The following is a 68,657-nucleotide window of genomic DNA, read 5'->3' on the forward strand; positions in this document are numbered from 1 at the left end:
ACGACATATCTAAACCGAAAACAAAATTAGAAATTCTTGAAGCATGCTTTGGGTTCGTTCGCCTTTTGCACTTGAAGAATTGAAGGATACCATTTCATCTTAAATCAACTCTTTGAAACTTTCAAGGGACTAAAGCTGCAATATATCTCATTAAGATCTCATTAGTGCCTAATTTGGATGTCATCAATACACTAAAACTCACATAGGGGGCAAATGCACTTTTCACTTTGTTGTGACACCCTATTGCTCATCGGCTCGTAATTTTCCTTGTTCATCTATAGGACACACTAGAACGTCGTCGTCTTCCTCTGTTCGCGTCGTCGGAGCCACCGTCACCGTTGGCAGCACCGCCTACTCTGTCTCCGCTTCAACCGTGTAGCAGAGCAAGTCACAGTGAGTGCCCTGATTATGTAGGAATCCTTAGCTAGGCTGATTAGGGTCGGATTTTCTTAGAACGCCGCTGCACCGGTGAGCTCTGCCCCGCCATGCCGCCATGGTCACGGGCAAGCTTGCTGCTAGCCCTAATCCGTCCAACAGACCCCTTAGATGGGTTCGCGTGAGTGAGGCGAGTCTGTTGGTGGCCTTCGCATCACCGAAGTTGTCGTTGTAGATCGCCGCTTTCACGCTGGAGCTCCGCCCAGCCGCCTTAGTCGCCAGCGTGCGTGCTGCGTTGCCCTAGATGCTCGATTAGTGCCACCAGTAGATGCGCGAGCAAGTGGCGAGTCCGTTGGAGTTGAGCTTGTAGCCGACGAGCTCGCCGTCGATGAGTTACCCATCGGTCAACGGCCGCCGCGCCGCGGTCAGCGCGGGCGCGACCCCGGTCCCTCTGTCGGTGAGAGGGGGGTAGAAAGAGAGCGGGTGAGAAAAGGTTTTATCCTTTTCATTTTTCAGAAAAATGTTATTAAGTGCTGAAACTTGATTAATTCATAGCTAAATAATTAAGGCCGGTAAATTTTTGAAAATTTTTGTGTAGCCTTGCTATCATGTACTCTACCTAGGAAAAATATGAGTTGACCATTTTAAGTACTTTTGCTATGATCAGAAATTATATCTTTTAATTAATAAATGGATCTTCTATGATTTTTATAGGCTAAAATAATTATTCTAAAATCATGAAAATTTTTGTGTATGATTTATATGCTTAAATCAACCTTCACAAAAAGTTTGGCTCTGTTTTGATGAATATAAATTATCCACTTAATTCCATGCTTTATTTATTAATTTATAAATACCAAAATACTTAGGATAAATCATAAAATGATTTGAGTGTACTTTGAGATTGACTATGGACCTTGAAACACTAATCCCTTGCTGTTTCTTGGCAACTTAATTTGATGCTTGATGTACTCATAATTACCTTGTTAATAATAAACAACCAAGTGCTTTGTGAGTAGTTAACCTAATTAGAAGTGAAGGAAAGTTGTATTCAAGTAATTAATCTTGTTTAGTCTTCATAATCCATGCTTAGCACTTTATCATTCTAAAACATGCATTTTATTTACGTTTAGTGAATGAGAGTGGTGAACCTTTGCTTGAGCAAGTCCCAGAGGCGGGCTTTCACTATGAGGAGGTTGGGTTTGATATCTGTGGTCCATCTGGGGAATCTGACAACCCCAACATCAAAGGCAAACCCCGGAGCATAAACCCATTCCTTGTGTTTTATAAACGTTAATCACTTAAGTCTTGTGCCTGTTGCATTAAGTAAGATTAAGAGTTGATTGATTACCAATCGCTGCATGTCTACGCATTTCAATACTATTCCTTGTCACCGTGCTAGTTATCATGGGTTAGTTATGCTTAGCAATGCTTAGTTGATAAGAGTCGGATGGTGATTTCATCATTCGCAATGGTTCGATACTTAGGAAATGTCCTGAGGCTTAATAATGAATTTGAATAACTTGAGACCAGACGGGACATGGAAATGGTCTTTGGTGGTTAAGCCGACAGGGTTTGGCTAGTCATGCTTGTCCCGTCTGTGTCGATTGAGGACCGTTCGTTGTAGGCTACCGTGTGGTCGGGACTTTGTAGTATTGGCCACATACTCCGGTAAGTCTAAGACCTCGGCTATTCCATTCTGTGAAAAGCTAACTACGCACTGGGAGTGGGAGATGGCTAGAGTAGCGTGTACCCACCTTACAGAAACATCACGGATGACGTAGGATGGTGGAGTACTATATTCTCGGGTAGCACAGACCGGTTCACGTTTTGGAGGACCCGAGTGAAGGGTGATATATGTAGGTCTAGGACCTACATATGTCGTGTGGTAAGAAAACCCCAGCTAGGCTTAATCGATTCAAATCGCCGTGCTTCTCGGAGAAGGAGACCCGATCCTCTGACCATACACCGTAGATTAATTAATGAAATATTGGTACTTATGATCACCTGATATGATGGTTAATGAAGTGGTTGAATTAGATCAGGTGCAAATTGAAGACTTGTAATGAATTAACTTGAACTAAAACATTAAAAGTAAGGATTAATCATTAGTAAGCTTTTATGTAAAGTTAATCTTAATTCTTGCTTCAGACTTATCTTGATTCCTCATAAGCCTGCATATCTTTGGAGTCTTTTCCTTTCGTTGGTTAAGTCTTATTGAGTACCTTTGTACTCAGAGTTCGCTAAACCCTTGTTGCAGGTGAGCCTCATCAGCAAGTTGGCATGTGTCCCTATTGACGGTTCTGGAGGAAGAGTCCTAGGAGTAGAAGTTTGTTGTGCACTCTGGCAAGGTCAAACTCTTTTGTGTGTTGTAATATACGTAGTACCTGTCATGCTACTCCACTGCCTAGATGGCTAAAACTTATGGTTTGTAATAACTAAATAAATGGTTTATAAATTTATGGTTTGTAAGACTTTCGTTGTTTATCCGATGTAATGGCCATGCTCGGCTTACTCCATATCCGGCTTATTCGGCTTCTTTTTTCAACCGGAACAGTATTTTTCTCTAACAATATTTCAGCCAGAACAATGTTTTTCAGCCAATTTCACCCAAGATTCAGCAAGCCGAACGGGGCCAATATGTTTGTATACTTGTACAAATGTTGTAATACTGTAATGATTCCTATGATGTATCCTGCTTGGAATGATTAGGTGGATGATTCAGATTTCTCAAAGACACCACTTCCGGAGTTGTCTACCTTCCGTATGCAGCAGTTAAAAGTCTGTAAGAATTCTGGTGCAGTTTTGAATTTTGACTCACCAAACCTAAACAACAGAACAAGCTTGGTTTATAACATGTAACCAACATGTATCTCTCATGCCATTTTGACACGAATGAAACAACTGCTTCTGCCTGCCTGCAGATTGTGATGGCTGCGACGGAGTGAACTCGCCGATCGCGAGGTGGATGGGCTTCTCGGAGCCCCGGTACGTCGGGCACATGGCGTTCCGGGGCCTCGCGGAGTACGCCGACGGCCAGCCGTTCGAGCCCAAGGTGAACTACATCTACGGCCGAGGCTTCCGTGCCGGCTTTGTCCCCGTCTCCCCAACCAAAGTCTACTGGTTCATCTGCTTCAACAGGCCAGATCCAGGTACTAGTATATTTATTCAGATAACAAATGCCACGATTGCTTTGCTCAGATGAAGGTTCCAGCTTCTAGCGTTGCACGGCCTATGGCACCTTCACTCGCTGACCATAATGGCGCGGTTGGTTCTGGTGTTGTTGGCTGGCAGGGCCGAAGATCACCGACCCCGCGGCGCTCAAGAGCGAGGCGCTGGAGCTCGTCCGCGGCTGGCCATCGGACCTCCTGGCGGTGATGCGCAGCACACCCGAGGGCGCCGTGGTGAGGACGCCGCTGGTGGACCGGTGGCTCTGGCCCGGGCTGGCCCCGGCCGCGTCGAGGGGCGGCCGGGTGGTGCTGGCCGGCGACGCGTGGCACCCCATGACGCCCAACCTCGGCCAGGGTGCCTGCTGCGCGCTCGAGGACGCCGTCGTCCTGGCGCACCGCCTCGCCGACGCCGGCGGCGCCGGCGCGGACGGAGCCCAGGCTGCCGCTGCCATGCGCGCGTACGAGGCGGAGCGGTGGGCGCGCGTGTTCCCGCTCACGGCGCGCGCGGGGCTGGTGGGCGCGCTGGTGCAGTGGGACAACGCGGCGGCCCGCGACGGCGTGCGCGGCCCGCGACGGCGTGGTCATCCCGAGGCTCGTCAGGCTGGGGCCGTTCCTGGAGCACACCAACTTCGAGTGCGACCTGCTCGAGCCGGCGCTGCAGTCGCCATGAGACGTGCACACCAGCTTTCTCCTGGACAATGTACATCAGTGCCCGAGCCATTTTTACTGCTCGTTCATACTAGTAACTACGTAGTATATTAATGGATTAAGTCCACTTCTTGGCCCTCAACTATTGTGTTAGTCTAATTTTAACCTTCAACTACAAAATCATCTAGTACCGGTACCCCAACTGTCAAAACCGTTCACTTTTAACACCTGGGCAGGGGCAAGGCTGTTTTGACCGACGTTGAACGGTTTTGACCACGCCATGCTTTTCGGCTTTTGGTGGTGTGTATGTGTGTGTGGGCCCAAAGAGATGGATGGATATGTGGCTGCCGTGACTTGCTGGTGAAAAACAAAATAAAATAACAGAGAGAGGGGAGGCAGAGGCATGGTCGTCGTGCTCCCAAGGCTCGTCCGCTATGGACGACTACTGGAGCTTCGTCATCCGGCGATTTCGACCACCATTCATGAATCCAAGAGCATGGGGAGGGAGAGGGGGATGAGGGAGTTCCTGTAGGCTAATCATCTCGGCTGCTGGCTGCTTGAGGGAGGAGATCGACCAAGGCAGTATGCTTGCTAAGCGGGAGAGAGAGAGAGCAGCGTGGAGCTTGGGGTGGATGGGCGAGCTCTGGGTGATGGAGAGCACCATGGCAAGGCACCACAGCGGCTGGCGAGCTTGGCTGGGCCCCGGACGCTCAACGCCTCGGCATGCATGGCTGCTGCAGAGCGCGCACCGCTGCCGCAGCCTGCTTGCGCCGCCATCCTGCTCGTGCACCGCCGCAGCCTACTCGAGCGTCGTCGCCCTGTAGCGGTAGCGGCGCGGGCGCAAAGCAGTGGGGGCGTGCTCGCCCGCCTGGCAGAGCAGCGCGCACGCGCGAGCCCGATGATGGCTCGACTGGAGCTACGCCTCACTGTCTCGTCCCCGTCGGCGCCTATGGCCCCGGTGGCTCGATCACCCCATCCGCCGCCATCCCCTAGCTCCGGCCGCCTCGTCCGTCGCTGGGGCGGACCTCCCGTGCCCGCAATGGGGCCGAGCTTGCCTGTCCGAATGCTGCTGGAGCCGGAGGAAGGAGAGGGAGGGAATGAGTGGGTGACGCGCGGGCCCCACATGTCGCTGAGATGCAGACCAGCGTCATACGTGGTGGTCAACGCCAGCGTGGCGTGGTCAAAACCGCTCAACGTCGGTCAAAAACAGCCTTGCTGCCGTCCAGGTGCTAAAAATGAACGGTTTTGACAGTTAGGGTACCGGTGCTAGACGATTTTGTAGTTAAGGGTTAAAATTAGACCAACACAATAGTTGAGGGACCAAAAGTGGACTTAATCCTATATTAATTAACCTCAGATTGACATGTACTCCTTCGTTCCAAGATGTGTCTACAGATATCTGAATTATCTACGATATACGTTTCAAAAAAAAAAACTTGATTGAGATAATAATGTACGCCTCCACCTATCTGATGTTGCTATCTGAATTTCAGTCGAGATGTGAATGATAATGCATCTGCAAAATCAACCTATATAGTAGAGCATCAGGAGCGATTCAGAGTCTGGCACGCAACATCCTTGAGCTCTCTCTCACTGTGGAGGACAGTTCTTGCAAAATCTGAAAGCACAGCGAGCACGTAGCTCTTCGCTCTGTGCTTAATTCTGTGCAGACAACTCAGCCAATGGCAAATTTTGCAATAGCACATCAAACATACTCCCTACGTGGTATTGACCATTTCACACCACATGCACTGAAATATGCCATGTATCATATGAAGGTGTGGATTTTGCTGCAGCAAAGAGCTTCCGTTCGTCACAAACCGTTCATCAGTCATCACTAAGAAACCACTAGCTGCGAAAACGGACGGCCAAGATCACTTGCATTAGCAGGAGCGACTGCACCTGATCTCCGTGCAGTAGCAGGTGCGCGTGCTACACCTGATCTCCGTGCGTGATTAGAGCGTCTCTAAGAGTCTTTCTAAAGTTCTCTCTAAATCATCATTTATAAAGTCATTTAAGTAAAAATCGTTTTCTATATATTTGTACCCTCCAGTAGTTTTTCTATATCTCGTGCCATCTTTGCTCTCCGTCTTTGGAGAACAAGAAATCCAAAATTGGTATTATTCACTAAAATTTCTATTCCTAAACGTTATTAACTTATTATGAATGGAATATTCTAGCACAATCGCCAAACAGATGGGTAACCTCAAACGACAACTCGGAACATGATGGACGTTGACCTGTAAAGACACCTGTTCAGGTCTGGTATAGGTGTTGCAAAACTGAAGAGTGAATGTGATGCTGATGCAGTAGAGGCGTTACGATATGCGGGCTTCCGTTCATGATGTGTAAACTGGAACCAGATCGAAAACCATATGTCCTTTTGCCACCCGTGTCATGTCTCAGAGCAATACATAAAGCAGGAATAAAAAGAACTACGTTTCGAAAAATTAAGTCAAGTTTTTTTTATCACACCACCGTGGCGTCATTGCAATGACACATCCCTCACATTGTACTTGTACATCACCCCAGCGTAATGGGTAAGATCCGAAGATTCAACTATTTACATCGAATCCTATTCCGGGATCTGGCAGTTTTGCCTTACGGCAATACCTCTGCAACAACACTCCACCTCTCCGTTTGCATCTGTACCAACAGAACAAACACTGAACAACATTTCCGAGTAGTATCGTATACACCTACGAATCCTCATCACGAACTCGTGTCCCTGTCATGTACACGCGCTGCGGTCATGTGCTGCCCCTCAGCCTCTCCAGTCTCTCCAGGTAAGACCTGAGCCAGGCAAACTCGTGCCTCATCCTCTCCATGTGCGCCTCCGCTACCTGCATCTCCTCGCTTAGTAAGCTGAGGCGCTTCTGCACCCACTCCATGCTTTCTTTGCTGTACCCTAAACTGCCCGTCGAGATCCCATGAGGAGCCATTTGGACCTGGGGGGATCTAGTTAGCAGAACTACGATGGTCACCTGCATCAGAAGTATATGTCAGAATGGTTGGTAGTCAGAGGATGATTCACTGATCATTTTCATCATTTCATGCCATTGGTTATGTTCAGATATTTTTCAGTTGAGGTTATTCAGCACAACAAACTGCATAAAATCAAAAAAAAAAAAAACTTGCCTGCATTAGGATAATGATAGCCACCAGTGCCACTGCTAGTACTGGACCAAGTTGGCTCGGTCTCATGTATGAAGTTAGTGAACCCCACAATTCTTGTGAAGTGGATGCGATGGAAGAATCTCTCCCTGTTCTCTGCTGGTGATCTTGAATAGGAGGAATGAGGCTTCTCGCACCAGATTCATCCTGTGAGGAACTCACCACTGGAACTGCTACTTCCACGGTATTTTCCTCGTTTGTTGTAGCCCCTGGTTGAACACCAGAATCAGTTGTGCTGGAGGTGCCTGTAAGAATGGATGGAAAAAATAGCCATTTAATTGCTTCATAACTTAGCGTTTGCAGTGAAAGGGGATGCGGTTCATATAGAGAAAAGTTGGAACTGCAGCAACTATTTGACTGAACCGTGAAGTACAAATTACCTTTTGATCGATCGTATTCCTGCTTCAAAAGATCATGACCCTAAAAACATGAAATGAGAAAAGATTATATACACCTCCAAATGGAAAGTAGCACTGAGAAATATTTTCAAGTATGAGAATAGACGTACAAGCTTAATCCAGAGGCTGAAAATTTCACGGCATTCATCTTTTGTCGACTGCTCTATTTTTCCTGTGATTTAGATATTTAAAGAATATAAGCAATGATGCCATACGTTCTAAATAAATGGTACTATATATGATTCGGGTGTTGGAATCAACTAATTGCACAAACATACAGACACCATGATAGCAAAATTCAAGCATGGAATCTGATCCACGATAAACAACATCTTCAAGAGTCTCTACATCAACTCCATTCTATTCATAGTGATACAATCCTTAGAACTAAGCCCCTCAGTTTCACTGAAAATAGCACGGCAATCCAAAGAACCAACTTGGCCAAATCAAGTATATGACATATTGAACTGCGGGGGGGGAGGGGCTCCACTTACTAACAATAACTGCTTGTGTCATTTGTACCCAGGTAACCATTACTTTGTATGTTTTTCCAACTATGCGACTAAAAAACAGTAAATACATAAATAAAAATGTGCACCATTGTTGTGGAAATATATAGAGCTGATATAAGTTGTAACCCTAGGGGTTTCCTTGGCAAATTATGTTTTGGTTTATCAACACATGAGCTGAAACTTAACATAAAAAGCATAGCTTGTAAGATTCAGGCACCAGGTTAAGTTGGCCTAACTCAAATTAACAAACTTTCTCGCAGAAACTAGAGTTGGTAGGGGGTTAATTCTGAAGGCATGCAAAAAATGGGCCCTAAGAATATTGAGGACATTTTGAAAGTGGAGGATCCAGGACACAAGGATGCAGGATAATTCCAAATATGGTTCTCACTAGAGCATTCAGGATACAATGGATGTAAATTACCTCTAAATATAGTTTTCTTTGAGAAGGCTACATTAATATATATCCTGAGGTCACAACAGTTCTCATCTAGGCTATCCTGTTCGACATCCCAGATGCCCTGAAGGTAAAAATAAGATCAAACAAGAGTTAAGGGCTTAAAGCTAAGAGCAAATCAATGTTAATATGGCATATAAGAACAGATGTTGATACTTGATAGAAGCAAAATGAAAAATCATAAATACATTATTTTCCATTGTACACAAAAAGGAAATTCCAAGCTAGATAAAAACCAACATTATAAACAGCATTTGAATTACTCACCTCTACAGTGAAATGGTCCCCATATGGGGCATCACCTATTGACTGAGAGGTTTGAATCATTAGACGCCTACAAAGAAGTGAAAGAAGTTAATTGCAGGGAACTGTAACATGAATTATTCTTCGGAAGGGAAACATTGCTACAAGAAACAAGCATGCGGCAGATTGAACAGAACTAGCAACAGATTACTGCTAGCATGATCATGTCTGGATGCCAAATTGATAATATCTTAACACAAAAGTTGGCACGGGACATCAGGTTAGAAAGCTAAGACATGCACATAGTGATCAACTACCAAGAAGGCAACCTGATCGAACTAAAATCCAAAAATAAGAAATTAAGGCATGAGTTTTGTTCAGGTACAGAGCTAAGTTTGATAAAACCAAGTAACCAACAAAAGAAGACACTAAATAATTGCTAGTTCTACAATCTCAATTTTTTATTCCATAATGACCAAGGCTCAGTGAAGACACCACTTAACTGGAAGAAAATGGATCTTAGACTAACCTGTTTTTGTAGAGACGAATTTTCTGAACCTCTTGACAAGTCCCAAATTTTGCACCTAAAGACAATTCAGAGTAATCAAAGTGGACCATAAGAAAATATAAAGCAAGTCATAGCCCATGTCATATTCGATGCCAATTAATTTCTTCAGTCAACTGAAAGATCTTGTCTTACCAAGATAAATTTTTATCGGATGCAAAAATGAGACATCCCTTACAAGTCCCCCTTGCTCATCTGTACGCCATTTCGAGCAACTAAATTCTGCAGGTCATCCAGGTCAAAACTCAAAATACTTCTAAAGACCAAAAGATGTTCATGATTAAGGAAAGGATAGATTGGCATCAACCTTTGTCACCACATTTTTTGTGGAAATCATCCACAAAGCCAAAAGCACCATCAGACAATAAGAAATTAAAGAAAACCTCCACAGGCACCTGTTTTTAGGATGTTAGTGTTGTAAACGTAATTGTCAATACTACTACAAAGAAATGGAATCATGCAAACCTGAAACTTTGACTCCGTGATCATAGTGTAAGATTCAGGTACTGTGAGAAAAGGCATGATCGTTTAGTAAAAACAAATCATGTAACGAGTGGCTAGCAAACAATTAATGATATCAAAATAAATAGGAATAACAAAGATGGCAACAAACCACTAGGAGGAGCATCATCAAGTGGTTCCAAATTGAATGGGTTTAGTGCGATGATGTTGTCTTCGAGTCCATTCTCCTCAACTTTTGAAAACCTTTTGGAAATGTTGATGTTCGAATCACCACCATCAGCACTACTTGAGACAGCTGTACTATCGACAGACCTACAGTCCAATATGTTTGAATCATAAATAATTATAGAGAAAAGAAGTCGATTTCAAGATTTAAGACAAGCGTAAATCATTTTTGTCCATAAGCCAAAACCTGTCCGGTGGTGATGAATCTTCATCTTGTTTAGATTCCTTTGCTCCTTCCAATAAAACATAACCATTTTCTTCACTGCTACTAGCTGACTTTGTCTCCTATATAGTGCCGTAAAAGATTCCATGTGAACAATAGTTTAGAAACAAACAGTAACTCCAAAGTGGCAGCTCCAGGTCAACAGATTGAAGTTACCAATGTGGTAATGATTCATAAAGAAACAAATCTGCTAACCTGACGATTAAGGAGCAATCTTGCATCACTAACATGTTGTTCCCAGCCATCTACTATAATTCGATAGGCTTCATCACGTGACAAGAAAGATCCAAAAAAGTGCTGAAAGCAACAGGACATTAGTGCAAGTGGTTTAATAATGTATACATACAAGAAACTTAGACAATGATAGCTCCCTCACCCTTCTAGTACCAGCAACAATTTCAATGGCATTAGGGAAAATGGCAGCTGTCTTTGCTTTACGAACATCAGTTACCTCTTGCAAAGGTATTGTTTTCTGGATAACAGGAACAATGTCAGGGAACTTCTCGAAGTCAACTAAACAAGCTAGAACAGCTATATGGTGATGCTCTCCTTGGATCATTTATTAGTTATTACCTTTGTCTCATATCCAAATATGTTAGAGTAGAAGCATATATGGTGAAGAAATAAATACATATGCCCCTGCAAGATAACACAATTTAGTAACAAAGTCCATTAAGAATGCTCAGTTTAAATATTACATTTATTTCCTTAAAAGATAAAAAGATAAGTGTGCAATTTAATTCAAAAACAATTTCAAAGTTGTCACATGACCCAGTAGATTTTTTAGACACAAGGCACTGGCTTAGCATTGATGAATACTTAATAATTTTACAAGGCCAAAATCTGTTCATTTATTTCACTTTGAGGTTAACAGGAGATATATTTATGGAAAAAAGCACCGCAAATTTAATAGGAGCATGTACTCATATTTTCACCAAATATAATGGATGACAGATAAATGTATACTTTATTGTAGTGTCATGGAGACGATCATGTAAGAACTACCTGAAGAAGAATATTTTCTTGGAGAGCGCAGTTAAAATCTTGCACGAGAACCTGGATGACACGAAAAGTTAAGTAAAATGCAAACAACAAATTGCATTCTCAGTTTCTCACTTGCATAAATGAAAGTGTACCAACCAAACAACATTTGTGGAAATCAGTGTTTTGCTTTATTCAAATGGACATGATAGTCCATAAATAAATGTTACGGAATGGCAAGTGCTCTCAAATCAAATGGTAAACTTGACATGTATGGTAACAGGCTATGTTAGATGGACAGTTGGACACTTTGGCTTAAGCGTTATTGCTCAAAATCCACCTATCAGACTACCTTTCAATCAACTATCAGCAAAATAATTAAGTATTATCGCTCAAAATCCTCCTTTTTGTACAGTCAACCAACTGTCAACCAAATCAAAACGCGGAAGGAAACTCATGAAACTACAAATCGCTTAGGAGTGAAGTCAAACCAATAATTATAACAAGGCTCCTCCGAACTCACTCATATAATTCAAACCAAACTCTTAAAGCAAGATGCTGGCGTACTCCAGAGCAAAGGAGCAAGATGCTGGCATACTCCAGGGCAAAGGGTAAAGCAGCGAATTAATTAATTATGATAAGGTTTCTCCTAGAAAACGACGGGTGATCAAAAATCAAAGCCCCCACGAAATCAAATCCCCTCAGCACCAGTACGAGCACTTGAGCATCCAAATTCCCCCAGAACGGAACGATCACGGCCCAAAGTCAACAGCTAGATCACCGGAGGGAGGAAGGAGCTAGGGATCACTCGGCACCAATCGGCCGCGCGTCCAATTTACCTCGTCGGGCGGCAGCCGGAACAGAAGCCTGTACTCCTCGCTCCTGCTCGCGAGCAGCGGGCCCTGCACGATGAAACACAAACACCGCGCCACATCAGACACGCACCAGGGCAGAGAAGGAAAAAAAGGAAACGAGGTGCGATTCCAGCGGTGATCGAATTCGCACGCAAGCGCCCTGCGCGCGGCACCCACCGAGGCGTCGGCGGCGGAGAGCTGGTCCCCGGAGTGGGCGGAGGCCGGGGAGGAGGACCCGGACGCGTCGACGGCGGGCGGCGCCGACGCGAGGCGCCGCGGCGGGGAGGCAGGCGAGGGCGCGGCGGTGGGGATGTCGGTGGGGCTCGCCCGGCTCGGGGAGGCGACCGTGGGCGAGGCCATGCCAGTGGACGCGGGCGAGACTGGGGTCGGGCGCAGTCGCGCGGAGTCGGAAGCGGAGGGGGGGCCTCGCCGGGACCGGGAGGAGGGCGGGGTGTGATGGTGAGAGAGAAGGGTAGGTGAGTGAGCGCAAAGGAGAGGAGGAGGGTTTGAATAATAAAGGCGAGGTGCGTGACGGTGACGTGTTCCGGCTCCGGCGTTTCTGGCTCCACCTCCACCGCCTTCCGCCCCTGCTATGGTATGGGTTTGGTCGTTCCAGACTTTCCGAAGAAGAAAACGGGCAGAGAAGACTAGTGCGTTCGGCCTTCTGTTGAATTGAATAGAATTATCTCCCGTTTATAATCATCCTAATACATGTTCGGCTGGTATTAAAACCGACTGATATATCGACTGAAGTTGTTTCATTGTGAGAAAAAAATATTGTAGGTTCTAGCTGATAAGCCGGCTGTTTTATTGTAAGAAAAAAATATTTTCTTTCGTCATCAATATAATAACTTTTTTATATGCAGTTGCCTGAAATTAGGCTTCTGTTCAGGCGATAGGTATTTGCCCTGCTCTCTCTGTTCACAGACACTCAAAATAGGTCTGTCAAACAAAATCCATATGGACATCAGTTTGTACCGGCACGCCGCCGGAATAAACGCCTGATTTTAGGCGACTGTTCAATAGAAAAAGTGTTATTATATACACAATTTTAACTTGAAACTTTGAGTAGTAATAACGTATCTATTTATTATTATTATTACATTACCAAAAAAATATCCTTCTGTGACTATATGCGGCCTTTTGGTTTGGCTGTGGCTTGTCGTAAACGATCGTAAATTTCCAGCCGGAACAATATTTTTCTCTCACACAAACCAGCCAGCAGTACTTCTTCACGAACCATCAATGATATAAACCAGCCAATCGAACAGGCTGACGATTTTCTAGATGCCGGTGATCAAATAAACAGGAAAAATTGAGTCGGAACAAAGATAAGCTTATATTTGCGATGGGAGAAGTAAAAAGGCTATCAGAAGAGTAACTCAAGAGATATATGTGGGAGTGTTCGGCTACTGGTTTTAGCATTCCTCAACAACGTGCACAGGAAAATTGTTGGAGAATAGAAATATATAGAGATCAGCCCCGTTCGCTTCACTGAAAAAACAAGCCGAAACACTGTTCCGATTAATTTGTTGTGAGAGAAAAATATTATTTCAGCTGAAAAAAGACTGGATGATAAGAGAAGCGAATATGACCATTGATTTATTCAAATAACTCTTCAAATAATGGTTCAGAGAGTAAGTTTTAAAAGGACTCTTGAAACAAAGTTTTAGCAATACATAGACAAACTTTATATTTGTGAACGGTAAACAACTTACAATCACATACTCCTGGGTCACTGAACAAGGAGCGGCCGAGCAGATAAGGTACAGTTTAGTCCAAATCCAAACAAGAAATCCGACCAACAGTATTTTTTTTCTCACAATAAATCAGCATCGACCGGATTTATCAATTAAAAAAAAGAAAAAAAAACAACAACAAACAGACCGAACATCTTCTAGTTTGGCGGCATGACAGCCAGCACCAATAGACCCGGCCAAATCCGGCAATAAAAAATGCCAAAACCACGAGTGCCGACGACACTCTATACGCTCCTCGCTCAAACGTCGCATCTCCGAGCGTTGCGTCCCGTCCATGCGGCTATATCCAAGATTAAGAAAACACCGCCATCTACGATTAGCAATTAACAAGTTTGGATTGGATGATAAACTAAACACCATGACGCGCCTTGTTCGCTTAGTTTATAAGCCGTATTTTTTTTCAGTCAACGAACATTATTTTTCTCTTACAATAAATCAGTCAACAGTACTTTCAGTAATGGCTTATCAGTCAAGCGTTTCAGCCATGACTTATCAGCCAAACGGACAGGCTATCGCCCTATTCATTTGAGCTTGTTTGACTGATAAGTCCTGACTGAAAGTACTGTTGGCTGATAAGTCATAGCAGAATATATTGTTGGTTGATTTAATATGAGAAAAAAATATTGTTCATTGTGGAAAAAATATGACTTGTAAATCAAATAAACCCAAACGACAGGACGTACGATTGATTGAGAGGGGCCGGTTGATGGGACACCCAGGCCGGCACGCCACGGCGAGACCGATCAGGCTTTTTGGCTTGGGCTCGGCGTCGGGGCAGGGGCAACCCGAAGCGTGCCGGTTTTGGCCAGGGATCGGCGATCCCCGCGGCGGGGCCACGGCGACGGCGACGCGGCACCGGTGGCGTCGGTGGCAACTCGGTTCGTCGGCAGTCGGCCGGCACCCGCCTCCTCCGCCTAGCGCGCGACCGCGGCGTACGGGTGCGGCGTGACGCGGTGCGGAAACGTACAGGGCCGCTCTGGCCCGCTGATCCTGTCATGCGGGGCCGCGCCGGGCCGCCAAAAGCGCGCGTCGGATGGCGTCTCGCTCTGTCCTTGTCCGAGACCGAGAGATTTGATTTGAGACGCGGGCGAGGACGGAATGTCTGGAACCAATGGGCTCGGTCAATTTCGTTGGGCAGACGTGTTACCTCACGCTCAACTTTGAGATGTGTTGAGATAAAAAAAAAAACTTTGAGATGTGTTACCTTGTGTTCATGTTGAAACTCATAAAGATAGGATTGGACTCTGTGTTCGTTAAAAAAGATGAGTCGACGTGCATACTTATGAGCATGTGCATAACATATTTTCCAAAAGGAAAAAAAAAAAGGACCTTCGGAGAGCCCTTACCTTAATTGTCCATCTTAACTAAATAGTTCCAGTAGCATTCGCAAAAAGAAAAGTCCCAGTAGCCTATAGTCAGTGGAATATGATTGACAACTTTGATTCTACAACTATATTTCGTCTGCTCTCCCGCCACACAAGAAAAAGAAAGGAAAAATATAGCACATATGCAGACACTTGCATGTATATGTGCTGATGTGCACACTGTCAACTGACTCTATCGAGCCATCCTCAAGTCATGTTATGCCTTGAACCAACATTAAACATTCATTTGAAATCATAAATCAATATTATCCACAACCAAATCATATTCTAAATATTGTCCATCACACTCACATGACTACGAGCTAAAAAAACACTCACATGACTTGGCTCATCTTTCTGTGATTCTATGGTATTTCATCATATATGAGCTTGCCATCATAAGAGGTCATTCTATTTATACATGGCCTTGTTTCTTTCTACTTTTGCACTTTGGCTTGCTATTTATTCCTAATACCATCACCGTTGATAATTTTCTTCCTCGTGCTTTCAACTTGACCAATATCCATGCATAGTGTTGTTCAAGTTCTTGCGCATATAATAAGCAACCAATATTGAGACCATCCACTGTATATTGTATCATTTGTCATTTGACCCTTGCTTAATATTTCTCCGCTTATGCATTCTTGACCCATTCTTCAACACTTGATCAATACCAAACAACTATCAATGTCTCCCTAATCATGTAAAGCAAGCCGCTGCGACAAAATCATATTCATTTCGCAGTCTCTTTTTGCCTTAGCAAATAGCCTTGCCTCTTGTTCTTTCAACATATGACATTAGCATGATATGATCATTAACACTGAAACAAATTCAAAGAACCGTCCTGTTAAACTCATTAGTCCTTCAATTGTCTTATCATCCACCCACCAAAAATCCACTAAGAGGCCTAGATGCACTTTCAATGATTTATGTATTGATCTTAAATTTGAATATCCAAGCAAAAATCCAATAAACACAAACAAACAAATAAATGAAGTTATTAATATCCAAACAAAAATTCAATAAACACAAACAAACAAATAAATGAAGTTATCATGAACTATTTGTGCATGGAATTTAGGGTCCGTTTGGTGGGGATCTAGATTTTTGTAGACAAGTATAAACAAGGTTTTTCTTAAGAAACGTTTTAGGTGATGAATTAGAATCACTTTTGTGGGACCGTTTGGCTGGTAGGTTGGATTTTGATTCGAAAAAGTTGTTTTACATAAAAAATCAAATCAATACAAAAATGCTTAAAAATTCAGAACTTTTTATGGGCGAAGAATACTTTAAATACAACCTATTTTAACCCGTTGCATTTTAAAAAGTTAGCTAAAAAAATATGACCGTTGGTATACATGGGAATCTAGAAATGGAATTTAGCAAAGCCAGCTCAGCCAAGAACCCTTTCGCTCACCGCAATATCAACGTTCTGAGGGATAATCATTTCCATGTCATACCGTTTGACAACGTTTCTTTGGATTCCAATATGAATGAGAAACAATTCCACAAAACCAAACAGTGCCTTAACTTCCAACTCTGGGATATTCACTTGATTTAATTTATTTTAATGTCCATCTGAAGGGAAACTCTCACAATATAGACATCATTTCATTAAGAAATTCAGTAATTATTTCTAGTATAGTTTTATATTTCATATACATATTGTGGATTTGTTTTATTTTATTAAGTACACTAGTTGAAGTTTCATCAAACAATAATACCTCTATATTTATATCTATACCTAATCTTTAAAAAAAAGAAAAATAACTTTGCCCACTTTTTATATGTTAGCCCATCCACCACAGATCACTACCCCGCTCATATCCCACTCTTATTGTCGATATGTTTCCAATCTCAATCCAACGTGAGACCAAATTTCTAATCTAGGGTTAGCACAATTCAAATCCAACACGAGGGAATAATTAATGACATTTTCCTTATTAATACAATCTATCAAGATCAGCTCCACATGACCATGCAAGGTTTTGCACGTGCGTGCAATGTGTGGGTATATTTGCCAGTACTTAATATTAACCATATCAAATAAGTATTATTATTTTTTGTTTTACGAAAACGAAATGTATTTTTATAATATACCTATTTGACATACAAGCTGGTATTACTGTATATAAATTTAATCAAATCTAGAGTAGTTTGATTTATCCCAAATATAGAAAGACCAAGACACAATATTTTTTAGATTAACAACAAAACCATTTTATCGGAACAGGTGGGCAATATTCGGTCGCAAACGCAACCTAAACGCCCGCACTAGCAGGCGCAGGCGTGTAGAGGCCAAAACCCTCCAAACAAACTCGCGGAAAGCCGCACCGTCGCACCGAGAGAACACCATTAAGGACGGACGCGAGAGCGAAGGCCGAAAGCGAAACGCCCAAACACCGGGAGGCCCCGTCGGATCCTCCAAACCCTAACCCTAGCGCCCCCGACTCGCCGTGGGGCGATGGCGATGGACGCAGAGCGGCGGCAGGCGGAGCTGATCGCGCAGTTCTCCGCTCAGGCGGCGGCGCTTTCGTCCGCGCCGCAGCTCGCCGCGCTGGTGCTCGAGGCCACCTCCCACCCGGCCCTCTTCGCCTTCTCCGAGCTCCTCACCCTCCCGGCCCTCTCCAAGGTACGCACCCCGCCCTTCGGCGGGCGCCCTGCTTTGTTACCCCGGTGCCTGCTGCCGGAGTAGGGTTAGGGTATAATTATCCGTTTGTTTTCGCGTCGATTAGGGGGTGCGCGGCTCGATCTGACGCGGGTTTGTTTGTTTGTTTGTTGGCGCAGCTCGCTGGCACGCAGTACGCGTCGTCACTGGACTTGCTCCGGCTCTTCGCCTACGGTACCTTGAAGGACTACAAGAGTAAGATCGTGGTCTGCGCCTTTGCAATTGTTACATTGTTTTGCCCTTTGCGGCTTTGCGTTCGTTGCTGTGCGTCTCAGTGTATGCCCGTTGGTTCTGTGGGCTTTTCCGTGGTGCGCTGTTCCGTCTGTTTAGTGCTCCCAGCAACTCTACCTGTGGCTTTCAATAAAAGCTGGACCATGGGTTTCTGGTCTAAATATCGAGTATGAACTCGGAAATTTTACTCTGGATGAATGCCATTGGGTGGGTGATGGAGCTCTAATGTTGAGACACATTTTAGAGAATGTTGCTGAGGACTCGAATTTAAAATTTTATTTCTGGTCAACAAACTGAGAACACATCACATGTCACATTGTCATGCTAGCGAACAGAGGTTGAGCGATTGAGATGAATTCACCTTTTTACCAACTACTATGAATCTGCATTTAACTGTTCATAAATAAGGTTATGAACTTACTTGTGCTTGTGGACTTATATCCTACCGTGCACTCCACTTGTAATTTCTGGAATTTTCTGCTTGTTTGATCTACCATTGCTGTCAGCGTGCATATTACTTAGTGGTTAATGTCCAAGTTTGGCTTACTTATTGGTACTGCTGTATAGCAAGATATGCACACTGTTTTGTTCGCTAATGTATCTTCGTGCAAGTGTAGGTAATTCTGGATCACTTCCAGCATTGTTGCCTGACCAGGTCCGGAAGCTAAAGCAACTCAGTGTGCTAACTCTGGCAGAGTCAACTAAGGTGCAAATTCTGATGAAACCTATCTAATATTTGGAGCAATCATCTATAGCATGCCAATGACACAAAGGCGGGGTGGATCTATATTGCCATTAGTGGGTGCAGGTGCGCACCCACACAAAATTGAAAAAACAGTGATTATGGCTAAATTTTCACCATATCTGCACCCTCACAGTAAAATTCTATGCACCCACAAGGCGAGCCCACCCCCCTCAAATTTGCTCTAGCTCTGCCAAGCTATGCTTATTTGTTGCCATCACTTGCAGGCATGTAAATTGTAGCTACCCATCTTGCATGTCTGTTGTATAGGTTTCTTAATCCTCCTCTTTGTTCTTCTAATGGTAAATATTTCTGTGTAGTAGCCTAGTAGGAACTAACTTTGAAGGGGAAAGTATTATTTTCTTTGGTCAGTTAGTTAACCAACGGCTGATAATCTAACCTTATTATGCGTGCCAAATCTATGAAATACATGGACCTATATTATGCTTAGCTTAACATTGGGAGAAACATTCTTGTAGCAATATTTTTTACCTTCTACTCCATGCTATATTTTTTCCTGTAGAATTCTAATGTACTCCCTTGTTCACTATAATTCTTTCTTCAGATACTACCGTATGATCAGCTCATGCAAGAGTTGGACGTTTCCAATGTAAGAGAACTTGAAGATTTCCTAATCAATGAGTGCATGTACTCGGTGAGTTGTTACATCCTCTTTCGATTATGCACTTAATCTTGGTATAATCCCTGTGAGACTTGTAAATGTGTCATTTGAAAATTTATCATTTACCACTACTGGTAGTATTTTTATTATTTCCAGTGGTTTTACTGTGGTCTCTAATACTTCTAGTGTTGCCTAAAGTAATTTTGGCATCATATCCATAATATATAATATTCTGCATGTTTATGTAGGGTATTGTTAGAGGCAAACTGGATCAGATGAGAAGGTGCTTTGAAGTAAGATGCTTGCAGCCTGTATCTGTGGCATCATTTTCTATTTGTCTAATGATAAGTTTTCTTATAAAAAATTTCTCTTCATTCATTTTAGGTACAATTTGCAGCTGGAAGAGATCTTACACCTGATCAGCTAACCAACATGATAGAGACCTTGTCTGACTGGTGTGTATGCTTATTTAAGATATCTTTCTACATCTAGTAAATGCGCATGCTTGTTTAATACAACTTTTCTACTCCCAAAAAAATGTGAATGCTTGTTTTCGTAATTGCCATTTAATTTTATTTCTCATATACAACGTTATGATGTCACATTGTGGTTTGTTTGCCATGGGATGGACAACCTGTTTTTCTGTTATGTTTATTCTTTTATTGATTGTTTGCGCTACTCTTCTTGGTGTCTTACAAGGTTTAGTTTTATGAGATAATTTGTTTTGGTAGGATGATCATGATCATAGTCACAACTCACAAAGTTCCCAGGTCGAGGAATGTGGTACTCTACTTGTGAGAGGTCTTTAAACCGCAGTTTCAAAAATGACCCTGTGTACCCTGGTTGGTGTTGACGTTCCTGGGTCGAGGGTCGATGCCTTCTACCTGTTTTATGTGACTATGATCATGAATTCATGATGCGATGAAATAGTGTGCACATATTGTTCCCTAAAAGCCATGGCCTGTTTGAGTAACACTATAAATTAAGGTATAATTGCTTTGTGTTTCTTAAGGTTTTTCCTTTTAACTGGATAGATTTTCATTGTTTCTTCTGTTGTTACGGTATTATTGTTAAACTGGAAATAGATAATATCAACTTAAGAAGATCATATGGTAGTGATTTCGGCATCCTTTGCTGATGATTTAGTTCTGTAGCAATCTGTCCATATGGTTACTCAATTCTTTTTGTGCGCTATGAGGTGAAACTCAAAGAAAATAAAGTGCATTTTTACAAGTTCTGATGAAAATGTAACTTCGCTCAGGTTGGGAACATCAGATAGCCTGTTGCATCAAATTCAGGAGAAAATCAAGTGGGCTGATACAATGAGTGAGGTGAACAAGAAGCACCAGAAAGAATTTGAGGACAGAGTGGAAGAGGCCAAAAAATCAATCAAGGTGAGCTGGATTAAACTGAAGCATTTGTTATTCATCACTTTTTCTTGTTATTTGTAAGATTGAAGAAAAAAGGAATAATTTGCATCTTCTTGTGATGGGTTATGCTCTGTTATCCTCATTTTCCTACTGATATCTGACTGCCTTCTGTTTTGATTTATTATTATTATTGAGTGTTCATATAATGGCAACTACTGTATTAAATAGTGTTGCCGCACCATGTTTCTTACTTGATGGCAGAAGTTGAACAATTTAAGCAGGCAGACATCGACTTACGGGGGCATGACGACTTTCTCTCTGAATCTGGAGGAATAATGGATTTTGAAGAGGACCGTGTCCGACCAAAAAGGTAATAAAATATAGGGCACTCTAGGTTTGTTGTGTGGTTATGTATTATCCTGCTAATTTTTAGCTTTTGTGCATCTGTTTGGAGATATTGTTCCCTACTTGTACAAAAGTATAATGTTTTTAACTTGCATTATAAACCTATTAAAATATTAGCTACCCCCTCCATTCCAAATTGTAATTTGTTCTGGCTTTTCTAGATACACAACTTATTACTATGTATCTAGACATAATCTATATCTAAGTGCATAGCAAAAGCTATGTACCTAGAAAAGCCAAAACGGCTTACAATTTGGAACAGAGGGAGTAGTTTTTAGCTAGCATTTGTAGCTTCAAGTATAGAAGTTTAATGTTTTGTCTAAATTTGTACATGAGCTACCCTGAGTCACCGTTTTATTAACCCTCCTGTTCGTCCTTTTACAGAATTGTATTCTATTGTGAAAACTGTAGTGCTGTATTAATTTGTTATACTGATATTGCAGGAGGCGACAACCACCGGCGTAGTTTCAATTAAGCCCTTACCTATCTCTCCCAGAATGGGAACTGCTGATACCTTGATTGAGACATTTTGACGCCAGAGTTTGGAAACTTTGTACATCTGTCATGTCATGCCTCCACTGTAGCGAGCCAGTTATTTTGCCTTCTGGTCAAACTGCTCGTTTGTGTTTTTGGTAGGGATGTACAAGGTCAAACCTTAACGTTATGTTGTATTTATTTGGTAGTAAATAGCCCATGGCACTGGGTTATTCTCGAGTTTCATTTCGTCCTGTCGTGCTTGTGATGGATTGTGTGGTGAGGTGCTCACAGGGTCGTGGCCATGGCCCATGGGCACAGCAGGTGCCCTATTGGCGATTGATGTGACGTGAATCTTCACCATTTTTATTTTTCAGGTGAGAGATCCGCGCCATTTTTTGGTGAAGCGTGGCTCTTGGCTGAAATTTTATACCAGCCAACCGGATTCAATTTTCTCAAGATTGTTTTTGTTTCTGACAGATCCGCTCCAATTTTTTTCCTGAAGTTTTGTACCAGCCAACCAGATTCACGTTCTCGATTGCGCTGAAAAATAATGTTTGCTGATTGTTGTGAGAAAAACATTGTACAGTAATAATGTCCCATAAACTTAGGTCTTGTTTAGTTTTAAAAAGTTTTTCCAAAAAGTGCTACAGTAGCCATTACATTGAATCTTGCGATACGTGCATGGATCATTAAATGTAGACGAAAAAAAACTAATTATATAGTTTGGTTGAAAATCGCGAGACGAATGTTTTGAGTCTAATTAGTCTATGATTGAATATTAATTGCCAAATAAAAACGAAAGTGCTACAGTTGTCAAATTCCTAAATTTTATCTAACTAAGGGCCTGTTTGGTTCCAAATAAGTCACCTACTTATAAGTTAAAAAGTGAAATAAGTGACTTATTTTGCCAAACACCACCAACTTATAAGTCACTCCTGCTTATAAGTTTTAAGTTGGTTCACCCCTGCTTAAAACTTATAAGTCACCCTTTTCTGCGTGGAGCCCACAGCTTATAAGTCATCTATAACCAAACCGGCATGACTTATAAGTCAATGGTTTTCAGTCACCTGACTTAATAAGCAAACAGGTCCTAAACACAGCCTTATGCGTCCTGTCCATTACCCAAATAGGAAAAAAACAGGAGCAGGTATGTTCCAAATTGTTCCCCGGTTTGTGCAGCGTGCGTCGCCAGCTCCAGGCATCATGAACTTGGGTTTGAGCTGTGAACAATCCATTCAGGATAACATTACGGCTAGAAAGGGCTAAGTTTTGTTATTACAGGGCGCAAAGATAATGGAAATTCTATCCAAGGTTGAAAACTTTCACACAGATTGTCATCACGCTGAACTGAAAGTTTAGGAAAAAAAACAGTATGCGACCCTCGTCGAGGACATGTACAATAATGTTATGACTAAAGTTCGAACAAACGATGGTAACACAGATTACTTCTCGATTAAAATTGGATTTCATCAAGGGTCAGCTTTAAACCCGTATCTCTTTGTCTTAATAATGTATAAGGTTATCAGTAACATACCAGGGGATATCTCTTACTGTATGTTGTTCGCTAATGATGTAGTGTTAGTGGACAAAAGCCAGACTTAGAAAACTAGAGTTATGATGGCAGACTCTTGAGTCTAAAGGTTTTAGACTGGACAGAACTAAAACCGAATACATGATATGCGACTTTGACGGAGTTACACAGGAGGAGGGAGATATGAGTTTGGAAGGTCAAGTAATGCCGAAGAAGGATACCTTTCGGTATCTGGGATCGATGCTACAGAGGGATGGAGATATTGATGCGAACGTTAGCCATAGAATCAAAGCAGGATGGATCAAGTGGTGATAAGCTTTTGGTATTCTCTGTGACAAGAGGGTACCACAAAAGTTAAAAAGCAAGTTTTATAGAAGGGCGATTAGATCGGCTATGTTGTATGGAGCAGAATGTTGGCCTACAAAGATTCAACATGTTCAACGACTGAGTGTTGCAGAAATACATATGTTGCGATGGATTTATGGTCACTCAAAAATGGACCGAGTTCGAAACGATGATATGCGTGATCGTCTAGGGGTAGCACCAATTGAAGAAAAGTTTGTTCAACCTCGGTTGAGGTGGTTTGGCCATGTCCAAAGGAGATCTCCAGAGGCACCAGTGCATTGTGGAGTCTTAAGCCAAGCTAATAATATGAGGAGAGGTAGAGGAAGACCGAAATTGACATAGGAGAGATAATAAAAAGATATTTGAAAGCTTTGGATATATCTAGAGATTTATGTTTAAATAGGAGTGCTTGTAAAGCAGCTATTGAAGTGTCTGAACCGTGACTTAGGGCTCTTGATGGGTTTAAGTCTAGCCTATCCCAATTTACTTGGACTGAAAGGCTATGTTGTTGTTGTTGTAAATGACAGGAAAGAGAGTGTTTACAGTGTAGTTTACTGAACGATAACAGAAGGACAAGGCTATCTCTATGTTACATGATTGATTCGAGGCTTGCTGACTTGCTGTTTTAGAGGTTAGCGTAGCTGCTCAGGTATACAAACTGCCATCATTTACTCTGCAAGAGAACCAACTTTTACAAGATATGAAGAACACATAAGCAACAAGTTGTTTTGTGTTCGATAGCCCATTTTGAAATGGATTTCAGATTATATGCATTTTCTTTCCAAAGTTTCATCTTATTCGTCATGAGAAGAAAAGGCAAATCTGAATTCTTCGACGAAATGTTGGTATGTACTTGTTGAAAAAAGATATTAGGTTATGTACTTGTTCAAAAAAGAAATTAGGACCAGGTCACATAGTAATACGGAGGGAGGACTACAGCAATACGATTTGCATTAGAAACAGCAGCAGTGGAAAATCTGTATTGTCGTAAACGATCGTAAATTTTCAACCGAAACAGTATTTTTCTCTCACATAAACCAGCCAGCAATACTTCTTCACGAACCAGCAACGATATGAACCAGCCAACCGAACAGACTGGAAGCGGAGATCCACTAGGGTGGATATTCACATGCACAGTGTTGTGCTTAGATAGAGAGAGTGAAAACGTTCAGCTTCCTCTCCAATTATTATAGGCTATCGCAATAACATGATTGAACTTGTACTAATCAAGATTCATGGATTTACTCTCTGCTGCCCCAGAGTGTCTGTAAATAAAGGAATACACGATCTCTATTTCAATTCAAGAAAATACCATCTTGTAACCCTTCTATGCAGAGTGCCAAAAAAAATTGAAAACATCAAATGACTTGCTAATTGTTATTCAGTTGAATACAGTGAGAATGTGGATGAAAAACAACAAGTATGGCTCAGGTTATATACACTATACAGCATGCTAGGAAATAAGTGTTGTCATGCCTAGGAAGCTAGAAATCTGGTCCGAAAAGTAATATCTTATTCTTACGTTAAGGGCACACTAATGTTAAGCGTGATGTGCTGTGTGGCAAGGAACACACCAATGGTTGACATCTCACAGGATTGCACATCTGAACAAAACAAAGGAGTGTTTGATACATAGTTCCAGAGATGTGTTCTCACTTTCTGTTATTTGTTGCCCATGTGATCAGCGATCATTTTCTCCTTGGTATTGATGCGTAACTGAACGCTTCCAACCTGGTTCATTTGACTCTCATAGTACCTTTTCCTCTTTAAGCACTGCATTGCTGCCTGTTTGTTTCCCGACTTTGTAAACTCCTTGGCCCGTTCCATCTCCTGAGAAATCTTCTTTTGCAAGACCACCTCTTTCGCCTTGAAGACATCACGAGCCTGCAGAGACAGCATATACTGTAAGTGATCAATTCAGCAGGAGAAATGAAATACATCAGTCAGATCAGATCAGATCAGATCACACTCCTTTAATTTAATTCAGTAATTTTTGAGTTTTTGTTTAGTTTAGAAGCGCAGCAAAATGAAAGAAATGAAATAGCCTTAAGTTCAGTGAGCACAAGTGCAAGACTACCCAGGTGCAGGATGCAATTTGTCCTAGTTAGAGAATGTAAGGGTGGGAAACAACACTTCAGAAGAAAACAAAACGTTTGCAATGTCTTTCCTCAACACTGAGTCTCCTCAGAATGAGACATCACACGAACTGCCCAATCCTGTCTATCACTCTATCTCACAGTTTCCGCACGCCTTCATTCGCCTTGGTAAGATCGTACAGGAAATTAGCCCCATCCTGTACCGCCAAGACTCAAATGGCAAAAGGGGGGAAAGGCCTCCTTTTCCTGTTGTGTGGTTCTTTGGAAATCGACGGGGAGAAACAGATTTTGCGGGGAGTGAGAGGCCGACCTGCTTGAGCTGGTCGGAGGCGGAGCACTCGTCGCGGCAGCCGCGGAGGATCCAGGCGAACATGGCCGCGGCGGCGGGTCCACACCTGCAGCGTCGGCGGCAGCGGCAGAGCGCCGCAGAGCAACGGCAACGCCCGGAGAGGAGAGAGAAGCGGGGTAAAAATGGAAAGCCGAGATGCCGTGGAGACAAGTCTAGACGGCGGCCTTTGGGCTTCGGTAGCCATTGGAGTGGGCCGTGACTTTCTGGCGTGGGGCTCGATCTGGCCTTTGAAACGTCCATTCGTTAGCGTTCTTAATTCTCAATTTTATTAGCGAACCTACGGTAATCTATCCGGCTAACCCACAGTAAATTACACGTACATCCACAGCATGGTGTGATTGGATTCCAATTTCCAACTTGGCTAGCGCAATAATAAAATTCTAGAAAAGCACCAACTGAACACAACACGTAACAGCAAGACGAGTAGAGATCGGAGTGGTGGCTAGCTGCATACTACCTGCCTCAGCTGAGACGCGGCGGAGGCTGGCCCGGCGGCCGAGGAGGAGGAGGAGGACGACGCAGCCGGCTGCTGGCGATCTGCGCGCGGCACGACGACGGTACTGGTCCCGGCGGCGACGACGGTGTCCGCCGTGAAGCCGCAGAGCCAGTGCGAGAACCAGGGGGACGACGGCCTCGAGCACGCGGCGGAGGTGGCAACCATGGTGCTGCGTACTCCGGACGTTGGCTACTACTCCAGCTAGCTAGGCACGTATGCGTAATGCGTGCACAGATGACAGATCCCACCACCTTATATTAGAGAGCTGGGGTAAGTCGAGCCGGAATCGGGAACGCCCAAGGGCATATGAGTGCACGGGTCGGTGGATCGTGTTCATCCACCGCCTTTAGCGATCTACTTGCATTGCGGTCTTGCCCGCCGGCCGCCCCGTCCGGCGTCCGCAACACAAGGTCTGCAAATTATTCCCCGCACGTCTTACATCGGAGTATCTTAATAATTCCACCAGAGCGAGAAAACTTCCTTCTTTTGCACTGACTTCTCCCAACTCCATCTTCTTATATAAAGTTAATAGTACGTGTGTGGAGTGATATGATCTTGGCCTCGTTATTCCGTCGTCTAAAAAAAGATACTACCTCCGTCCCAAGTGACTAGTCGTCGGTCTAAAAAAAATTCAGACAAATTAACGTGGCCAAGATAATCCTATTTACTTATTATATAGACTTCTCCGGTAAAAACTAAAAAGATTGGTTGTCGCACGGATAATAATTGCCTCAGTTTTTTTTTCATGTAGCTATAATAAAGTAAGAAAGGGTGCACAAACGACTTTAGATATAGACCCCACTGTTTATCTAAAGGCTACAATGGCAAGTTTTATGAAACATACAATGAATGGACGCATATTGAGTCATAGTATGACGACAAGTCTTTTTTGTGACGGCAGAAGTGGGTCACATGGATTAGAGGTTGGGCTGTTTCCCACATTTTCCAAAACGCAATGACTGAAGTATTCGTAAGCTACGCCAGCTCCATAAGTCAACCCTACATACATGAGCCCCTACATATGATTATTACAGGCAAGGCAGCGAATGTCAACCCTACATGCTGTCACTGTTACTATGCAACAGCACAAATCAAGAAGATACACACCTAACTCAAAATGCTTTTCTTATGCTTATCCTGATGACCAGGCTTCTCCCACCGTACTGAAACATACAAACTAAGCTTGTTGATGTTTTTGACCTCAGACAAGTAATGCACACGTAGATCAGATGTGTAGCACACGAGATACACAATTTATACTGGTTTTTGGTACATGACGAAATTTCCCAATCCTATCAATGCCTTTTGGGGAAGGGTGAGTACCCCCCCCCCCCCCCCCTGAATCGAAGCCATTAGAGCTCTCCAAGGAAGAGGGTGTGGAACTCTTATGTTGTGCGCTTGCTTAAATCCACATCAACGACGCGGTGACATGTCATTAGCCGAGCCGGTTGCCTATGCCATCCTGCACTCTTGCTCGCGCCATCTTTGCCCTCATACGTGCTTGTGGTTGCGGGGCGGAGGAATGGTGAGTACGTCGTTGGACAGAGGCATGGTGTGCGGCGTCTGTCGGAGATGCTAAGTTGTGCGGTGTTGGGCAGAGAACTATGTCATCAGGGTAGTGGGGGCACTGGCTAAGGAGAGGGGTTGAGGGCTTGGGAACTAGGCCGCTGGACGAGTGGGAGTGGGTGTCTGGTCAGGCAAAGTTAGGGTGTTGTGACTTAGAAAATGTACGAATGGATTGAGACATGTGGTGGATGTCCTGTTAGATTTGAACGTGGACTACCTAAAAAAAGGATCTCTCGACGGTAGGATGCCTCATCATCCCTGGTCTTATCAAACCAGAAAAGAGCTTTCCCCATTAAGATACCTGTGGGGAGAAATGACACACGTCTGTATCTCCTAATAAGGAAATTTCCCACAGAAACATTAAGTCCCGTTGACATCTCCAACCGGATTGCCATGCACCGACATGTCTCCCTAGACCTAGCCACAAATCATTTTTTTTAAGAATCAAGCATGGGAATTTTTATCCTTGACAAGGGACAAAGCAAATAGGCCCTTCATCGTTCTCTATGTATATATAGACGCGCACGTTGAAGGACCTTGTTCCAATTGCTCCTAATCAATCTGAACCATTGAATTTGAAAAATACACGGGGAATCTATATTTTTTTCACACACGGACGGGACTTCAAATTTTTAAGAGTCTCTTAGGAATGCAGAAATTTTATAGAAATTGTATAAATTTTTTTATAGAATTTAGTTCATTTTTCACGGAAAAAACGCAGGAAGAGGGAAAAATTCCGCGTTCAAAGGGGCCTAAATCGCAATCTAATGCAAAAAGTCCACATTACCTCCCTCAACTTTCGCGAAAGTTCGCTTTTCCTCCCTGAACTCCAAAACCGGACAAAACACCTCCCTCAACTTTTAAAACCGTTCATCTTACCTCCCTGACCCGGTTATAAGCGGTTTTGAAGACGGTTTTGTCTTTTTCTTTTTTATTTATTTCGGTTGAATATTTGGAAAATCATAGTAAATCACAGAAAAATTATAAAAATAGAAAATCTAATTTTATTGGACTTCATATGAGTAGATCTACACAATGAACATATAATATGGTATGCTTTAGTACAAAGTTTTTGGTGTAGCTTTAAATCTATGCTTTTTTGTAATTAAATGGAATCATTCATAGCTGCAGTTTCTATAGTCCAATTGTGGTGAAATTTTTATGGTGGGCTAAATATTATATGCTTAAACCGTAGTAAAATTTCATACTCATTGGATCATGTATAACCTAGTTATAGATTTTATTTGGGTTTATGCTTGTTAAATATAAATAAATCTATAACTAAGCTATACATAATCCAATGAGTATGAAATTTTTACTATAGTTCAATCATATAATAATTAGTACACCATAAAAATTTCATCACAATTGTACCATAGAAAACTGCAGCTATGAATTATTCTAATTAATTACAGAAAAACATAGATCTAAAGCCGCAACAAAAACTTTGTACTGAAGCGTACCATATTATATGTTCACTGTGGAGATGTACTCATGTGGAGTCTAACAAAATTGAATTTTTCATTTTATGATTTTTCTGTGATTTACTATGATTTTTCAAAAATTTAGCCGAAATAAATAAAAAAGAAAAAGACAAAACCGCCTTCAAAACTGTTTATAACATGGCCAAGGAGTTAAGATGAATGGTTTCAAAAGTTGAGGAATGTGTTTTACCTAGTTTTAGAGTTTAAGGAGAAAAAACAGACTTTCTCAAAACTTGAGGAGGTAATATGGACTTTTTTTTTCCCGATTGGAGGTAACGCGTGGCAAATGGACACTACAGATTTCTTGGCCCATGGGTTCACCGGTTTGTACCCACCCATGAACAGGGGCACAGGGCTATTGTAGGCCCGCTCGCAGTCGCAGGGCTCGGTGCTCGGGGCCCTTGGACACGGCCACCGCACCGCGGCGCGTGGCCAGCCCAACGAATCCAGAGGTTTTTACCTGTGTACCCTTAAAAAAGATGCCACACTCCTGCGTACCCCTCAAAAGTTGGTCGTCACCTACGTGCCTTCGCTCAAACTTTTCTTTTCCCTCACGCCATTCCGTCAGCATTTGCTCCTGGTGGGTAACGGCTCTGGAGAATGACTCAGTTGCCCTTGGGCTTGTATGGGCGTCTGAACTTTTTCTAACAGAAATTTGCATTATATTGGTGCGTTTCTTTTTCTTGATTTCAGGCGTCTCACCTTCTCAAGTACGACTCGATGCTCGGCACCTTCAAGGCTGACGTCAAGATCCTCGACGACACGACCATCAGCGTCGACGGCAAGCCCATCACTGTCGTCTCCAGCAGGGACCCTCTCAAGCTTCCATGGGCTGAGCTCGGCATTGACATTGTCATCGAGGTACAGAAACACAGGATCCCCACTCCCCAGTGCAAAAATGTGCGTCCATGCATGCTCCAGTCGCTGCCGACGCAGAAAGACTGACAGTGTTTTAAAACTGTGTCGTGAAGGGCACCGGAGTCTTCGTCGACGGCCCCGGCGCCGGCAAGCACATCCAGGCCGGCGCAAAGAAGGTCATCATCACTGCTCCGGCCAAGGGCGCCGACATCCCGACCTATGTCGTCGGTGTTAACGAGGGCGACTACGACCACGGCGTGGCCGACATCATCAGCAACGCTTCCTGCACGACCAACTGCCTCGCGCCATTCGTCAAGGTCTTGGACGAGGAGTTCGGTGAGAGCTTGGTTCCCTGGTCACCACAGTCGTCTGGTGTACATGTGCCGGAGGGAGAGAGACAGAGAGTCAGCTGACTGTTTTTTTGATACGAATACGATGCAGGAATCGTGAAGGGGACCATGACGACAACTCACTCGTACACCGGCGACCAGAGGCTGCTGGACGCGTCCCACCGTGACCTCCGGAGGGCCCGCGCGGCGGCGCTGAACATCGTGCCGACGAGCACGGGCGCCGCCAAGGCCGTGGCGCTGGTGCAGCCCCAGCTGAAGGGGAAGCTAAACGGCATCGCGCTCCGTGTGCCGACCCCGAACGTGTCCGTGGTGGACCTGGTGATCAACACCGTGAAGACGGGCATCACGGCGGACGACGTGAACGCGGCGTTCCGCAAGGCCGCCGACGGCCCGCTGAAGGGCGTGCTGTCGGTCTGCGACGTGCCGCTCGTGTCCGTGGACTTCAGGTGCTCCGACGTGTCCTCCACCATCGACGCGTCGCTCACCATGGTCATGGGCGACGACATGGTCAAGGTCGTCGCCTGGTACGACAACGAATGGGGCTACAGGTAAGAAGAAGCGATCGATTGCCGCACGATCCTAGTCTACACAGCTGAACATATATATGCATGCATGGATGGCACATTGTTGCTGACGCCGGGCTTGTTGGGTACGTGCAGCCAACGCGTGGTGGATCTGGCGCACCGCGCACCTGGTGGCGGCCAAGTGGCCCGGCGCGGTGGTGGGCAGCGGCGACCCTCTGGAGGACTTCTGCAAGGACAACCCCAAGACCGACGAGTGCAAGGTGTACGAAGCATGAGGCCCCGTTGTTGTAGGCCTGGGGCCGCCGTGTGCTCAGAATTTCACTAGCTTGCCCCGTGTTCTTCGATAGAGAATATACAGATTTATTCGCCGAAAGAGACTAGTAGAAGAAAAATGTGGCGTTTTCTGTGAGGTGTATGTAATCACTGAACTCGTACAGGCTTCCGCTTTTCATTTCCTGTTGGGACTCCTGTAATTCTGGAGTGTGTATTTATTTCATCAATCATGCCGACTTGATCCATCATACTTACTAGTAATAAGTATATGTAAAGATTTCGTGTCACCAGCATTTTTTTTGTTATAATCGCTTTGCTTGCAATTGCAACCAGCACTCCCTTAAAAAAGAGATGGAGTTCCATGGTACCCTGATTGCCGTGACTGGAACCGCAATCACAAGTCAACTCGACAGAAAAGCCGCGAACAAACGCATGCCGATAGCCCAGCCAAGAAACCAATCGAACGGGATGCAATGCAACGGGAGGTTGCGTCGGCGCGGCACCGATCTCTACTGAACATCGATAAAACCTCGAAAAATCGGCCGACTTGATCCAACTCGTTTCCCTGGATGACGAAGGCTTGTATATTGATCTCGGTCCCAACCACCCTCCACTACGTGGATGAGTACTTCTCTGTCAACAATTTCAGAGTTGGTCTGGCAATGGCATAGGAGAAACGAAAAAGTTCAGACGCCCATACAAGTCTAAGGGCAACTGAGTCATTCTCCAGAGCCGTTAGCCACCGTTAGGAGCAAATGCCGACGGAATGGCGTGAGGAAAAAGAAAAGTTCGAGCGAGGGCATGTAGGTGACGATCAACTTTTGAGAGGTACGCAGAAGTATGATATATTTTTTTTAAGGGTACACAGGTAAAAGCCTCACCAATCCAATCCCATCCTTATAATAAATAAATAAAGAATAATTCTACGAGCCCTCCTCTCTCTCTCTCTCTCTCGTCTCGATTTCTCGCGCAGCGGCCTTTCCCTTCTCTCGGCGGCGCCGCCGCCGCCGTGTTCAGTCTCGTCGCCGATGGCTTCCGCTAAGGTACCTTTTCCCATTGTCTACGGTTCAATTCGATTATGGTGCTGGCCTCAGCTTAGGGTTTGGTTTCTGACGCTTTTTTTTCTCTCTCGTTCGTTTGTGATCTATTTGTTTGGATAAGTTTGGTGCTGTCGCGCAGGTGGAGAACCGAGGCGCGCTGTCCAAAAGGTTACGCAACGACGGTGAGGCACTTCCCCACTCTGATCTGTTTTTCGCTCGCTTGTCAGGCCGGAGTTAGGGTTTAGTCGAGTTGCAAACTGAGATCTTATCGGGCAGGATTTGTTTGTTTTTTGTTTGGGAATTAGGGATTGATCAATCGCAAGGCCAGCTGAGCCATAATTGAGAGACACGAGCGGCATGAGCGGCTCTAATAGATGAAATTAGGAGAATGTGTGCTAGAATTGACCTAGGTTCACCAGAATCTTTTGTAAAGAGTTTGGGGAATTTCGACTATGTTTCACTCGACTACTGGTTTGTTTTGGTTTGTTTTGGGCACTTGGATGGCAGTGTGTCGTGGTCACCATTTTAGTCTATCCTATATGTGTATTGTAGTCCATGGAGAACAATTTCTAGTTCTATTAAGGGGATATATTATACCTTGCCTTTGATCTAATTTGGTTCTGATTAGTGCCGTGTGGATTCCACTCGTGGTTAATCTTATGCCTGTGTAAAGTAGTTACTAGAGTTTGAGAGTCCGTCACCTGAAGATGGAAGAATGAGTTTGTAAAGCTATTTGACACAATAAAATGTAGCTTGCTGTGGTTGCTTTCTGTGCTGAAGAGTTCATGGATGTGTTTATTGATAGTCAATTTCATGGTTTACTTAGCATTGTTGGGAGAACTCCCTGGGTTAAATGTATTATACTCTCTTCTTTTCCCACCCCACCCCTTTTTGGAAAGGAAACAAATTACAATGCCTTGTTTTACTTGAGTCTTGTTGGTTAAGAGAAGGTTCTACTATTTTCAGTGTCTGTAAGGGAGGGGGACTGGAATTGTCCTCAGTGTGGTAATGTCAACTTCAGTTTTAGAAATGTTTGCAACCGTGGAGCCTGTGGTGCACCCCGTCCATCACCGAGTCCAAGTCCTGTAAGTTGTCATAGATTTTCTTCCTAAGTAATGCCATTAATGATCTGTAGTGTCAAGTGGAACATATGTTAAACACCGGAGGTCTGGAGCTTTGTTTGGTTGTTCCCCCTTCCTTTTTTTTCATCCTGGGAGATTACGTGCGCATATGTTTTATATTCATTCACATTTTCTAGAGATTTTCTAGTATATATATGTTATATGAGCACCCGCTACCATCTGCTAGTTAAGGAGTTATGATGAATACTTATGACACTGATTGCTTAAAATTTGATGTGTTTCATGGTAGCCATACGAAAGGGAATAGGTTTATGCATCATGTCTGGGTTATCAACTATTCAACTGTTTGAGATGTCTTTTTATTAACTTCTGTTTGTTTTATAGAGAATGATGCCAGCACCTCCTGCTGCTGGATATGACCAGTCACCTCTATTTTACGGAGGAGGTGGTGGCGCCCCACCTCCAATTCCGCTTGGATCTGGTAACTATGGTGCTCCATATTCACACCTTGGGATGCGATATGGTTATGGTCCACCAGTAGGAGCTCCTGGTTCATATGGCCTTTTCTCGTCATATGGTCAACCTGGGCCAATGAGTGGTCTGTGTTTCTTCCACACCTGATAATTGTGGTTATTCAACATTAAATTGATTGGCTTATGTTTTATTTTTTTGGTAATTGTTGCAGGTATGGGATATGGCCCAGGACCTGAGCTGGGCCAATATAGCTATGGGTTTAGAGGTTCTCCAATGCCGGTTTGTCTTCAGTAAAACCATAAACGTCTATTGGCCTTTTTATTGGGGGTGTTGCGCTCATGTTTTTATGTCTAAAATAGGTTTCTAGCCCATGGTCTGGTGGAGCATTAGCTGAAAACAATGACAACATTGCTTCAAGAAAACGCCGTGGAGGTAAGCGATAATCTCCTTTTTACATAATTATACTTTTGATTGCATGTATTTTGTTTCTCCAGACTCATTGTAGTTTAATGGCTTCTTCAATTACTGATTTGCTATGTTTGGCCCTGATGTATAACAATTATTTTGATGAACTCATGGTATGATAGTTAACTGTCTTAAAAAGTGTTAGTTTTGTGTCTTTTCTATCATTGGATTAGTTGAAGGGCGGGCCTGGTGCAAGCGGTTACCGCCTGTGACCGGAAGGTCCCGGGTTCGAGTCGCGGTCTCCTTGCATTGCACAGGCGAGGGTAAGGCTTGCCACTGACACCCTTCCCCAGACCCCGCACAGAGCGGGAGCTCTCTGCACTGAGTACGCCCTCTATCATTGGATTAGTTCAGTCTAGAACTGGCAGCATTTCTTGGCATATTTATAGATCATATGTATGATTATATTATACTTACGTTGTCAGCTAATGAGAGTGGATAATAGTTTAACAGTTTGGTGAAACTGAAACATATTATCCTTCAAGCCCAGAAGTAGGTTTATAGTTAATCGGTTCAGTACACAGGCCACTATGTTGAGAATTGCATGAAGTAAATAAAGTTGATCAGCCTGTTCTTTTGTGGTAGAACCATGTTTATCATAGCTCTTTCATATTTAGTTGTTGCAGTTCACTTCTCCCTTTGCCAGTTTTCTTGTTCCCATTTCTGATTTCTCAGCTGTTATGAAAATTCTTATCTGTAGGCCCTGATGGACTTTCTGAGGGTGACTGGACCTGCCCCAAATGTGACAACATTAACTTTTCCTTCAGAACCACTTGCAACATGAAGAAATGTGGAGCCCCGAGGCCAACTCCTGTAAGCATGATTACCCCTTTCTTGGAGTGCTGTCAATACAACAATACTACTTTTATTTTGTGAATGATAGATCTTTTAATGTGTTTATATTATAAGATGGTTCTCTATGTTTCCTTTTTGTATTTTCGTATATATGGCACAGTATAAATAAAGTGCACAAACCTTCGTGGACAGTTTTTCGGATGAAATGATGATGCCTTCCTGTCTTAACCACTGTGCAAATTAGCAAGACGTTTGAAGAAAAATAGTGTATGCAAATTGCTTCCTTCTAAAATTTTGTGTTTTGATGTAATCAACTGCTCTACTCTCGTAGGGAGGTAACACGAGCTCGTCTCGCAAGGACAATAACAATAAGGAAGCCCCTGAAGGAAGCTGGACCTGCCCAGAGTGCAACAACCTGAACTACCCATTCCGCACGGTGTGCAACAGGAAAGGATGCTCGTACAGCAAGCCAGCCCCGACGAATAACTGAATCCAACCTCGCGCACAGCGCACCATATTGTTGAGAGGCATAACTGAACTATTGTTGTACCCTTAGATTGTATCCTAGTCGTGTGTAATCTTTGAACTGCACAAAAATGTTTGTGCCTGGAGAAGAGAGATACTATTCGTTGTGTTTAATGTACTTATTATACCTTTTAAATGCTGAAAACAAGGGAAGAGTTATATCTATAAACTGTTAATCTGTTGCACACAGCAATTGACGTCAATTATTGCGGCTCTCCAGACACTAATATAATTATATACAGGGTCCGTTTGGATCCACCCCTCTAAACTTTACCACTAAAGTCTCTAAACAGGAGGTCTGAGCTCAACTCACATTAGAGTTTTAGAGCTCAAAACTGAGCTTACGTGCTCTAAAGTTTTTAGAGCTCTAAAGTTTAAAAGATGGGATCCAAACAGGCCCATATACATGTCCTTCAATCATGCAAGGTGTTCTCAAACTCGAGCGTCAAGACAGACGTGTAGCAGTTACAGACTGGTAGAATTCGTCTCATCTGAAATTCGTAAATGGTCATTTGAACGTAGCATTTCTACAAACTTACATAACATTAGCTCGCAGAACGTGTCCCCTCTAACATGACCATAACTTTACATGGGCTTTTCCTAACCTAATAACCACGAAAACAGGGCCTCGAAGCTAACAGCAGCAAGAGAGGCCCCTAACTATGTAGCATCTGTATGTATATATATTCTTATATAGTAGGCGTAAATCCTACAATAGCAGGTACCAATGGAATAAATAGAATCTCCAATGCCACTCCTGAGCCTTTAGATGCCGACACACTTTGCCCACCGGAACCAGCACGAAATCTTTTCTGGCAATCGGTAGGGTTCCAATGTCGCAGGATCCACCTCGAGGGATTTGGGATCTGTCCAAATGTACACACCACGCTCCTGTCTGCTGCCTGGCACTGTGTTGTCAAGGATCAACGCGACAAGGAGAGCCACCACAACGTTGATGGATAGGAGTGCATTCACTGCATAATTCAGCTGCAGGACATTTTAGACCGTTAGTAATTTGGTTGATGGAAAGATATTCTAGCTGCACGGGTGATGAAGGGAGAGAGAGCTCACCCCACTGCTGGCTGTGCGAACTGGTCCACTTGACGCTGCGGCATATGGAAGAAGATAGCTTGGCAAGATAAGGTTGGAGCTGGGTTCATACTGTTGAAAGTATGCAGGGATTGACAGGGAAATGAATAGTGTAAATCCAACTATTATCATGTTCCTGGAGCTTGCTGCTTGGGTGTATCGCAATGTGGACAAGCCGAGTGCAATAATTAGCGCCCAGGTGAAGCACAGAACAGAGGCGGCCAAGGCAAGAGGTATAGAGGCTAGGAGAGCTCCGATTTTACCTACAGCCAAGGAACTCAGCTTTAGGAAGTCCGCACTTCATAAATAAATAATGAGATATAATTGCAATACAGAAGTGTCACATCGTACCAAAGAAGGAGAAGATGACTAACACGGCTGCCCCAAGCTGCAAAGCCCTCCTGCTGCCCATTTTGGTTGTTTCAAGGGTGTGTATGTTCTCTGTTAATGTTGTCGATCCTGTACCTGTACCCCACACTCCAGCAATAAAAGTTGAAATCCCTTCAAGCCCAATTCCTCTGCTGACAACTCCCCGTGTTGGTGGGCTTAAATTTACCAGCAGCGATGCAGCATGGTACGATGAAAGCTGCATATGCACCAACATGTCAATGCATGCTAGCCATCAAGCATCCAAACTTCCAAAGTATTTTTTTTTTTACAGTTGCTGATGAGTGTCTGTTCTGCTGATAGAAACTACTCACCGAATCAACTGAAGCAACCAGTGAAACTATTATCATGATGATACCCGTCTTAAAATGAAATGTTGGAGGGCCCCATTGGAATGGATAGGGAACCCTCACCCAGGCAGCAGTTTTCCATGCAGTAGAAACATCAGTACGACAGCGTCTCATGGTTTCTAAATGCCTTCTGCATGAATCCAATAATATGTTTGAACTGGGTATATTTGAGCTGCAGCCTTTGAAGTTATATGCTCCACCAGCAGTTAGGAAGAATGCATATGCCCATACAATTGCAACACTGAGGGGCACCTGCCAATACATCCCACCAGTGCAGTCAGCCCACAACCAACTACCGCACAAAGGGTGTAAAGGGAGAGGATTAGAAAAGTACCGCATAGACAAGGAAGATATGGTTGCCAAACAGGGATATTTTTCTCATATACTGAAACGAATAAGTACATTAATCAGTAAGATATGGAGCAATACAAGTCAAAGGGGAAAAAACATGCCCAGTGACCATGATTAAAATACAAACAGGTATTAAGAAAGAGCAGGCAAGGAAACAAAATGGTAAGATTTTTGTTCATCAAAAGAAAGCTGCAAGGATATACCAGAGTGCACAGAAGAACCAACAGAATGAGGGGCAAGCTGATTTCTACACAGCTGCCAGCCTGAGGGAAACCATAACTAAAAAATGCCAAACCCACTGCAGCAATAGTTGGTGCCACCACTACCGGATTTATTAACCTGTAAAGCCATAGTTAGGCATTAAACATATTCCATTTCTGTGAGGTGTATTCTAGATTGTAGAGTTAAGCATGTGTGTTTCTTGACATACCTCAGAAACAGTGACATAAGACCAGTGTATCCTAATATTATCTGGAATACTGAACCAACAAGTATAGCCCCCTGTAGCTCCCTCATTATGTGCTTGAATTTCTGCATATCATATAAAACACATTTAAATTATCTGAGGCCCTTTTTTTTTAAAAAAAAAGTGAAAAGCTTTCCCACAACCTACAAAGCTAAATCCTGATGATAGGTTTGACCTAGTGATGAATGTGCATAGTTCAGTGCAAGCACAGGCCATTCCACAGCATAACCTCTTATATACTACGAAGGAAATATCAACGGGAATTGGATTGACATCGACACATTATTACATGAAGATATTGGCTGCTCTGTAGGTCAGTAGGGAGTAAAGATGGAAAAGGTGCAGGAAGCATGAACACTAAACTGCTGCCCTACTGTGAGAGACAATGGTTCATGGGTATTTGGTGGTCTGGATACACATGAGGTGAGTGTCACCTTGACAATAGATAAGTACAGGCAAATTTAGCCGCCAATTGACTCAGTTCACTGGTACAAAAAAGCTTGGAACAAGTGTCAAAATTTACTATTTTAGCTCACAGCACATATACTTTGTGAAAGAGCTCTTTTGTCTACTTACTTCGGAGATATCATGTCAATTTGCATAGTTCATAAGCAAAATTACTATCAACTTCTAAGGCCAGACACCAAAGCATCTTAAGTTCCATTGTCTGCACTCTGCACCATTATCTGAACACCTGGTACACGAAAAGAAGAGATTCCCCAGGAATCCTCCTCGCGATTTAGCTAGGATGGACCTCCCCTTTCCAAATAGCCCCCAATTTGGATCCTAAATGCACTGGCTTTATATCCAACAGTTAGTTGAGCTTGACACACTACATGACGTCACCCCATTTGAATCTCTCAGAAATCCCAGATGATGCAGGACATAAAGTGCAGGTAAAGTAAATGGGGCTCTAGGATTGAATCATACATTATCACTAAGATTTCTGAACTCCTCAGAGTTCGCAATTACCAACGCCGGAGCCAAATATACAAAGGAGCTTCCTTGAATCAATGGAAGCCGAGAACCCAAAAAAGTATGTAGTATTGTAGTAAGACCAGAGACTAATAACATGGTGGAGATGACTGTTGCAGTATCCTCCTGCCACATTAAAGGAATTTATTATTTGAAGGTGGTTTTCAACGTAAATAAGTGCAATCAAGAAAGGAAGGAAAGCTTCATACATCAGAACCACCCATTGTAGGTACCAGTATCAAAGGAACAAAGACAAGTGAACCAGCTATTGACAGGTAATGTTGTATGCCATAAAATATGAGGGGCGCTGCAATTGGAAAAAAGAAATCATGTCAATAGTTATCATAGCAGTTATAATTGAATTGACATAAAAATTTATCACAGTGAAAGAATCACAATTATGTATAGCTATTTTCCTTTAGTTGGTAAATTATGGAAGCCTTTCTACCAATATTTTCCCTCATAAAAGGGATCCTTACAACATGGAATGGATTCTCTCAACCACTACATTAACAAATGATCTAACACATGCTGCTCCTACAAAAGTGTGATTGTCTATTTCATCCTTTGTCAAATAAAGTGATGCAAAGTTATCAGCAAACCTAAGATGTGTTTTTAAATCCTAGACCCTAATTATTTCACTTAAATCAGGAAGGGATGGGATGACAGCTAAAAGGACTCCACACCTCCAGCTTTAGTTCTTTTATTTCCTACTAGTAGGACTCAAAAGATGGCAGATTATGCTATGGGAATGAGATATAAATCCTGTTAATATCTCTATGATAACACCAAGATGGGAGATTGTTTACTAGACTTTTGATATGTGCCAATGCATCCATGATGCAATCTAAAAGATAAAGAATGGATACGTTATGCATAGCCAAACAGCAGAATGCACATCTAAAATTATTGATTTTCCAAGTTTCTTATACTCAGAAATGCTTGTCAACTATTATTGCTTTCAGAAATGACCGGTTTAGTCAATTCACACTACAGATCTCGTTCCATTTTCAGCCCTTTTTCATTACTCACCAGTGGAAACCAGCGACATTGACAATTATTCGACCAAAACTGACTTCGACAAGAAGCAAATAATTGGACACGAACTGAAGTATGACGACTATCACTATCTGGGGAACTATTAATTACTCCTAGAACATCACTATCATCAAGGCTCGACCAACAAAAAATCGTCTGCACAAAATGCAGGTTGCAATTCGCCATTATGTTAGTACATCTGAGTGGAATACGTATGAAGCAATACAAGCTTGATAGTAGCGAACTCACCCCACCCGGGGTTCTCGGTTACACCGCACCGGAGTCCTCCCGACGCCTCATACAGCGGGGCCGTCTCGGCCGCGGCAGCGTCGGCAGCTCCCTCATCCTCGTTCGCCCACTGTTCCTGGTAGTACGCAGCCAGCTCGGCGTCCCTCTCCTCCTCCTCCTTCTTCCTCCTCGCCTCGGCCTCCTCCGCCTCCTCGACCTTCTTCCTCGCCTCCACGTCCGCGACCGCAACCGCTGCGTTCCCGTTCCGGCCCGCATTGGCCGGCGCCTGGTCCCTCTCGACGCCGCCGTTCCTCCTCCTGGCGTCCCCGCGCGCGCCTCCCCTCCCCGCGTCCCCCGGCGCCGCCTCCTCGCGGCCGAAGCCCGGCGGGATCTCGAGCTCGCCGCGGAGGTCGATGCGTCGGCGCGGGCGTCGGCCGCGGCCCGGCGCGGGCCCGCCGCGCTCCAGGTCCAGCGGCGGCTCGGGATCGAGGTCGTCCTTCGTGTCCGGGTCGGGGTCTCGCTCCGGCGGCGGGCGCGGCGGGCGGCGCGAGGCGGCCGGGGGAGGCGGCGGCGGCGGGGGCTGCGGCGCGGCGGAGGAGGCGAAGGAGGAGTTGGACTCCCCCGAGAAGAAGGCCGAGGGGTGGAACCCCGTGCGGCGCGCCCAGGAGCGCAGCTCCCGCGGGTTGTGGTCGCGGTTGTTGCCCATGAACGGCGGCACCCGGTCGCCGTCGCCGCCTCCTCCTGCATCACCGGCCCCCGCGCCGCCTCCGCCTGCGCCTGCGCCGCCGCGCCCCGTGGTCCGCCGCGAGCTCGGCATCGCCGCTGCGCTGACTCCGCCGCGCTGCGCGCTCGAGGAGAGGGGGCTGAACGAGCAGAGCAGCGGAGTGGAGTGGTGTGGAAGCGAAGCGAAGGCAGCTACAGCTACCCGTACAACGAGTGAGTGAGAGGAGAGAGAATGAGAGGTACCACGTCGCTTTTACAAAGCGGCAGCAGCCGTTGGGGGCCGAATGGTAAAGGCGAACGTTGAACCTGTCACGGACGTGTGGGCCCTATCGGTACGGCATACCCTGGGCCCAGCGGCAGGGAGTGGTGGCAGTTGGTGCGGCGCGTGCTGGTTTATTCCGGGGTGGGTGCGGGGCGTGGGGTGTCGCGTCGCGTCGTGGCAATTGTGGGCTCAGCCGACTGAAGCTATACCTGATAAGCCGTCTGATAGCTTTGACGGCGGTAAGGGCGTGTTTGGGAGTCTCGCTTTTATCGGATAAGTTACGATCTGAAAAATCTGCGGTCTGAATAAATAGAATGTTTGGCTTTTCTGATTATTTCTGGGTGATTATTTGTCCTGGATGTAAATTGACCTATCTACCCCTGGGCGGAGTCAGAGACCTCGTCCTCATCGTCCGGATGGGCCTCCAACTCAGTGCCCCCCCCCCACAGAGACCTTGCTAGCTCCCTCATCCTCTTCCTCCTCCTCCTCCTTCTGCTCCTCGCCTTCCAGCACGGCGTGGGCAGGCGGCACCCCTCCGGGCTCCACCATCATCTTCCCCCCGGCACGGAACCGGCGGTGCTTCAAGGGGTGGTGCCGGCCGAGGGGGAGGAGAGGGCCGCCGGCGCCCTTCCTTCAGATCCGGTGGAGGGGAGGGGAGGCGAGGCGAGCCAGAGAAGAGGAGGTGAGGACCGTCGCCGGAGTCAAATCCGCCGCTCCCGTGCCGAATCTGCCGCGCCGGAGTCGGATCTGTCGCTCCCGTGCTGGATCCGCTGCACCGGAGCCGGATCTGCCAGAGGAGGGAGACGGGCCCCACGCGCCACTGCCGGAGGAGGGGGACGGGCCCCGTGCGCTGCCGGAGGAGGGGGACGGGCCCCGCGCGCCCGCCAGGAGACCCACCTCGGTCGCGGTCGCCGGGGTGCCGCGTGCCCGCCTCGGTCCCGCCGGGGGGCGCGTGCTGGGGAGAGGAGGGAGGGCCTCGGGTATGAGGGGCAGGGAGAGGAAAATCCTGCGCGATTTGGAAAAGCGGGGTCGAGCTCGCGATTTGGGAAACGTTGCGGGCGACGGTCAGTCGCGGAAGCGCGTTCGCTGGCAGGCTCGTAACGCAAGGCATTTGTGCGGGCTTTTTGACTTATCTTGCTCAGAAGCTGAGCAAACGCTCTCCCAAACACGCCCTAAACGGAAAGCAGAGACACGTTGCGTTTGCGGAGATTTTCAAGCAGCATAGATAAGGGGGTGGTTTTTCCTTCTCCTCCACTGTAGTTACGGTTTCATTGGATGTATGACCCATTATAAGTATTAAATATAGACTAATTATAAAATTAATTGTACAGTTTGCGATTAATTTGCGAGACGAATCTTTTAAACCTAATTAGCCTATGATTTGACAATGTGATGCTACAGTAAGATGTGCTAATGACGGATTAATTAGGCTTAATAAATTCGTCTTGTAGAGTACTGATGGATTCTGTAATTTGTCTTTTTATTAGTATCCGAACACTGCATGCAACACCCTCATGTGATACCTCCTAAATTTTAATCACCGGATCCCAACACCCCCTAACCGGAGCTGTGAAAAGAAAAAGAATAGCGAGGTTCTAATCAGCACTAATCACTGGGACGAGATTAATTAATAGAGTTAGGTTCACTAATCACTCTCCTAGGGCTGGTTAATCAAGTTTATCGGAGGACAAAGACAAAGGGCCCAACCAAGAACCAACCCCTGCTGCTAACCAGCTGTCTCTGCGGGCAGGTGAAGTTTTTCTTTCCGATGAAGCGTCACCAGTCAGTGACGGCTGTCATCAGCCACCTATCAGCGTGGATGCGGATGTGGCGGCGGCCATGTGGTTGCTGTCTGCACGTACGCGGAGCTGCGTCACCAGCCTGTCGGTTGGGTTGGGCGACGTACGCGTATACGAATCTGCTAAAAAATTTTTGCGTATACGGTTGGCGGGTGTGTGTATATTGAGATATACGTAACCGTTGGTGAGATAGGTTGTTAAGCGTGATGCTTACTGTTTTAGCAAGTCAGGCCCGTGAGAATGAGGCTTAGCATCAACCAAACACTACTATTTGTGATTTCCATACACCAAGCATACATATAGAAATATATTTGTGCAAGTCAAACTATAGAATTTGTGCCACCATAGCTAATGCTCTCCCCGTCCACAAATGATATAACTATAGAATTTGTGCAAGTCAAACTAGCTTAATTGTGACCAAATTTATTCTGAATATTATTAACAATTATATCTTCAACTAGGTTTACTACGTAAATATACTTTATAATGAATTTAATGAAATATCTTATATTATAAATGTTAGTAGTTTTATGTAAATAACTCTGGTTAAACTTTAAATCACTTGACATCTCAAAAAGTGATAGTTGTACCCTTCGGTAGATGTAACAAATAAACAAATTAGTAGTTAGATTAATAGATGCACTTCCAAGCCCCTACTCGTTCGTCTAAGCATGCATGTACCTTTTTTAATGTTATTTGCATCGATGGAGGAGGGGAATGTGGAATGTTGTGGAAGAATTGTTTGATATATGGTTCAATGGAACATATCCGGAGACTAGTGCTCCATTGCATCTATCCTTTTCTTCTCCTTTTCCGAGTGTCCATGCATCAATGACTTGTGCATGACGACTCTCTTTACACGCAATTTACATTGACGTTCTTGATCGCGTGATGAGTCAATTCAGAGCAGAGCTCGCTATATCCTTCACACGCGACTTTTCAAAAATATAAAAAGGCAGAAGTCACAAAACGACCTCACATGCCACTTTGGCTTTAAGTTTTCACACATGTTTTGCCAAGGCCCACACTCAAGTTTTGTTACACACAAACAAAAAAAAAAAACCTGGCTCCAACAATACGTTTGCCGATGTGGAGCCAAAGATGTAGCAAAAGTAGAAACCCGATATTTTCTAGAGGTCCAACAAAGAATCGTCAATAAAAGTTTAAGCATGGCTGCATCAATTCTTTATTTCTTCAAAACAGCTTGACAAAGAAGTATAATCTAAACACCATATATATATCGGAGCTCCTAGCGTCCGGACGCACCTCATGCCCCGTCCGAGTGCGCCCCCCCCCCCCATGAAAAGAAACCACGCCCGCCGCCCCACGGAACAGTAGACTCGTTTCGATCCTGGCGGCCCGTCCCACACTCGCGCGCGGCCCGACCTCCCGCCGCACCGCCCGTTCCCCCGCCATCCCGTCGCGCCCACGCTAGGTGTGTCGCATCCACACCACGCTCCCATCAGAAGTATTACTTGTTTGCAACATCAAACAAAGCGCAATGCGAGATGCAACATCAGAACAAGTCTACTGCAACATCAGAACAAAACGACTGCAACAACATAACAAAGCTACTGCAATACGAGATGCAAGATCATAAAAAAGAAACTAATGCAACAAAGAAATATTACTTATTGCAACACCATAACAAGGCTACTGCAACAAAAACAGAACAAAAAGCAAATGCGAGAAAGCAACATTAGAAAAAAAGACTAATGCAACAAAGAAAAATTACTTGTTGCAACAACAAACAAAGCTACTGCAACAACAAGAAACAAAGTGCAATGCGAGAAAGCAACATCAGAAAAAAAACTAATGCAACAAAGAAAAATTACTTATTGTAACAGCACAACAAAGCTACTGCAACAACAAGAAACAAAGCGCAAATACGAGATGCAACATCAGGAAAAAAAGACTAATGCCCCAAAGAAAAATTGCTTCTTGCAACAGCAAAACAATGCTACTGCAACAAAAAGAAACAAAGCGCAATGCGAGATGTAACATCAGAAAAAAGAGACTAATGCAACAAAGAAATATTACTTGTTGCAACACCAAAACAAGGCTACTGCAACAGAGTTCGTGGGAACCCTAGCCACCGTCACGACCCTCAGATCTAGATCCGGAGGAAGAGGAGGAGGAGCTCAGATCCAGAGGAGGAGGTGGTGGTGGAGGGCTCAGATCCAGAGAAGGACCCACCTACCTCGCCGGAAGCCGTCGCCGTCGCCCTCCTCTCCGGTGGCATGGAGGTCATGGAGGGAGGGAGAGAGGGGCGGCTCGCCGGAAGCCGCGGTCGTCGCCCTTCTCTCCGGTGGCATGGAGGTCGCGGAGGGAGGGATGGCTCGCCGGAAGCCGCGGTCGTCGTCCTCCTCTCCGGTGGCATGAAGGTCATGGAGGGAGGGAGGGAGGGGCGGCTCACTAGAAGCCGCGGTCGTCGCCCTCCTCTCCGGTTGCATGGAGGTCACGGAGGGAGGGAGAGGCGACGACACGCGAGCACTGCGGGCCGCAAAAATGGCGCGCGACGCAGCAACGAGAGAGTGGGTGCGAAGGAGCCGGGAGGAGGAGCGGGCGAGCAAAGCGAGAGACTGAGTGTGGCGGGTCACGAGACAAGATGGGAGGGAGTCGAGCGGATAAGGGGCACCGCGCGGTCGAGTTGTTCCTGTGCGATCCGTCCGGACGTGACGGACGCCCGCATAGTAGCGTTATTGTATATAGCTATACTATGTGTGTATGGAATATGGAACGTGTTTGCTTGCCGCCCTAGCCTGAGAGCCGCGTCAAGGCGGCTCGATTCAGGCCTGGGCGTCTGAAATTGTTAGAGGCAAACAGTTGTGACGAATGGCTTTATTAATAGATGGAATCTCAAAATCCAAATGGCTTATGGGATGGGCTTTATTATTTGATGGAATCTCAAAATCCAAATGGGTTATGGGATGATATTTAAAATTTCCCGGAGGTGAGTTCCTGCACGTATTTTATACTAACATAATAAAAATTAGTTATTCCCCTGTCTCAAAATAAACAGACTTCTAGAGTTTAGGTGAAGAGATCAAGATTAGTGAGAAATTACATATTTGCCGATATAAAGATGTAATCATTGCATCTCGAGAAAAGAGAAAGTAGAAAAAGACAAGTGAAGTTAGTTTATCTTATAATAATTGTTGCACCTCGGGAAAAGAGAAAGTAGAAAAAGACAAGTGAAGTTAGTTTGTCTCATAATTTTGAGATCTAGAAGTGCACTTATTATAGGATGGAGGGAGTAGTCCATAACATGTACTTAAACCCTACGTCTATGAGCACAAAAGCGCTGTTAAATCTTAGAATAAATAAATCAAGAAAATACGAGCATCCATGCTGAGCCTAGGACTTGAATTTGGGTGGACAGGTTCCACCATAAAAACTCAATCGGCTCATCTATGATCAGTTCGTAAATGCATATGAACTATTAATACCTATTAGCAACTTCAAACCCGCTAGTGAAACTAATAATTAGTAGCTCTTTAACTAATAATTAGCAGGTCAATTTAGATTCACTAGTACTCATTTTAGCTACTCAATTTTAGTGTTAAGAGCAACTCCAAGAGATGGGCTATTTGTACTGTCTAATCTAAATTTAGATATTTTGGTAGGATATAGAGGTCCAACAGTCGTTCTATCCAGCGATCTAAAATAGCAAGCACTCTATCCCGTGCTCCTCGCTAGCTAGAAATAGCACACCGCAGCGGCTTGCCATCCGCATCCCCGGACCTATTCCCGCGCGGCACCCGTGTCCTCCCACGTGCGTGGATCATTTTTCTCGCGAGTTCCTGCCATGCACCCGCGCTCCAATAGCTCGCCACCATGCTGCTGGGAAACAAGATGATCTCACTCTGCATTTGATTTCGTGGAATCCGATCTCGCACCCCCGTCGCGGCACTTGTGCTGCTGGAACAAGCTGCTGCTGCCGCCCCCGCCGCGCTTGATCTCGCCGGCCCCATCTCGACACTTTGTGCCGCTGCTGCCGCTGCCGCTATTATGGCAAAATTAATGGAGCTCGGTGGGGAAATGACGAGAAGCGAGGAGTAGAGATGGCAGCCGCTGGTAACTGAAAGGATAATGAGCGATCTAATCCGATGACGTGTAGTAGTTTTAAAAATAGAGAACCGAAAATTTAGATAGGCTGTTGGGTTACTCTAGTTTTTTGATGGGTATTTTATTTTAGACAATGGCTAAATTATGGATTTTAGCATCTAATTTTACATGATCTCTTGGAGTTGCTCTAATGGTTCCTTAAAACCCTATTAGTACTTGCGGATGCGACGCTTCTGTCCCTCTTTCTGGCACGTGGGCCAGGACCTCGGACCCGGACAGCCGCGTCGTGTGCTGGGCGCCTCGGCCGACGGCAGTCGGCAGGTCGCTACGAGACAAGGGCCTTCTTGTTCGCTTTCACGCCCGCCCATGGACCATGGTCCATCTCCATCCCTTCGGTTCGGAAAGCGGCTCGTGCTGACTTGCGTGCCGCCTTTTGTAAAGAGCTGCGCTTGATCTGATGCCTACCTATCTATACTATAGTAACTATAGTATAAAGAGCGTGCAATTTCAGATCTCCGATCTCCCTCACAAACCACTGTTACCGGCACAGTCAACTATCGGGCGAACAGTAACGGGTTTTTACAAACAGTACCGGGTTCGAAGATACACAGTAACGTTTTTTTAAATAAACAGTAACAGGGTACTATGAACAGTTTTAACCCATTAAGGAACAGTAGCACCCTGTTTTTTTTTACGCCTCAATACAAATCTTTTTCCTCCACTATTGCCCGCGCAAAGCGCGGGGTTCCCTGCTAGTTACTATTATCTCAGTGATAATAGTGAGCACAGGAGCTCTCGTCCCTAGAGGCCTGGAGTACGCCGTCCAGTGTCCAGTGAAATTGGATCCTGGAACTTGCATAGGAATGTTCAAGTAATTGTCCCGTTTGCTAGTCTGAAACTTGACTGAAAACACTGTTCCGGCTAAATTGTTGTGAGAGAAAAACACTGTTCTGGCTGGAAAAAGAAGTCGAACAAGCCGAATATGGGGTAAGCCGAATAGAGGTCGTATGCCAAAGGCCAGACACTCAAAAACTATTCGGAAATTTGCGGTATATTTTCCTCCATAATCCAAACAACCCAATTCAACAAATTTTTATACCATCCATGGACGAAGCCAGCGGTGGGGCTTCAGCCCCCCCTACCCATCCTGAGCACGTGGAATTCCCCTAAGTTTTCTCTTAAAATTTTATGCATACATGTATTAGGTAGGAGGGACTAAGGTTAAGAGAAGATAAAAAAGCCTGTTCAACCCCTCTTAAAATTTTTTCTGGCTTCGTCACTGTTACCATCACTAGGTAATTTCAAGACACGTTTACAAAAGCCGCCAGCAAACTCGCTAGAATCAGTACTGAATAAGAAGCAGAGATGGTGTGGACCTTGGTAGAGGTAGGAGTAACCTCAGCATCAAGGTACACATGCCAACTTCTAAAAAGACACACCAAATGCGCATATCCCACCATCAGGAGATTCAAGACAACAAATGAAGAACTGATAATACACTACCATTGCCAATCATCAGTAACCTTTACTGTCGCAGTAACAACAGCCGGCTATATATACAATACAATTGCACGGCAACTCAGACCAGCAGCAAAGCTCTGTCAGCAGCCAAAAGTGCAGGATACTGCTACAATATGCTGTAGGCGGAGACTACAGCGTGTTTGGTTTGCCGGTTTAGTTCATGCAGCATCAGCTCAAGGCGAATGGGTCGGTCCATCATATTCTGTGGAATGAACTGACTCCGCAGAATCTACATGCAGGAGCACTACATGGTAACGGACGAAGCGAACTGCTGATGCAAACCAAACAGATTAATGAGGTTCGGTTTCTGGAGCAGACAATTCCGGATGGACTCATTCCGGAAACCAAACAGGCTGATGTGTAGATGACCCCAAGCTCAGCTGCACACAACATCGGAATAAAAGGCTATCGTCCTCCGCTGGCAGTCCTGCACCGCCAGTAGCTCCACATCAAACACTTCGAACTGCTTCGCACTGAAGAACGTCGAAGGCCCAACCTTGAGTAGATGCAATGGAGATGTCAGAAACAGTGTGCCATGATGATTGATGATAGGCTGATAGTTAATAATGGCTAAGCTAGCACTATTTGTACTTCTGGAGATAATATTTACCACGCAGTAGGTCTCAAAAACATATAATCTCAGAGAAACTTTTATTAAAAAAATTCTGAGAGAAACTTTAATAGGAGGTACACCCGCACATTTTCAAATAGTTTTAGGTGGGGACAATATTCTTGTTTTAATGTCTACAATCTCCTCTTGTTTGTTGAGGCTCACATGCCACACTGGTCTGGGTATTTTTTACATTATTTGATGTTTCTACTTTTCCTTTTTCTTTTGCGGTAGAAACCTTTTAACAAGTGTCATTTTTCTTACCATTTCAGTAAGGTTCTTTCCATAATGTTTCCAAATGAAAAAAAAACAGTAAGACTACAAAAATGCCAAAACGATCCATACATGCAGGAAACTCATGTATTTATTGATGAACAAAATCCCTTTTGTTTCTGGTCTCTACACAAGAAATTAAGGCCTCAGATCTTATCACACATGATTTTTTATGTGATATATTGTTAAATGGATATTTATGTCAGGAAAAGGATAGAGACTATTATTGCAAGAGCAAAATACACAAACACTTCATTAATTTGTTCTGTGGTGTCATCTAGGTCCCCCAACTTGTTAAGTGTGCCACTTGAGATCCAAATCAGTCTAATCAGCAAAAGCTTAGTCGCACACAAACACAACACTTAGTATGCACTATACATGATAGCAGTGATGGTCATGAGCATGTAGTAGAGCACGGGACATCTTGTACTCCATGCAATAGTGCCACATACATAGTTAATTGTTAATTAGGGTGATATGGACCTCATGTGATATACTTAGTTTATGGACCTAGATGTGCATTTTAATAGTTCAGAGACCTAGATGACACCACTTGACAAGTTTAAGGACTGCTGGTGCATCTTACTTTTATCGCAATATAAAGTACATGGAGTAACGGAAAAAGTAACTACACTTGTACAAAGGAAGTACTACCTCTGATCCCATAAAGAAGTACTACCTCTGATCCCATAAATATAAGTCAATTTAGCTTTGTCCTAAGTCAAACCTACTTAGCCTTGACCATCAATTACTAAAACAACAACAACAACACAACAATAACATAGCCTTTCAGTCCCAAGCAAGTTGGGGTAGGCTAGAGTTGAAACCCACCAAGAGCCCCAAGTCACGGTTCTTGGTAGGTTTCAACTCATCAATTACTAAAAGATCATATAAATTGACAACATGGTGTCGAAGTAACTAGATGCATCATGAAGCACGCTTTCATGATACTTACCTCTTTTTATTTGAAACAATATATTTTTGGAGATATTGTTAGTCAAAGTGTGATATTGGAGACCGCGTTGATGTCTTAACGGACTTATATTTGGGATCAGAAGGAGTACATAAGTTCAAGCCTACTACGCAAAAGAAGACAGTAACTTACAGGAGGACCAAGCTCTGGAGGTATTATAATTCTTCTCTTACCACCTGGTTTCATGTCCCGTACGCCTTCTTCAAAACCTGAAGTATCAATGTCTAAAATGAGATGTGATCTATTACAACTTCACAACCCACCAAATTCATCAGAGGAACATTTCAATTTTCAAGTTGGATTTACAAAACAGCTCCAGCAAGCACTAAGAATACTGGTAGTTGCATCAGGGGCCCAGGTAAAAAAAAAAACTATTGAGACAGTGGATACTTTCCTGGAACTAGAGTTCCATTCCCTAACCGAATTTTTGCAGGGGAACCCTGAATATAGGTGCTATCTATTCTTCGTCCTGCTTCATTGTAGCCCACATAATGGAATATAATCTGTAGATGAATTGAAGAAAGTCAGTATCATGCAAAAAGTAAGCATGCTACAAACAAACGGAAAAAACTAAAACATATCAGAAACATATTTTGCAGCAATGTAGACTGATTTCTTAGTTCTAAATTTCTAATAGTTATAGCAAACACCAAACAGGAAACTTAGACAATCCTTAAGCAACACACTAGATAAATAACCAATTAGGCCAAACATAACAATTAGTAACTAATGAAAGTGAAAGTGGACCAAATCGATCTTTTTGACAGACATTTTCAAACAAACCATATTAGACAATAGACAAATAAATGATTTTATTCATATCCATGACCACCAAGATTGTACTGATCAGGCACACATGAATAAATAGTAAATGAGCAGAAGAAAATAAAACCGTTGCTTTGGAGGAAGAACCTGCTGACCATCCTTTGGAGAATCACCTGTACCAACTTTAATGTCCTCATACATTAGCCCAGAGTCCCGTGTAATGTAGTTGTCTGTTGTCACTATTTTGACCTGGAAACCTGAAATGCATTAAATGTCGTATGGTTACAGTTCTATTCAGTTCGAAGGTAGAAGGAAATGTTCTCAGGAGAGTTCGTTGATGAAGGTTATTCTCACACAAATAAATGTATCAACGAAGGTCACTGAAGGCATTGTATTGCACTACCATTCCTACAAGCAAACATTATGTGGTACTTAAGAGAGAAAATAATACACTCATAAAGTTTTCCAGAATCAAATGTCCTGTGCTGCAGAAAATTTGATCTGTACTTACAATTCTTTAATTTTTTTCAAAGAACGATGCACTTGCTAACAAAAACTATGTTGCAGTGTTGCCCTCGACAAAAATAGTTGTATTTGTATTTTTTTCTTTGAATATTCAGACAGCAAGATAGCACTCTTGTCAATTTACAGTGGTACAGACACTATATCCGTGTCATTTTTCACATTGTTCATAAACTGAAAGATAAAACTAGGGAATATCAAAGGTGACACCGTAAATTACAAAACCATATAATCTTGGGCAATGTGGTATTCCCAAATTCTCTTGTGACTCATAAATTCATATAAGCAACATCCAAGATGTCACATGTTTGAGAAATAACTTCTACACTACATGATTGCAAACTTTGTTTTGGTGGTAGACAATATGATGCTTATTTGCTTGCATACTTTTAGTTTCCCCTAGAATTACACCCAATCTATCTAGAAACTATATAATCACATTCAATCAAGAAAAGTGAGTTGTAAATGGCATCTGATAGAAACTGCGATAGTAACAACAGATTATGAAGAATATGACATATTCTATGGCCCATAACTTGTAAGACAAGATCAGTAATACGATAATTCACCTTCTCTGATGAAGTTTGGGAAATCGTCAGGGGCACGGTTGGCTTCCTGAATCTTCTTATTCTGCTGAAGCAGCCGCCTTTCATCGTAAGGGTTCATGGTTTTACTCTTCCCATAGGCCGAGAACGCCACTGACAGGGCCGGTGAAGCCAGCAGCAAAGAAAAGGCAGCTCGCCTCCGGATCCTCCTCTGTACCACGTCTTTCTCCCCGCTGCCGCTCAAGATACTGGAGTTTTTGCACAGCAGGACTCTCTATTAAGGATACCATTGTACGCACTAATAGCACTGTAATTATTGATATAAAAAAAGACGGAGTGTGCAGTGCAAGTCTCTGAAAATGTAAAAAATGAACACTCTGCCCGTTTCAAAAAAAGAAAAGAAAAGAAAAGAACACTCTACGATGGCGTGTGCCAAGAACAACACTTCACTTCACCAAACAAGAAGGCTATCAAGTATCAACGAAATAACTGCGCAACAGGGACACAAATGGCGTCAGCAATCATTTCCAATGGCTGAACAAGGGCTTACCATACTACTCCCTTCTCCTTCCTCCTTGCACCAGCGGATGCCGTCATGCGCGGAACTCGAGCGGCCAGCCCTGCAATAGTCGCAAGGCACAGGCAGGACTCCACAATCAAAATTGGGGCGGTGCGACAAAACTGAGGAACAAACACGACCGTGCGCGTCTAGGCAAGCAATCTCGCCAGCAAGGAGGAGGAGGAGGCCTCACAGTTGCAGGAGGAGAGCACGGAGCGGGAGGAGGGCGTCATCTCCATTTCCTCTCCTCCCCCAAATGGCGCGCCTCGCCTCTGTGTCTCCTCTCTCCTGTGCTCGCAGTTCCTGCGAAGGGATAAGCTGATCGGCGGGTCTGGATTTTGGGTTTTGGGTTTTGGCCTTTTGGGTCCGCTCCCAGCGAACTGGCATCCAGTCCGTTCCGGCTGCGGGCGCTCGGCGCACGGGCCGAGGTGGACCGCGCGCAGCCGCAGGCGGACGAGATGCCGGGAGGGCCTACGCGTCAGTGAGCCAAGCGCGCCGCGTCGCATCTGCTGGTGGACCCCGCGCCTCGTGATCACGCTCTCCAGGTCCAGGGCGGGGAGCCATAGCCATCTCCTCCGTTCCTCCCGCAGCCGCCGAGACACGAAGCGCGAGCGGGAGGAGACCATGTCACGGTGGCGCGCCGCCGCGTCCAGCATCTCCGCCGCCGCCGCCGTTGCCTCCCGCAACTCTGCGGCGGAAGCCCGCGTCCTCTCCAGGGCTTTGGCGAAGGCTCCCTCGCCGCTTCCGCTTCCTCTCCAAACCCTCTCGAGAACCTTCGCCAAGTCCGCTGCCGCCGCCGCCACGGCCACGTCTCCCGGCACTGGCGCCTCCTCCCCGCCCGCCGGGCCGAGGCCCGAGGTACCGCCGCTCTCCCATCTCGCGCACGCCACTGGGGTTGTCTATTTGCACGATCTCGATGGTTATTTAGGGCGAGCTGGTTGAGTGGTTGTTCTGAGTAGCTACTGGGATTTGGGGATGGAAGTCATTTGAGATCGCGCATTTTAGGCCGCAGTTGTTGCGTATCCACGTTAGTAGCAACACCTGTTTCTGTAGGGCTGCTCATGTGGGAAAAAGGTTGGGTTTTGCATGCATGTACGAGTAGTCTGCTCTTTGTCAGATTGTGCAAATTCCTCCGGTGGTGATATTCGACTTGTGTTTTGTTACTGTGGAACTTGGTTAGTAGCACAAATGAGTGGTTATCTGTTTATCCAGAGGACTGTGTACCATTCAAATTTTACATCCTTCAGACCTCCTTGTTGGTGCTTGTGATCTGTTTACCGAATCTAATTAGTATAATTACACAAAATGGTTAATACTGTGGTTCTGCATTGTCGTGGCTCTGGTTGTTTATATGTTTTTGCGACTGTAACATTTCCATCTTGTTACCATTAGATTATTGTATGACATAATGAAATAGGTGTAGACAGGTGACACATTTTTTAAGCTTATGGCCTACAAGATGTGTATTTGCTGGGAGATGCAATAAGAGGATATGGAGTCAAACAAGTTATTGCTCCTTTGTACATCATTGCATTTGTCATTTGTCAATGCTGCTTAATGCTCCACTTTCTGTGGATCTGAGTATCTCACATTTTGACAAGGATCTGATGCTTTGATTACGATTTAGCCGTGATTTTTTTTTTTTTTTGCCTCTTATCTAAGTACAACTGTAGTATCTGTTCGGATACAGACACACACCACCACACACACACACACGGTATACAAACAGACCTACAGCTATACTAGATAACGAACGCAGCTGAGAGATACTCGAAGATCAGCTGACTCCGAGCGTGGCGGGCACGTCACTTGACCATTATGATTTAGCCGTGATTTATTTTAACTCCTATACTTGCAGCTTAACGGATTGCTTTTCTATTTCACAGATCAGACTGAATTCTATGTTCTTATCCAAGCCCTGTTCATTAGCGTTGCCACCTGACTCCCCTCATAGAGCAGTGGATCCACAATATGAAGGCATCAAGCGATTCCTGCTCACACTGTTGTTGTTCTACAGTAAGCAAAGCAAGTCCATCAGAGGGGCAAATGTTGTTTATGATCGAATCACTTCTCAAGTTGATGCACCTGCTATTTATGATGGTAAACTTCCTGGTTATTACAGGATCTGCTTGATTTTTTTTCATTTGATGTTTGTTTCTCAGTCTTCCATTTTGCTCTGTTCTAATGCTAAAATATGCAGTCATTTTTTTTAAGTTGCATAGTTGATTAACAGTTTGTTAAGAAGAATATGTTGGTGGTGACCATCAATATCTAAATAATTGATATACATTAGTTTTAGAAACAAGAGTTTGATGATAAATTCCTGATATGCTGATGCATATTGATCATTCTGGGCTGGTACGGCATAAATTTACTGGCTGTTCCCCTGAAAACTAGTAGCTTCAGTGGAGGCCACCTGCCAAAGATATGCAGTTGCTACTGGTACACGTTTTATTTTCTCATATGGAATGTTTATCCCTACTGCGCTGTATGTGCTACAAGTTGCTGTTAGGTGTAGTGAATAATTAATTCGTAGCTTGTTGTGCAAAACCAAAGGATTGAGTTTGATTTTATTTTTTTTTTCAGGCAGAAATCAGTATCATGGTAGGATGATTGAGTTTTTGTTAACTGATTTATTTGAACTTTTATCTTTTTATGATCATGATATATTGAGACAGAAATATCGTACATGTACCTTTGCAGTTTTTCAGTTGGAGAAAACATTTAAGACAACATTTTCATTGCTTGTTCTCCATATGTGGCTTGTTCTGCGCCGCTTGAAGGAAGAAGGGAAGGATGGTGTTAAGTTTGGACAGTACATCTATGAAATGTACAACCACGATGTAGAGCTCAGAGTTTCAAAAGCTGGGGTAAGCTGTTTGGCTGTTTTATATAAATTTGTATATGGTTACTATATGCATTGCTATCATCTTGATTCGTGATCTGATGGATGTAATCCTCATTATTTGCCTTTAAGAACTATCTGTTGATTGGTAATATGGGCAGCCTGTTCGTTTCGGCTGGATTGGCTTATAAGCCATGGCTGAAAGTACCGCTGGCTGGTTTGGTGTGAGAGAAAAATACTGTTCAAGCCATGGATTATAAGCCAGATACGAGCAATCCAGCCGAAACGAACAGGCTGATGCTTTACCATCCTACACCTCTGACATAACTTGTTATTACAATTTAGAAGCTTCCTGTTAGGTGTTTGATACTTTCTTGAATATCGGTTTGTGTCAGGAGGGGGGGGGGGGGGGGGGGGGGAGTATCAATAGTGTTCATACAGTTGAACACCAAATTTTGAATGTTGTACTGTGGAAGTAGCCCTTCAGTTCTTTTTTGTTTCTGATTTCAATGTATGCTGCCCTCGATTTTGCCTTGGGATACTATCACATTGGGAGACCGGGACAGTAATCACCTACAGGTTACGCTCATTCCTCAAATGAGCAACTTGTTAACATTAGTCCTGCATCATGTAAATGATTTTCATGTACAAAACCAAGAGCAGAAGTGCAGAACTTCTCATATATTTTAGCGCTGCCTGCTCCCTTCTGATCAAGGGTGATATGACATTTAGAACGAGCAAATTAGTTCAAAAATTAATAATCCTAAACATCGTATAGTTAAAAATGGAGGGAGTGGTATTCAATCATATCTTCAGTTCCTCTTGAATGATCAGAGGATTCTTGCTTTTTATGCATTCTACCTCTAGCGAAAACTGATTTATATAACATGCTAATGCATTCTAGGTTAACTTGCTCTTGATAAAATGGATGAAGGAGCTAGAGAAAATATTCTATGGAAACATTGTGAAGTATGATGCTGCGATAAGCCCAGAGGCTCGTCAAGATGATCTCGTAAATGTCATCTGGAGGTAACTATGCCAAGCTTCTACCTAACAACCCAAGTAAAAATTTACTTCAAGGGCTAGGTTCAATACAGAAGGAATGTTTTGCCTGGACATACCTTACAATTTGAGCTGATTTCCTTCAGTTTTGTTCCGCACATGCATATATCATTGACTCTGTTGGTGACACTGATGCTGTAAGTATCAGGCTGTGTGGACAAGTACTTCCAAACTTCCCTGCTTCATGGAGTTCACCATATATTGTCCCTAAGTGAATGAAATAGCAAACTGTTTTGGTGCTTCTGTCGATCATTCCAGCAGTTCTACAGATTCTATGCTCAGCAACTTATACAAGGAGACTAGTCAAATGTTAAATTTCTTTGCTTTGCATTCTTAAGGAATTTGATTGAATTTGTGAATGTAGTAACTTTCTTTTAAAAGTAGAAAAACAATTTCTTTGCTGTAATGCTGTTAGACCCACCATGGTAGTTATCACTCCTTCCAAATTATAGTTCATTTAGCATTGTCCTATGTGTCAAACTTCTCTAACTTTGACCAAGTTTTGAGAACAATATATTAACATCTACAAGTTCAAATCAATGCACTATCATGACAAATTTTACGGAGAATTTAACGAAACTTATCTGAATGTACACTATAATTTGACTTGGGACAAAGCTACAGTGCACTATAATTTGAAACGGATGGAGAACGTGATAGATGTGTTGCTGTCTTTCTTTCACAATAGAAGTCTTCTGGCATTATGTGTGATGGGTACATGTATTGAATGCTAGAAATATTTATGCTGAGGAAGGTTCAGAGGCTATGGATGCGGCTGCTGCCCCTGCTGTCCAGGTAAACTCCTTTTCATGATGGAGACAACTACCCTATCAAAACATGGAGTCATCTTTCAGCTTTCACAACCTAAAAGCTACTTGTTCTGTTAATTTTCAGGCATTGTCAAGATACACACGAAGGGAGGCAACTTGTCTATCATTGACTGGTTAGATTTCTGCAACTCTTAAAACATTTACCATTTTCTTCTTGAATAAGTTGAACTCACTAGATACTTGTCTGGTATATATTCTAACTACAGACAAAGATTCTATGTTCTCTGGAAACTTCAAATTCACAACCTTGCTGCCGGCAACTCCCAGTCCCAGCCCAAAGAAGCCTGCGCGATGAACTGCCGTGGTACATCCACATTTCATATGATGATTTGAAAACAGCAGGATCAGTGGATATCTGTCATTCTCTCAGCAATACAAATAACAGGCTTCTTCCAGCAGTTGTTTATTCTGGGGTCCTCACGATTCAAACCCTTTTGATGGATATACTTCGTTCTAGATAGGAAGTTTATTTTGTTAATCTTAGGAGTATTTGCTCTAGTATGCCACCCTTTGCTCTAGTAGGCCACCCACTTGAATGGAGCCTTTTTTTTTTCTCTTTTTTTATGGTAATCTTTTTCCTTTGGCTGATTTGGACTCTGGTCATCGTGCCAATTGGAGGTGATAGAGAAGTAACCATACAAATGCATTGTCTAAAATATGTACTATTGCTTGGAAGTCATAGCTGGATGGTTTGGGGAAGAATGCAGATGCAGTCACCTTTATTTGAAAGTGACACCTGATTTTTTTCCCGGAGTACCATCTATTACGAGTCATATACTATACCTATATAACAGGTTCTAGTACTTACGATGCTGGCATGAATGGCGACAACCGCATGATGTGAACCGTACGCAAGATCGTTGTCATCTGCCTCCTCGTCTTAAAATAAGTGTTGTTCAAATACTTTTAACTTTGTCTAAATATGTACAAAGAAAATATTAATATTTATAGCATATAATTATTATCATTAGATAGATCGTTAAAAATATTTTTATAATAAATGAAGATATAAATGTTGCAAATATTTTCTAAAAACCCCATGAATACCATAGCGACACTTATTTTGGGACGGATGAAGTACCGCCTGTCCAAGAAACAATATAATTCTAGATGTATTTTTTGGTTAACATGTCTAAATTTGACTAAATATAAAATAAAATAAATAATACAATTCTAAATTTATTCTTGGTTGACTAATAATCAAATATGTAAATAAAAGAGTAATGTTTATAGCACCAAATATATATATTATGAAAACATATGTCATTACAAAATCTAATAATATACTTATTTAATATTATAAATATTGATATTTTCATTTATAATTAGTTAAACTTAAGACACCTTAATATGGTACGAAAATTGTATTTTTTTTCTTTTTGGATGGAGGGAGTACGTCAAAACGTGAGATGTTCTTTTTTTTAAAAAAAATGTAGGTGTAACAAAGTCGAATGTGTTGTGTTCTTTTAGGATTGGTCTCACGCTCATTAGCTACTTGATGTTCGAAGAAAAAAAACCACAATGACGAGGTGATGCAATGTATCTATCTGGGGGTTAGAAGAAAATCGACCGCTTTAACAGGCTTATGTAGACGTGGTCCCGTTCCTTGTTTCGCTACAGTTGGTACCGTGTTCTTGCCTCCATTTGTCGAAGAAAAGCTTGGCTTGAGCATTGCCTTGGGCATATGAGATGCTACTCGACTGTGAGTACTTAATACTGAAGCTAATGATAATATGAATAGTTATATTATGAAAATAAATTCAATTATGAATCTAACAATATTTATTTGTTTATTTATAAATTTAGTTAAATCTAAAACAATTTGACTTAGTATTATTCTAGAGTTGTATCGTTTTCTGGACATTGGTAGTAGATTATTGGAGAGCTCATCTTATATGTCGTCCTTTAAATAATGTAGTAACATGGCACTCCCTCCATTCCAAATCATAAGACACTTTGATTTTTCTAGATACATAGATTCAACTATGTATTTAAACATAGTGTTTTTCTAAGTGTATAGCAAAAGTTATGTATCTAGAAAAATAAAAACATCTTATAATTTGGAGTGGAGGGAGTATGAGCTAACTTGTTTGGAATGGAGGGAGTATGAGCTAACTTGCTAGTTTAGAGCAACTCTAGCAGTCTCCAGATAATCTACCCTCTAATATGTAGGCTTGGGGTAGCCTAATATTTTTTTTTGTGAATATTAGAGGTGAATTGTTCTAATATATCTCCAATATCTATATAGAAAGAGAGCAAGTAGGGCCTCCCTTGCGGACCCTTTCAAAAAATATCTATATAAAAAATAGGGTCCATAGCCATATGATGAAAAGATAGTTGAAAAGTGACAGTTAGGGTGGACCCCATACTATTGGAGCATATGCTTTAGTGAAGGAGTTGAGAAAAATATTGATTAAAAATGAGAGCTGTTGGAAAATTGCTAGAGCAAGAAAAAAACACCATTGCTCTCTTAATATAGCAGTTTTATGATTATATGAGAAGCTATTGGGAGACTATTGAAGGTGATGTGGGCATATACAGTTTGTTCGCTTGTTGATTTCAGCTAGAACTTATTAACTAGTTAACAGTATTTTTCTTTCGCAACAAACCAGTACCCGCCGATAATAAGTCAACCGAAAATAAACGGGACCTCGCTGAGCCACTCAGCTACTGTTAATTTACTGTTTAGTACTATTTTTACACTGTCAAACACAATTCAGTACTACTGTTTGTTCACTATTTAATAATATTTTGACACTGCTAAACAATATTCTTTTTTTTTTTGCGATTCACTACTACTAAACACTATTTGCTACTACTATTTATCACTTTTTAAACTGTGTAACGTACTGTTTACATCTTCGATTTCTAATCGTCTCTTCACCGTGTCCAAGAACCGGCGCAGCGGAGCGCGCCCTTCCGTCTTAGTGTTTGTTAACAGTAAATGCACCATGTTCATCTGATCATTTATGTGGCTTATAAATCGGTTGATGTTATTTTATTATGAGAAAAAAATACTACATCATAGCTGATAAGCATAGCTGATATGATCCAGATCATCAATCGAGAGCATGTGCTGATTTATCATAAAGTGCATCATTGGTGTCGGGTACAAATGGTACCCATATGTTCACTTACTAAAAGATTGCGCGTGTCTAAAAAGCGTAGCACAAAAAATATGAACAACCACCAATTATATTTTATATTAAGGGTTTGTTTAGATTTACTAGTATTAATAGTTAACAGCTAAAATTAATAGTATTGTACTTGTGAATCCAATCAGGACCATACATAGACCAAACAACTATTAGCTAAATGGCCGGTAGCTGTTAGTTTCACTAACAAGTTTGAGGTTGCTAATAGGTTTGAGTCTTTCCAACTACCGAACAGCTTTCGTCACTGAAGAAGCGAAAATCGTCATAATTTCAGTTTTATAATAAATTTATGACGAAAGTTCATTCATCAAAACAGATGCGTCATATTGGTACATGCATGACGAATCCGAGTAGCCCTTACTAATAATTAGCTAGCTAATAGTTAATAACTTTTTAGCTATCAATACTAGTGAATCCAAATATGCTCTAAGCCTTCTTATTGTCACTACCTACCTTCTCCTGGTATGAAGTTTTATTTTCTTTAACTTGAGAGAGCATTTCTTAGTTACAGCTCCCTGCCATCATATATCACGTTTTCCACTTCTTAGAATCATTGGCTCATTTTTAACTTATTGCTTAAGTGAGTGATTATTTGCAGTTAGTTAGACAAAGATAAACAAGTCTTTGCCCTATGCATCATATGTTTGATTGTTAGTCAACTGATGGAGACAAATGTGACATACTGTATAACGCAAAATCTGGTAATGAACTGACGGAGACAATGTGACAAGATTATATATTACATAATACTGTACATACTAGCTAATAATCAACTGACCGAGACAATGGAGGTGCGAACTGCGAACTCGGGTCGGGGGAGTAGGATGTGTGCACCAGGTTATTAGGAGTACTTACCTTAGCAGCCCACAGGAAGCATCATTTATCAGTCACTAGCTTGCGCAAATGATATATCAGTAAGTGCTACACAAAATCTGAAAAACACCTACCAAAATAAACAATTCCAATACCTTTTTTCTTGTTGTCTCTACCTAACCTCTCCTGATTTTCCCCTACAAAAACTTCTCCTTATTATACAGGTTTTTTAATTTTAATTGACAGAGCAATGATTTGTAGTTAGAGTTCCCTTTCATCCTAAATCATGTTTTGCACTAATTATTACTCACTCTGTTCTTTTAGCGCCGTATAGGAGTACATAGGCAAACTCGATCTTGATCATCATTTCTCCTTGAGCATGATGTGTACCAGAGTGAAGTTGTTATTGATGGTCTCTCTGAATAAATCAATTTCTAGAGTTACGTTTAAGCCAAAATTTCTTGTGTTTGACCAAATTTATAGAAAAAAAACATAAATATATATATGATACCAAATGAGAACATTATGAAAAAAAATATTTATGGTACATCTAATGATACCAATTTGATGTCATAAATCTTGGTGCTATTTTCTATAGATGTATATAATATCAAATGAGAACATTATGAAAAAAAATAATTATGGTGTATCTAATGATACCAATTTGATGTCATAGATCTTAGTGCTAGTTTCTATGAATATATATGCTATCAAATAAGAACATTATGGAAAAATATTTATGGTGTATCAAATGATACCAATTTGATGTTATAAATCTTGGTGCCATTTTTTTTATATAAATTCAATCATCCAAGTTAAAAAAAAGTTTGAGTTAAGACCACTCTAGAATTTAATTTATTCAGTTTGGCACAGTTGGCGTAGTACTTGTTTATCCATAGGCAATCCTTTTAACCAATAAAGCCCTGGCTGAAATCCCCACCATCACGTGCTGGCTGCTGGCATGCTGCTGTACGTACGCGCTCTCTGCCTCTCCGCTCTCCAGTTCCGTGCGTCCAAGAGGGCACCGCCCTGGCTCCCTGAATGCGACGCCATTTCTTCCTGCCTTCGGCGAAGCACCGTGCACCGTTGCTGTTGCTGAAATCTGTTGTTCGTTTCTCCTTGTGCCAAACGACCGGATGTCATGTCATATCGAGGTGGTCACAGGTACTCCGTACGTACCTACGCCCGACGAATGCCCATGCATGTCCGACGAATAACGCGGAGCACTGTCGTCACCGCGTGCCTTGCCAAAAGAAAAGGATGGAGTTGGCTGTGTGACTGCGAGTTCATACCAATTTGGCACGTGCCAATGTTCCGAACCGGAGTGAGTGCTAGTATCTGAGAACAGAAGTGGTGGATAATCGTTTCCTAGTGTGTTATGTGTACTGCTGCTGGTCGACCACTGCAGTTGCTATTGCGGTCTGGACACCTTTTGCTCAAGAAACCGTGGGATCGGGGCCTGTTTAGTTCCTTCAAAACGCCAAATTTTTTAAAATTTCTCGTCACATCGAATCTTTGACGTATGCATGAAATATTAAATATAAATAAAAAATAAAACTAATTACACAGTTTAGACGAAATCCACCAGACGAATCTTTTAAGCTTAATTAGATTATGATTGGATACTAATTGTTAAATAACAATGAAAATGCTACAGTGCCATTTTGCCAAAAAATTTTAACAACTAAACAGGGCCTTGGTGCGGAGCCACCGTACCAGCCCGTGTGACAACTGGGTCTATGGAATTTTGGCAGCAGGCTCCCCTGGTCCCCCTACTTGGTTCGCACTTCGCAGGTACAGCCTACAGCTAGCTAGAGCACCAATTCCACGGAACAATTAATTCAATATCTACTACAAGAAAAACATGAAATTTTGTTTCTTTTTCATTTGTTGTGAGTACGAGTGTACGGCAAGTCGTACGTCTGCATTTCTTCTTCCTATGAATGATACAGTTCCGACGAATCAGAATACGATGAATCGGTAGCCAATCAAGTTGTGAGTCGGGGGGTGTTTAGGCCCTCTCCAATGTGTGGCTAGAGTAATGCCTAAATAGGAGAGAGAGGATATATAGCCTGTTCGGTTGGCTAATTCGTATCGTTGTTGATTTATAAAGAAGTACTGCTGGCTGATTTATGTAAAAAAAAATACTATTTTAATTAAAAATTTACTATCGTTTACGACAAGCACAGCTAAACAACGCGCAACTACTTGCGCCTATGCTGCTCCTGAAAAGCTGGTAAAGTACCGCCATGCACCGCTGCTTGCTCTTGAAAAGTTGCTGCTGCCGCTGGAGAGAGAAGAAAAGAGTAGTAAGCAAGTTAATTTTTTATTCCTATATTGTGGGTCCAGCTACAGGAGGAAGTGATGCCTCACGCTGCGGTTTTACAAGCAAAGCTGGCATTGCTTATGACATGACGTTCCAAGCAGCACTAGTGAAGCTTCACGCTGTGGAAGGCGGCAAATTTTACATATTGAAGATTCACTTATTTTGTTTTTATTTGTGAATTATTGTTCAAATATTGACTAATTAGACTTAAAAGATTCGTCTCGTAAAGTTAAAGCAAATTGTGCAATTAATTTTTGATTTCATCTACATTTAGTACTCTATGCATATATCGCAAATTTGATGTGACGGAAAATCTTCTTTTTACATAGTACACTTTTCAGGAGTTTGGAAGAACTAAACCAGGGTTCAGTCAAATTGTCAAATTTGTAGTGGACTGTTTTTTTTCCCGGTGGAGTCAGTGACAATTCAGTGTCTAGATGTCAGTAAATTTTGGACAACAGAATACTGCGGTGGTTTTGTGCTATCTCTGTCATATGTGTAAACACATCCTACCACATGTGTGGTAGAAAAAATTCACATTTTTTTGTATAGGTCACGAGAAACAAGTATTGTATTCAATAATGAAAAAAAAACACTGGTTCAACGGATACACACCCATGCTAAATTGATAATCCAATGGTTGATATGTTTAGCCACTAGGGTTTTCTCAAATTCGAGGAAGGCGAGTAGGATAACAAGGCTGCAAGAATGACTCTTGATTACCCGTATCAGTCAATCAATTTAGGATATTGAGCATCCAAGCATTAAGCCACATGACTTACTGACAAGATTTCACAATCAACAAATAATATATGTCTAAACAATTAGATCTATCTTTTCTAAACGGTAAGTCATTCTAATTTTTTAGGTACATAACTTTTGGTACCAACTATGCTGTAGCAGAACCACCTAAATTATATGGCCCATATGCACTTGTTATTAGCCATGTTCGCTTTGCTGAAAAGCCAGGGCTGAAAGTACTGTTCGCTGATTTGTTGTGAGAGAAAAACACTGTTCGTTCGCTGAAATAGTACGGCTCATAAGACAAGCGAACATGACCATTGTTATTAAGACCTCTGACTGTTGTACATAGAGCCAAATAATTCCGGTAAACTGTCGAGTGTTCTCGGAGAACCCTGAATCATCCACATTTTATAACTCATACATGATCAACATGGAGTTACCACAACATTACAACATTTTATACAAAAATAACTTACATCAGAGTGCGAAAGACCTATAACATTAGTCTACAAAACATGTTCAAGTCAAATCTTAACTTAAGTTCAAAAGATGAGTAGGATTGCGAAAGCAACTTAGGTCAAGCATCTAAGGTAGAGGAGACAGTCAAATCATGTCGAGCCCACTGACACGACATCAATTAGCAGCACTAGTCAGAACCTGCAATAAGGGTTAACAAACCCTAAGTACTTGAGGGTACTCAATAAGTCTTACTCGACTAAAAGAAAAGACTCCAAAGATATGTAGGCTTAATGTGGCAGAACCGTCCGAAATAACACACCTTCAAAGGCGCATGTCTTCCACTAGACACTAAGCACCCCGAAAGCAAGCCACATTAGACGGTTCCGTCGAGCACACCCCAAGGGAGAACTCAAACAATCCATATTTTTCCTCTAGGATCCAAAAATGAGAACGAGTTTACAATACTTAGTCTATTTCATACATCAAGAGTTCTCAGAAATATATTATTACAATACCAAGTTTAGGGTACGGAATTTAAACAGCAGAATTGAAATAAACTTCTAACGATAAGATATAAGGATCCATCTTGCCCACCAGAAGAATCCTCCACTCAACAGCTACTCCTCAAGCTGCACCTGCAACAGGGATAAATAAACTCTAAGTATACACTGTACTCGCAAGACTTACCTGACTAGTAGGAATAATTTCCTGACTCCAAATGATATGATAAGCTTTATAGTTTGCTGAGTTTCCTTTTTACGAAAGGCCTTACTAGTAGTGAATCCTTATGTATATTCTTATTAGCAGTCATGATTAGTTCATTATCTAGCCATTCAATGTAAGCACCTGTTCTACTTTCAAGCAAGAGTTGAGCAATCAGATCCATTTCACCACCTTTCATCTTCCAGTTCTTACTACGATGCTAGATCGTAGACAAGTCATACCGTATTACACGACGATTCATGGACCAATGTAGCCCAGCTAGGTACCCTAAAACACACGTGCCCACTTGTACCCTAGGCACAAGCAGGACCAACCCAACACTCTCCTATCAAGGGGTCTAGGTCCCCATCCAAACTTAGACTCTAAGCCCCCACACCTAAGTCTCGGACTCAGTGTGGTGCTTAGACCTCCACTATCCCCGCCTCCAATCAGTCGGTCTGAAAATAGTCGGAATCCACGACAAGAGAGCAACGAGCCTTCTCTGCTCCCATAAACAAGTATGTGCTCAGGATAATAAGTCTGTAACCTGACTAAAATTCAATACAATGGTAGGTTCTTAACCGACATGGATAGGAAAAATGGTGTAACCAAGCTATGCCCCGTTGGTCATGGGACATAACCTCTTACACCCACCAATACGGCAATACCTATACCATATCCCTGCCGGTCTCCATTTCTTTTTCATCATTTATCATGAGACTGATAATAATAATCACCTATTGTAAGTAACGATAGGTTACTCATGATGCCGATAGCCTAAGCATAGCAGCGACTCGACCTATGCTAGTAGGACTCATAGGTAGGTTTATCTATGCATGTGGTTTCAACCATAAGCCTATAATGTAAATGCACATCACACATATATATATCCAGTGATTATTCAAAATAAGGGTTATACACCGAGGCTTGCCTTAAGCAAGTGCAGTGTCAACTCAGTCAGTCAGTGGTGGCTTCGGGACCTCCTCCTACATGAGGATCTCCTCCTCATACTCCTCGATCACCTCCTCGAACTCGTGATCTCCGATTGTCACGATCTCTGCCAACTTGGTCTCTACATGCATGCGATAATGATGCAACACTTACTATTTTAGCAACAACAGCTCCTAAAATAAGAATACACATGGTAAACTACTAAGCTAGCTCTAATGACTAAGATACTAAGATAACTATCATCTTCATCAAGTAAAGTGTTGGATTCAACTAACAAACACCTATCTTTACAAATGAACGATATATCTCTATTTCTACTAATGATTTAATGTATATTTGAAACAAAGAACATTTAACTACCCTTATGTTAAGTCCATTCTAAAGCTACAAAAAATACAGTGAGCATATAATAATACCATGAAGCTACTGTAAAATTTTCAAAGCTAAAGCTATCACCATTTTGCCATAAAAATTCCTACAATATTTAATCTAGTAATATTAAGCACTCTCAAATGATTTAATAGCTCCTAGTATCAGCAAATATATATATGAACTAAATACACTAATAGATAGAGTATAATTTTAGGAACTTAACAAAATTAGTTTCACAATTTTTGGATACATACATGATTTTATGTTAATTACCAAAGTTCAGCTCAAAAATACAAATGAAAAGCTATTTCTATTCTCCTTGAAAAAGCTAAACTGATTTCGGCCCACGCGACGCAACGCACGCGCGCGAGCGCGCGATGACCCATAGGCGAGGCGTGGCCCACGGTGGAGGCGTCCCGTGGCGAGGAAACCCGCGCGCGCTGGTACTCTTGCAAAAACGCCCTCATATTATCAGAAAATAGCGCGAATACTATACGTACTATGTCTATAGACAATGACTTTACAATGGAACCCTCGAATCTTCTCCTCTTTACAACAACAAGGCCCTCGACTATCCCCACGTGCACCAACATGAAGAACGGTGGCACTGGTACTTACGCCGACCACACATGACCCATGCTGACCTATTTACGAGGCTAACGCTCACCTAGGGTTCGATATGAGACGATGGGCGGCAGTTGCACGAGCCAGGATGCCA

At 43.1% G+C, this 68,657-nt stretch overlaps 8 protein-coding genes and 1 pseudogene across 13 annotated transcripts; 5 read left to right on the forward strand and 4 right to left on the reverse strand.

Moving 5' to 3' along the window:
* The first annotated feature begins 3,279 nt into the window (after positions 1–3,279).
* On the forward strand, positions 3,280–4,281 carry LOC136552364 (uncharacterized; annotated as a pseudogene).
* Positions 4,282–6,444: 2,163 nt separating this feature from the next.
* LOC136550170 (protein VASCULAR ASSOCIATED DEATH 1, chloroplastic-like) lies at positions 6,445–12,767 on the reverse strand. 2 transcript variants are annotated; one of them, XM_066541657.1, is made up of 18 exons: positions 12,462–12,767; positions 12,270–12,332; positions 11,452–11,505; positions 11,023–11,088; positions 10,826–10,921; positions 10,645–10,746; positions 10,414–10,511; positions 10,153–10,313; positions 10,005–10,045; positions 9,847–9,934; positions 9,675–9,761; positions 9,504–9,558; positions 8,999–9,065; positions 8,699–8,795; positions 7,876–7,937; positions 7,748–7,787; positions 7,332–7,612; positions 6,445–7,177 (listed from the first exon to the last, which is right to left on the reverse strand). In XM_066541657.1, the coding sequence occupies exons 1-18, from the start codon at positions 12,642–12,644 to the stop codon at positions 6,944–6,946; spliced, it is 1,875 nt and encodes a 624-aa protein (XP_066397754.1). In that variant the 5' UTR covers positions 12,645–12,767; the 3' UTR covers positions 6,445–6,943. The 2 variants fall into 2 exon arrangements, with proteins under 2 accessions (XP_066397754.1, XP_066397755.1); XM_066541658.1 differs by having other exon boundaries at positions 6,453–7,177; positions 11,455–11,505.
* Positions 12,768–17,711: 4,944 nt separating this feature from the next.
* LOC136552365 (COP9 signalosome complex subunit 7-like) lies at positions 17,712–22,166 on the forward strand. Of its 3 annotated transcripts, none has more exons than XM_066543910.1 (9): positions 17,712–18,040; positions 18,196–18,271; positions 18,925–19,013; positions 19,615–19,704; positions 19,920–19,964; positions 20,056–20,126; positions 20,933–21,065; positions 21,303–21,411; positions 21,890–22,166. In XM_066543910.1, exons 1-8 carry the CDS (start codon positions 17,873–17,875, stop codon positions 21,375–21,377), a joined length of 747 nt encoding a protein of 248 aa, XP_066400007.1. In that variant the 5' UTR covers positions 17,712–17,872; the 3' UTR covers positions 21,378–21,411; positions 21,890–22,166. The 3 variants fall into 3 exon arrangements, with proteins under 3 accessions (XP_066400007.1, XP_066400008.1, XP_066400006.1); XM_066543911.1 differs by having other exon boundaries at positions 21,306–21,411; XM_066543909.1 differs by having other exon boundaries at positions 21,323–21,411.
* A 2,959-nt stretch (positions 22,167–25,125) lies between these two features.
* LOC136552366 (vacuolar protein sorting-associated protein 32 homolog 1-like) lies at positions 25,126–26,350 on the reverse strand. Its single transcript, XM_066543912.1, has 2 exons — positions 26,206–26,350; positions 25,126–25,683 (listed from the first exon to the last, which is right to left on the reverse strand). Exons 1-2 carry the CDS (start codon positions 26,266–26,268, stop codon positions 25,462–25,464), a joined length of 285 nt encoding a protein of 94 aa, XP_066400009.1. The 5' UTR covers positions 26,269–26,350; the 3' UTR covers positions 25,126–25,461.
* Positions 26,351–30,451: 4,101 nt separating this feature from the next.
* Positions 30,452–32,082, forward strand: LOC136552367 (glyceraldehyde-3-phosphate dehydrogenase B, chloroplastic-like). The gene is given in 5 exon segments (XM_066543913.1): positions 30,452–30,651; positions 30,762–30,984; positions 31,090–31,546; positions 31,658–31,676; positions 31,678–32,082. Coding segments are annotated over 5 exon segments (960 nt in total). The 5' UTR covers positions 30,452–30,510; the 3' UTR covers positions 31,798–32,082.
* Positions 32,083–32,700: 618 nt separating this feature from the next.
* On the forward strand, positions 32,701–36,345 carry LOC136552369 (ranBP2-type zinc finger protein At1g67325-like). 3 transcript variants are annotated; one of them, XM_066543914.1, is made up of 8 exons: positions 32,701–32,838; positions 32,957–33,017; positions 33,802–33,920; positions 34,302–34,515; positions 34,603–34,670; positions 34,751–34,823; positions 35,557–35,669; positions 35,983–36,345. In XM_066543914.1, exons 1-8 carry the CDS (start codon positions 32,824–32,826, stop codon positions 36,139–36,141), a joined length of 822 nt encoding a protein of 273 aa, XP_066400011.1. In that variant the 5' UTR covers positions 32,701–32,823; the 3' UTR covers positions 36,142–36,345. The 3 variants fall into 3 exon arrangements, with proteins under 3 accessions (XP_066400011.1, XP_066400013.1, XP_066400012.1); XM_066543916.1 differs by having other exon boundaries at positions 34,302–34,398; XM_066543915.1 differs by having other exon boundaries at positions 32,728–32,838; positions 32,975–33,017.
* A 172-nt stretch (positions 36,346–36,517) lies between these two features.
* Positions 36,518–42,031, reverse strand: LOC136550172 (nucleobase-ascorbate transporter 11-like). Its single transcript, XM_066541659.1, has 10 exons — positions 41,082–42,031; positions 40,004–40,101; positions 39,750–39,920; positions 38,784–38,884; positions 38,557–38,692; positions 38,337–38,387; positions 37,967–38,254; positions 37,617–37,851; positions 37,248–37,528; positions 36,518–37,163 (listed from the first exon to the last, which is right to left on the reverse strand). Exons 1-10 carry the CDS (start codon positions 41,875–41,877, stop codon positions 36,942–36,944), a joined length of 2,379 nt encoding a protein of 792 aa, XP_066397756.1. The 5' UTR covers positions 41,878–42,031; the 3' UTR covers positions 36,518–36,941.
* A 7,364-nt stretch (positions 42,032–49,395) lies between these two features.
* Positions 49,396–54,336, reverse strand: LOC136550173 (peptidyl-prolyl cis-trans isomerase FKBP20-2, chloroplastic-like). The gene is made up of 7 exons (XM_066541660.1): positions 53,874–54,336; positions 53,672–53,741; positions 53,146–53,369; positions 52,202–52,311; positions 51,683–51,792; positions 51,422–51,497; positions 49,396–49,929 (listed from the first exon to the last, which is right to left on the reverse strand). Exons 1-7 carry the CDS (start codon positions 54,334–54,336, stop codon positions 49,810–49,812), a joined length of 1,173 nt encoding a protein of 390 aa, XP_066397757.1. The 3' UTR covers positions 49,396–49,809.
* Positions 54,305–59,188, forward strand: LOC136550174 (uncharacterized). The gene is made up of 7 exons (XM_066541661.1): positions 54,305–54,538; positions 55,567–55,780; positions 56,384–56,550; positions 57,430–57,554; positions 58,322–58,382; positions 58,482–58,530; positions 58,624–59,188. The coding sequence occupies exons 1-7, from the start codon at positions 54,305–54,307 to the stop codon at positions 58,710–58,712; spliced, it is 939 nt and encodes a 312-aa protein (XP_066397758.1). The 3' UTR covers positions 58,713–59,188.
* The last annotated feature ends 9,469 nt before the right edge of the window (positions 59,189–68,657 follow it).

The sequence above is a fragment of the Miscanthus floridulus genome, chromosome 4 (genome assembly GCF_019320115.1).
Source record: "Miscanthus floridulus cultivar M001 chromosome 4, ASM1932011v1, whole genome shotgun sequence".
Classification (NCBI taxonomy): domain Eukaryota; kingdom Viridiplantae; phylum Streptophyta; class Magnoliopsida; order Poales; family Poaceae; genus Miscanthus; species Miscanthus floridulus.

What these genes read in the sequence shown, in the direction of transcription:
- LOC136552365 (XM_066543909.1), top strand. Translation starts at nt 17,873, where the DNA reads ATGGCGATGGACGCAGAGCGGCGGCAGGCGGAGCTGATCGCGCAGTTC. An exon ending in CTCTGGCAGAGTCAACTAAG is followed by an intron (nt 19,014 to 19,614) that starts GTGCAAATTCTG and finishes TTCTTTCTTCAG; the next exon opens with ATACTACCGTATGATCAGCT. An exon ending in GACCGTGTCCGACCAAAAAG is followed by an intron (nt 21,412 to 21,889) that starts GTAATAAAATAT and finishes CTGATATTGCAG; the next exon opens with GAGGCGACAACCACCGGCGT.
- LOC136550172 (XM_066541659.1), bottom strand. Translation starts at nt 41,877, where the DNA reads ATGCCGAGCTCGCGGCGGACCACGGGGCGCGGCGGCGCAGGCGCAGGC. An exon ending in AACCGAGAACCCCGGGTGGG is followed by an intron (nt 40,102 to 41,081) that starts GTGAGTTCGCTA and finishes TTCCAATTGCAG; the next exon opens with CGCCCCTCATATTTTATGGC. An exon ending in TTCGCACAGCCAGCAGTGGG is followed by an intron (nt 37,164 to 37,247) that starts GTGAGCTCTCTC and finishes AATGTCCTGCAG; the next exon opens with CTGAATTATGCAGTGAATGC.
- LOC136550170 (XM_066541657.1), bottom strand. Translation starts at nt 12,644, where the DNA reads ATGGCCTCGCCCACGGTCGCCTCCCCGAGCCGGGCGAGCCCCACCGAC. An exon ending in AAAATATTCTTCTTCAGGTA is followed by an intron (nt 11,089 to 11,451) that starts GTTCTTACATGA and finishes GTTATCTTGCAG; the next exon opens with GGGCATATGTATTTATTTCT. An exon ending in TCACGGAGTCAAAGTTTCAG is followed by an intron (nt 9,935 to 10,004) that starts GTTTGCATGATT and finishes TCCTAAAAACAG; the next exon opens with GTGCCTGTGGAGGTTTTCTT.
- LOC136550173 (XM_066541660.1), bottom strand. Translation starts at nt 54,336, where the DNA reads ATGCTGGACGCGGCGGCGCGCCACCGTGACATGGTCTCCTCCCGCTCG. An exon ending in CTCCAAAGGATGGTCAGCAG is followed by an intron (nt 51,793 to 52,201) that starts GTTCTTCCTCCA and finishes ATTCATCTACAG; the next exon opens with ATTATATTCCATTATGTGGG. An exon ending in AATGGAACTCTAGTTCCAGG is followed by an intron (nt 51,498 to 51,682) that starts AAAGTATCCACT and finishes TGATACTTCAGG; the next exon opens with TTTTGAAGAAGGCGTACGGG.
- LOC136552369 (XM_066543914.1), top strand. An exon ending in CATCACCGAGTCCAAGTCCT is followed by an intron (nt 33,921 to 34,301) that starts GTAAGTTGTCAT and finishes TTTGTTTTATAG; the next exon opens with AGAATGATGCCAGCACCTCC. An exon ending in TCAACCTGGGCCAATGAGTG is followed by an intron (nt 34,516 to 34,602) that starts GTCTGTGTTTCT and finishes TAATTGTTGCAG; the next exon opens with GTATGGGATATGGCCCAGGA.
- LOC136550174 (XM_066541661.1), top strand. Translation starts at nt 54,305, where the DNA reads ATGTCACGGTGGCGCGCCGCCGCGTCCAGCATCTCCGCCGCCGCCGCC. An exon ending in CTCGTAAATGTCATCTGGAG is followed by an intron (nt 57,555 to 58,321) that starts GTAACTATGCCA and finishes ATTGAATGCTAG; the next exon opens with AAATATTTATGCTGAGGAAG. An exon ending in AACTTGTCTATCATTGACTG is followed by an intron (nt 58,531 to 58,623) that starts GTTAGATTTCTG and finishes TTCTAACTACAG; the next exon opens with ACAAAGATTCTATGTTCTCT.
- LOC136552366 (XM_066543912.1), bottom strand. Translation starts at nt 26,268, where the DNA reads ATGTTCGCCTGGATCCTCCGCGGCTGCCGCGACGAGTGCTCCGCCTCC. An exon ending in CCTCCGACCAGCTCAAGCAG is followed by an intron (nt 25,684 to 26,205) that starts GTCGGCCTCTCA and finishes CTGTCTCTGCAG; the next exon opens with GCTCGTGATGTCTTCAAGGC.